The sequence below is a fragment of the Mus musculus genome, chromosome 6, assembly GCF_000001635.26.
Source record: "Mus musculus strain C57BL/6J chromosome 6, GRCm38.p6 C57BL/6J".
Taxonomy (NCBI): Eukaryota; Metazoa; Chordata; class Mammalia; order Rodentia; family Muridae; genus Mus; species Mus musculus.
Window position 1 is genome coordinate 101,760,444 of NC_000072.6, and position 72,089 is coordinate 101,832,532.

The 72,089-nt window shown below is 38.9% G+C and overlaps 1 long non-coding RNA gene across 1 annotated transcript; it reads left to right on the plus strand.

The window, feature by feature from the left end:
* Positions 1-13,805: 13,805 nt before the first annotated feature.
* Positions 13,806-41,539, plus strand: Gm9871 (predicted gene 9871). The gene is made up of 6 exons (NR_027989.1): positions 13,806-13,913; positions 16,733-17,011; positions 22,096-22,213; positions 35,426-35,889; positions 36,198-36,373; positions 41,125-41,539. It is a non-coding gene; the product is annotated as a predicted gene 9871 (long non-coding RNA).
* Positions 41,540-72,089: the final 30,550 nt, after the last annotated feature.

Sequence of the window (72,089 nt, forward strand, 5' to 3'; positions counted from 1 at the left end):
ATTCTCATCCACTCCTATTATCCGTAGGTTTGGTCTTCTCATTGTGTCCTGGATTTCCTGGATATTTTGAGTTAGGATCTTTTTGCATTTTCCATTTTCTTTGATTGTTGTGCCGATGTTCTCTATGGAATCTTCTGCACCTGAGATTCTCTCTTCCATCTCTTGTATTCTGTTGCTGATGCTCAAATCTATGGTTCCAGATTTCTTTCCTAGGGTTTCTATCTCCAGTGTTGCCTCACTTTGAGTTTTCTTTATTGTTTCTACTTCCCTTTTTAGGTCTAGTATGGTTTTGTTCATTTCCATCACCTGTTTGTATGTTTTTTCCTCTTTTTCTGTAAGGACTTCTACCTGTTTGATTGTGTTTTCCTGTTTTTCTTTAAGGACTTGTAACTCTTTGGCAGTGTTCTCCTGTATTTCTTTAAGTGATTTATTAAAGTCCTTCTTGATGTCCTCTACCATCATCATGAGATATGCTTTTAAATCTAGGTCTAGGTTTTCGGGTGTGTTGGGGTGCCCTGGACTGGGAGAAGTGGGAGTACTGGGTTCTGATGATGGTGAGTGGTCTTGGTTCCTGTTAGTAGGATTCCTACGTTTACCTTTCGCCATCTGGTAATCTCTGGAGTTAGTAGTTATAGTTGACTCTGTTTAGAGATTGTTCTTCTGGTGATTCTGTTACCCTCTCTCAGCAGACCTGGGAGACAGATTCTCTCCTCTGAGTTTCAGTGCTCAGAGCACTCTCTGCTGGCAAGCTCTCTTACAGGGAAGGTGCGCAGATATCTTGTTTTTGGACCTCCTCCTGGTCGAAGAAAAAGGCCCAAAACAGGGCTTCTCTCAGAAGCTGTGTTGCTTTGGCAGTTCCCAGAAGCTGTCAGCTTCTGTGGTGCAGACTCTCACCTGTGCAGACTAAAATCCTAAGTTCCAGGGAGTCCTGGAACCAAGATGGTGACCGCTGCTCCTGAGGCCAAGGCTGTCTCCCGAGCCAGGCGGACACCTGTCCTCTGGTCCGGATGGTGGCCGGTTATCTGCGGCCCGCCCAGGCTGCTGCCTCAGCGGCTCTGTGCTTCTGCCCGTCCCAGAAGCTGTCCGGTTCTCTGGCGCACCCTCTAACCTGTTCAGACTAATTTCCTAGGTCCCGCGGAGTCCCGGAACCCAGATGGCGACCGCTGCTGCTGAGGCTGAGGTCGCCTCCCAAGCCAGGCGGACACCTGTCCTCTGGTCCGGATGGTGGCCGGTTATCTGCGGCCCGCCCAGGCTGCTGCCTCAGCGGCTCTGTGCTTCCGCCCGTCCCAGAAGCTGTCCGGTTCTCTGGCGCACCCTCTCACCTGTTCAGACTAATTTCCTAAGTTCTGCTGAGTCCCGGAACCAAGATGGCGACCGCTGCTGCTGAGGCTGAGGTCGCCTCCCAAGCCAGGCGGACACCTGTCCTCTGGTCCGGATGGTGGCCGGTTGTCTGCCGAAATCTTAGTCTTTACTAATGAGCTTTATCTCCTAGGGACAGAAACCAACTGATCGTTTTTCAATGTCACAACTGAAAGGACCCAGGGGTTACTAAGCCTTTCTTTGTAGACTTTGCTTTAGGGAATCTTTAGGCTCAGAAATACTAAGACACTTCCTCAGAACTAGAACAGATGAAGGTTTGTGTTATACTTCATCTTTTGACAGACTTCATCATTAAAGATAGCTCAGATATAAAGTTTCATGAGATAGCAGAATAACTGTTTCCACAGGCAACTTTTTTCTCTTTCCCGTGCCCAGCAAGCTTCCTGGGCTCGATGGACAAGAGAAATCGGATATGTCATGCTGGTCTGTCTCAGCTCTCTGCAGAAGAGCAGAAGCAACGTGGGCTGCCCAGCCTCTTCTGAGGCCACCGATGCCCCCAGAGTCTGTGGCAGACAGTAGAACACATTGGCAGCTAGAGGCCAAGGTCAGGGACACCGAGCAAGAAGTGGCAGTAGGCTCAAGAAACTTCCAGCTAGGAAAGCTTCCAGAGAGAATGGTCTTCCCTTAGGGTGTTAGAGCCTGACAGAACAGGCACTCTCGTCGGGCGTGGTAGTGCTCGCCTTTAATCCCTGCACTACAGAGGCAGAGGCAGGTGGATTTCTGAGTTTGAGACCAGCCTGGTCTACAAAGTGAGTTCCAGGACAGCCAGGGCTACACAGAGAAACCCTGTCTCGGAAAAAAAAAAAAAAAAAAAAAAAAAGAACAGGCACTCTGGGACAGGGGACAGTCTTTGGTGAAATGACTCATGTACTTGTGCATAGGATCTTATAAATATTTTGGGGGTGGACTGGGGTCTAAAGGCAGATTGGCTTGGTCTGAGATGTTAGGGATACCTCATCTGCATGTGGCAGGTCTTCAGGTGTTGTCCCTATATGACTGATGGATACAGTCCTCTCCATGGGGTGTCACGGGCACATGTTCCAGGACAGGAACCTGGTCGGGTGCAGATTTAAATGCCTACGATTCTGATTCTCAATTATGAGAAGTGTCAGGGTTCCTGAATCCATTCAACCTTACCAGGTTGTCTGTCTGGTGGCATGGTCCACTGTCCCACAATGTCACAATAGCTTTACATGATTTTGAGTAAAAGTGCTGCTCTAAATGCTGATCTATAAGCAACAGACTACAAGAACAATGGCCTTGTCCAACATTCAGTTCCTTTCAGTGTAGAACAATAACAATGCATTTCTCCTTAGACTTGGGAAGACAAAATGATGTAAGGACCAACACATGACTGTCACCAATATGAGCACTACTTCAGGGTTTATTGTTAATCTTTGCTTGAGCTGTGAAGTATGCCTTAAAACAAATAGTGATGCATAGATAGATATTGTTCACTGAAACAACTGAAATATGCTCTGCTCCCAATTAGTTATGTCACTAAACGCCATCAGAAGAATATGCTTTTAAGGATGCACAAGTGTTCAAACTGTTGCATCATGTATTTCAGTTAGAGAGGGAACATGATGTGTGCATCTGCAAGAACCAGTTTTCTATGCTAATCTAACATCCCTTTTCTCAGAATTGCACTGAAATAAGATGGGGATTTGCATCAGCCCTTCTGGGTCTTTACAATTCAGTCATTTTTGCTTTGTTGACTCGACTCTTTATATAAAAAAAAAGTTTTTATACCCCCTCCAGTCACTAAACATAGAAATTAAATGAAAATAGAACGGTTTCCTAATAAGATCAAAAGGAATTTGTGCCTCTAAGAAGCATTGGAGTCCCAGAAGTATCAATACAAAACACTTATGATAAAAACACTCAGATTTTTGAATAACAAGAGGATTGCTCAATTTAATTCAAATAGATAAAATGTTTTCAGTTGACAGTTTAAGTGTTATATGCTTGAGTGTTGGACACTATAAACCACCAAAATGGTCTCTCTTGACTTAGGTAGGAAGAATGGGGAGGTAAACACATCGTTTTTGTCATAAGAACAAAAGATAATATCTCTACTTGTATACTCTAGAGAGCACCATATACAAAATGCATGTATCACTTATTACAAGTTGAGCTAGCTCTTACTTCTTGGCAGGAGAAATCTGAATCGTTCACCAAATGAAAGCATCTTTTAAAGCATGGGTTGCCCTCTACTTCCTTTATATTCTCTGTGGAAGAGGAGGAAACTATTTATCCCCAAAAGGAAATCTATTGAAATGCCAACTCCCCCCTACCATGCTCCAATAATGAGATTCCAGTGGCTTTGGTGGTGAGCTCTTTGTTTCCTGAATTTTTAATTCCTATATGCTTGATTAGAAAAAAAAGAAAAAAACAATACAGAAAACTCAAAGTGTTTATGAAGACAATTAGCCAAGATAACCAATGTGATTAGTAAGGAAAGGGCCCTCTTGTTTCTTTTCAGATCTATAAAATCATTACATTCATGGGCATTTATTTACTTATTTATTTTTGGTAGAGGATTAGAAATGTGTTTTCTTTTATTTGCTTGCTTACTTAGATAATTTTTAGAACAGGATCTGACCTTTTTTTTTTTTAACAACATGGTTTTCAAAGGCTTCTCAGCTATCTCCCTGATAACGATTATATTTTTACCTTTAAATATTAACAAAAGCTCCAAACTTTCCCAACTCCAGATATCATGGTTGTACAAATCAGTACCTAGTGATTTGCTCTAGGACCCTCTTTCCTTCTACCTTTACTGATATCATAGAAATGTTTATATCCTTATTTATGACAGTTCCTATAACCTATACACAGCCTCCAATAAGTTTGAATAATATCTAAACTACTTTTAATCTCTAATACAATGTAAATGCTATAAAAATGGTGCTTATGCTATGTATGTTGTTTAGTGAACAATTACATGAAAATGCCTATATACATTTACCATGAAGGAAATGCTTCTTTTCCAAAACTTTTATTTATGTTTAGATGAAGCCATGATTATAAAAAGCCACAGAGTCATTAATTTTTATTACTTGTTTTTGTCCATAGACTAAATAAACAGAAACAAATAGAGTGAGAAATGTTATACCAACTTTAAGGAAAAAAAAAAACTCTATCCTTTTTCTTAGCTTTAAGACAAAATTGAGTGTACATGGATAGCTGAGATATCAGCTTAGAGTTTTGAAATTCAAGCCCACCACATACAGCAATCTCATTCTGTGAGAATCAATACATCTCAGCACCCTGGCTAGACACTGGATCCCTGGGCATGCTGTTCACGCCTCACACTGCCCTTGTTGGCAGTACTATATGTTTCAGGGCAACACATCAGGATTCTGGCTGCAGAAACGTAGGGTTGGTGCTCAATTTGGGAAGCCAATTTCTCCTACCCACTTAAAATTTTATTAGCAGAAGAATATCATCAAAGACTTGACAGCTAGGATATCAACTAGCTTGAGGAGCCTGCAAGATGAGAATTTTTCTTTAATGATTTTTCACAATTTCTCTCCTCTATGAATTTGCTTAGAAAGTTAGGTTGTCTTTAAAAAGTTTTCTCAAGAAAACTTATTTCCTTTTCCTATGTGGTCTTTTAAATAGCTTCTTCATTTTCAGATCCTTGCTTTCATTTTATGCAAAAGCAAGGGGCAATAATCCTTTTCCATTTATGATTTGCTGAATTTTGAGGTTGGGTCAAGGGAGCTTTATGGAAATTAAGAAGCTGTCCTTGTTCTCTGAGCCAAATTTATCATGTTTAACCTCTACAGATGCTAATGAGAACCACAGCTGAACTGTCCCAAAGGAATGTCACACCAGTGCCAAACTGTATCCCCTCTGCATTTAACATGGCATTGAAATGGCAGTCCCAACTGTTTAGAATGTAGTTAAGGTGATTTCCTGCAGACCTTCCTTAGACCCCTGGGCAGATGAAATGATAGGTCCAGATCTAAGCTTCCCCTGAAGAGGTCAAATTACCTAAGCCTTAACCTTTATCTGGGTTCATAAAAGTCTCATCATACAACTACAAAATGGGTCTTATATCAGAGAGTAGCCTTGTGGCTTTGAGCACACTGTTTGCTTTGTAAATTGGTACTATTATCAAATGAATAATTTTGAAGTGCTGCACAAAGCAAGATTAATATATTATTAAAGAGACCCAAAATGCAAATAAACAGCACATCTTAAAATTAGCATGTGACAGCTAAAATTCAGTCTTCACTTGGTAGGGTCTTCAATTACCTAGAAGTCTGACATTGTGACAGGTCCATAAGGGAGGTTCTAGAAGGAGATTACTGGAATGAGAAGACCCATTCAAACACAAGCAGCACCTTTCTGTGTGCTGGATTCAGGGCAACCAAAAGGGAGAAAGTAGGCTACATAGTAGCTTTCACTGCTCTCTGATTCTTGACTGCAGACACTGCTTTGAGCTCCAGCCACCATGCATTTTTCTACGATGACAGGCTGTCTTCTTGAACTGGGAACTCAAATAAAACCATTCCACTTTAAGATGCATTTGTCAAGTACTTTGTCATTAAAAAAAGAGACAAATAAGTTCTTCATATCATGTAGCACAATGTATAAAGAAGGCAAGAAACAAGGTGCTGTGATGGTGAAGAGCTAGAATGAACATGTACATCAAGAGGGTCAATAAAAGGATGCTAAGAAATCAACATATTTCAGAAGTGCCCTCGTTCAGATTGAGACTGTCTCCTCTCTGTCATTTCTTAAAGCCCTGGTCCTCAGCTTGGGAATTTGGGAAGGTAATTGTAGTGAGACTTCTTTATGCCACTGGGGGTGTGCCCTTAAAGGAAATTTAGAAGGTGGAGGCTAAGTTCCTCTTCGTCATTTGCTCTCTGACCACAAAGATATTGCTTTTGTTTCATTACATGTTCCTTGTCATTATATTCTCGGTCACCACAGGCCTCCTAGCAAGGGGCTAACTGATCCCCGGCCCAAATCCCCTACACTGTGATCCAAATTTACTTTTTTATTTTTATTTTTTATAAATTGATTATATCAAGTATGTGCTAGAGAGACAGAATGCTGACTAACAGAAAGAGATCTTAAGAAGGAAAGGAGGGTATGTTCAATGTCTTTCTCCTCTCAGCACTCACACAAAGTTAGAATTACATGTTCTTATTTGAGGGACTTAATATTACTGTGTTGTGTTAGCGCTCCCCCAGTAATTCAAGATTACTATATGTCCCTTCTATCTGCCATCTGAGGGGTTTGGAAAGCAATTGTTCAATTAACTCCTTCCTTTTGTGAGAAGAGTTTAATTTTTAAGTTGTCTTAAGCTTTGTCCTTCTGGTTACGTGATATTGGTAATGTCAGCTGTTGCTAGGCAACATTGCCAATAATAAAATGAATCCACTGGACGAGTACCTTTAAATCAGGAGATTCATACCTATAAAGAAGTCATTGCTAGCCGGGTGTGGTGGTGCACGCCTTTAATCCCAGCACTTGGGAGGCAGAGGCAGGCAGACTTCTGAATTTGAGGCTAGCCTGGTCTACAGAGTGAGTTCCAGGACAGCCAGATCTATTCAGAAAAACCCTGTATAGAAAAACCAGAAGAAGAAGAAGAAGAAGAAGAAGAAGAAGAAGAAGAAGAAGAAGAAGAAGAAGAAGAAGAAGAAGAAGAAGAAGAAGAAGAAGAAGAAGAAGAAAAAGTCGTCATTGCTTAGGCTTCCCTGAGTGAGCTAAAAGGTTATCTTTAAAAGTGATGCTGGCTTCTATAGAGCAAGGACTGCTCTTATATCTGTGTGGAATAGGTCTTGTCTTCTTGCTTGTGACCTAGCTATTTGAGAGAGTTGTCATAATCACAACTGTTATATGGGCTTCTGCAAAGGTTTCCACATCAAAAGAATTCCTACTGCCCACCCTGGGAGCTGTGCATCCCAAATCTCTACCTATTCAGAATATTGAAGATACAGATGACTCATGGTGAGTTCATGAGTCTGAATGCTTGCTTGAACCTATGATAGCCGTACTTAGTTCTTCATAGTCATATTTAGAAATAAAAGATTTCGAATACGGAGAGTGGTACAAAAAATCCTGCAGAAATAATGTAAGAGCCTTGAATCAGAAAGAAGTAAACAAAATTATTTTTTCTCATTGCACTGAATATATCAGCCATTGGGTAGGACTAATGTTAAATCAGAGAATGAAGTTATTTCAGTGTGTAGTTCCTGTCTGAGATCATGGTGAATTCCTCTCTCAAGTTCATGGAGCAATGAATGTAAAAAGCATGGAGGAAGCAAATACCAAATGGTCAAGTTTCACTGTACTAAGTCAAGCTCCAAAAATTATCTGAAAGTACACCTACTTCATTTCTCAATACCAGTTCAAGGGTGCAGTTGAAGGAAGAAAATGAGAAGAAGGAAAATGGAAAGAGAAAACAATTTCATCACAAATGTAAACAGTATAGGGAGATGTGGTCCAAAAACGGTCTGAAAATAAGCTCAGTTATCGTCAGTAATCAATAGGAAACCTATCATAGACCTATAGTGTTCTGCAATCTATTGTTTGGGAAGTCCTGACCAGATGTCTGCAAAGGTGCTTTTTGAGTCTAAGATAATCTAATTCAAATCCTTCCCCCTCTTTAAAAAATCCATTTCTACTATGTACCTTTCTGCAACATCACCAGCAATCTCTTACCTCTGAATTATTTAAACAAATCCAATCAATGCCTCACAGATTTTCTATTTCTAAGACTTTTTCTTATACAGTCACCTACATATCTCTTCTGTGATCACATCAGTTCAATCAGATAATATTCTCTTAAAGAGAAAGGAAGGGGGTCCCTCTATATTTATGTTACCTCAGCAATTCTTCAGCAAAGTCTCAGGTTAAGAAGATGGCCAAGTTCTTTTAATAAAAATTTCAGATAGCAGCACAAATTTCCTACTGTGATAACTCGTCCTTGCTAACATAGTGTAGAAGTAGCCATAGAGAGCAGGAAAACAAGGTGATGAGATTATGTTCAAACAAACAAACAAACAAACAAACAAACAAGCAAGCAAACAACTAGGCAAAAGGAGAAATGCTCCTTTGGCCTCTGAGTTGACCCTATTTTTACATAAATGGATAAGCTTGCATCATCTACCTGCAAATCTACTTGCAAATGGACTAAGTATTCTAGCAAAACCATGTGTAGCATTCTGTTACTAATTGGCACACCATTTTCATCGTGGTTGCTCAATTCTATATGGTAAAGTAATTCTCTAGAGAAGAGAGTTACAGATAAGAGGAGAAGAGAGAGGTAGTATGATGGGTCAAATTGATACTGGGCTAAAGCTATGTCTTACTTACTATTGAATTACTGGGAAGAGACACCATGTGCAAGGCAGTAGGAGGAAACTGGGAGGTGGCTTACAGTTCTAGAGGATAAGTCCATGACCTTCATGGAAGAGAATGTGGTGGCAGGTAGGTATGCACTACACTGAAGGTGTAGTTTGAGTTTACATCTGATAAACAAGTAGGAGCCAGAGAGAATGAGACTGAGTATGGCTTTTAAAGCTCAAAACCCACCCCCCACCTCCCAGTGATACATCTCGACCAACAGATTCACACCTCCTAGTTCTTACTTAAGAGTTTGATCAAACTGGAAACCAACCATTCAATTATGAGCCTATGGGGGGGCCTTCTTATGTAAACTACCAGATTTCAAAGGCAATTTTCCTTCATACTAGTTATTAGCTTAGAATGAAAGTCCCTTTCTACCTATAGTGAGAGATATAGAGTTGACCACGAATCCCTATAGTATTGGCGATAAAAGAAAGAAAAATGAAACAAAAGGAAACAATGAAGAGACGATGAAGAAAACGTATGGGGTCCTGTTCTACATCACAATAGGATTTCTAGTCCATAAAGATTTACGAATCTTTTTATTGAAAATAGCTACGAAGTATCTGAAGGTTCTCATCACATAGGAATGATGCATGCTTGAAGAGGTGGAAATGCCATATAATCTTAGATTATTACTGTACCTTATGTTCATGGATTAAGTAATCCATAAATACGTAAAATATCACATCAATTAAAATTTAAAAATGAAAACATAACACAGTATGTGTAGAAATGTTCTATGAAGTAAAACCTCCTATTTTGGAGGGAAATTCTATAAGACTCAGAAAGTAAACAACTTACAAGTCTTAGGAGTTTCCTGAAACTTTCAAGATTCATAAGCCTCCTCCCACTCCAAGATTATACAGCAATACGGGAGAGATATGACTCTAACTAGTTAAATTGCCAGCAAGTTACACAGAGAGCTCCAGGGATGTGGCTTTCACAAGTTGGCATTCAGGATGGAGAGGATTGTTTTGATGGATGGCTGATGTGGCTACTTTTGTGCCAGCCATGCTTCTATAAGTAATACCTCACTTATACTACTTTAGGTAGCTCTAGTATTTGAACTTGGTAGATTTCTTTCTTGGGCCAGTTTTCAGTGACCTACCTGGGAAGAGAAGATTCTTGTTCTTGGCCTCCCAGGAAAAGTATCACAGAAAAAAAACAAATGACAATTAGAAAGAAAATGAACATATTGTAGAATAATGATAGCAAAGAAAAAGCAAATAAGGGGCCTGTATTTTTTCCATTCAGAGATCACATTAAGCCATAACATTTTGCTCTCTTTTCTGTAATGTCCGTTAAATAAATGACTACTATGTTGCATGTGTATAGTCTTGGAACTTCTTTCTCTGTATGTAGACTGCTTTCTTTGGCAGGATTTGTACGTATACTAGTTTTGAGATTTGGGTTTGCCCTTCACAGAGTTTATTTTGTTTTGTAAAGAACCCGAGACAGTGTTTTGGGAACACTATGTAAATTCTGAAGGCTGATTGATGAATAGATTGACTTGAAGGCTGTCCCACTGTTTTAAAAACATTTTAAATTGCCAGGAGTGGTTCTGACCCACTGTGCAGAAATGAGAGGCAGCTGCTAGCTTCTATTCTTCAATGACAGCCATTTGGAAGCCTGTTGTCTTAAGGTACTTTGTTCCCAGGGGTACAGGATAGGAACAGATAGCTGGACATCTGGTTACAGTCACCTCTATTTACCCAGGTAGGCTTTGCAGGGGAACACACCTCTGCCAGTTCTGCCCCATAGTTCATGCTCAAAAGAATGAAATGCAATCAACATGTCGCGAAGTTCATTTGACATAATGCCTTCTGCAGCAAGGCATTTATTAATAGAATAGCACAAGGTACTGTTTTGTTCCTATTGTTTGACATAATGCCAGTACAAGCTGCTGTTCCCTAGCCATTATGTCCTCATGTTAAAAGTCGTGTGCCTACGGATGGCAAAACTTTAGCTCCTTTTAAGGCAACCGCTCAGACTGTCTCAGCAATCCCGAGCAAACAGTCTCTGATTAGAATAAGTTCTATCCCCTGAGCAATGGCTGAATGACAAATGCCAGGATAAAGCAATAATCAACACTACAGATACTGTAACAAGTTAGATAAAGTAAAACAAGAAGTGGATTTCATGGACATTTACTTCTTGGGGCCACATGACAGTCAGCCCTTTTGTAGAATCAGAATCTTCTCATCCCATACACCCAACTATCAACAGCTTATATAAACAGTCACTCGGGAGCTACTCCTTTCTTCTGCCAGAGGCCAACTCATGCTGGGGACTTTCTCTTTTGTCATTTGAATCTGGGAGACCCACTATCCTGACTGGATTTTTTGGGGGGGATGGGGGAAGGGGTCCAACTTGACACAAAGTAGGTCTATGGAAGGGGAAACTCTGTTAAGAAAATGCCTCCATGAGATTGCCTGTAGGTAATTCTGTTGGACAGTTTCATAATTGATGGGGAAAGAGCCAGCCCACTGTGGATGGTACCTCCCCTACACAGTTGGTCCTGGGTACTATAAGAAATCAGGCTCAGCAAGCCATGGGGAGCAAGCAAATAAGAAACATTACTTCATGGTTTCTGCTTCAATTCCCACCTCCAGGTTCCTGCATTGACTTCCTGCTCTGGTTTCCCTCAGGAGTTGACTGTTAACTCAAAATATAAGATGATGTAAACCTTTTCTGCTAAAAGGTGGCTTTGCTCATTGTTTTGTCACAGCAATGGAAACGTAGCTAAGACACCCACCTACTTCTGGTTGCCCTGCCTTTCACTTCTTCCTAGTTTGTAGCCTTCCTTGTATCTGCTATGCTGCTCTTCCTTTGCTCAATACATTCCAGCCAGGATCACTTTCTGTTCTTGGATCCTAACGGAGCCACAGAGGTAGGGAGAATTCAAATTTGCTAAAGTCAGCTATTATGTTATACTTATCATCTCATAAATACCTATGGATATTGTATTGAAGTAATCTTTTCATGTGAGAAAACTAAAGCTGATGCAAACTTTACAGGGTGCTAAAATGTTTTAGACTAAAGAATTTGAAAAAAAATGAGTAACTTTAAAAATAATAAAATCAATAAATTTTATACTAATTTTAAACAGATTTACTTTCAGTATTATTTTCAGTGATATATATTGTGTGGGTATGCATATGTGAATAGAGGTTCCAGTGGAGATCAGAGGCATTGAGTACATATGGAGCTAAAGTTATAGGAGTTATAGGTGGTTATGAGCTACCTTACATGGGTTCTAAGAATCAAATAATGACTCTGCAAGGGCAGCAAGTGTTCTTAGCCACCTCTCCAGCCTCTATCCAACTTCTTTGTGCTGCCTATTTTCATATCTTTGAACTAGCATAGAAAAGTGTCTAGTTGCCTTAGAACAGAACTATTACAAAACTCATAAAAATTGAGGACCAATATACTACTATGGTCAGTTTTCTTTTATAGAAGAGATGAACATAAAGTGAATTGGCTAAGTAATCTTTGGTATACTTATTGCTTTTTAGGGCATCTTTTGTAAAACACTCCTGTTGCCACTGGAATCAAGCCAGTTGTATGTGTTTATGACCATTTTCATGTTGAATAGCTTTGCCTTTCCATAACCTTGTCCATCTAAGGATCTGCCTAAAGACAATAGGACTCTTATGAATTATTATCTCAATAACTTGGGGAGTGTGACTTTACTGTTGGTTTTTGCTCACTGGGCTTCATTGTGGACACACCAATTTCTCCTAAATACTGCTGATAGTTTCTACACTGAAGATGTTAAGTGATTCTTTTTTGTTTGTTTGTTTGTTTGGGTTTTTGTTTGTTTGTTTGTTTTGTTTTGTTTTTGAGACAGGGTTTCTCTGTATAGCCCTGGTTGTCCTGGAACTCACTCTGTAGACCAGACTGTCCTTGAATTCAGAAATCTGCCTGCCTATGCCTCTGCCTCCCAAGTGCTGGGATTAAAGGCGTGTGCCATCTGTCTCTGTGCTGGTGAATTCTTATCTGCTTAAACATGAAAAAGAAAATCACTTTATGGTGATGCCTTCTCTTCTGTTTATAATTTAAATGTATGGGCTTGGAAATGTGCGTCTCTGCTCCCTATGCACTGCACACTTCAAAGAGTAATTATATGCTTTCACCGTTCAGCAGCAATAATACTCTAATCAATGCCTTATGCCTTATGCTTCTATGCAGCCCGACTATCACTCCCTTTAATCTGCAGTACACTGACTTCTCAGAGAAGCATAAAAGAATGAAACTCTGTTTTCGTTCTTAACTGTAATGGTGTGTTTACCTTTAACCCTGAGATTTGATCATAACAAGGCTGGATTGCTGTGTTCATGGGTAAGAGGTCTAATTGAAAGTATATTTGGTCACACAAAGATTAAGCAATTTAGAATAAAAAGAAGCCATAGTGGTACTTTATAGGGGCAATTATCCTCGTAACAGTTTTGATTTTCTGAACCTGAAACCCAATTATAGCACAATCTTCATCTAGTATACACTCAAAAAGAGCCCTGGAAGAAAGGATGCTGTAGTAGAATCAATGCTTAGATGAACAATATGACGATTGAATTCTAGTTCTGCCACTGACTAGTGTATCATCTTGAACAAGTTCAAAAAAAAAAAAAAAAAAACAAGTTCAAAAAAAAAAAACATGGAGCAAACAAAGACTCAATGTGAAGCTAGCAAAGGAAAGTCTTGTTACCTAGTCTGAAGGATTGTTAGTGGACTTTGGAGCTGTATGTAATAAAACATACACTAATACAATTTTAGGAAGGAAGAAAGCATTAAGAAATGCAAGACTGACATGTAGAGCACTGGGTTACAGCAGCAAGAGGAACTATACATTCCCTCCTCCACATTTTTCTATCCACTACCCAATGGGAATTTCTTTTCTGGGCCCAGAGCATCAGCCAGGCAACCAAGTCCTAGTGATTAGCTTTCAAATTGGCACAGAGTGATCAAAACAAGCTTCCCTCTATTGCCAAAATTCTGTGTATGGTTGATTACTGAAGCACAAGACTTTGCTCAGCCAAAGTGACTGGGTTAGGGGTGGACGCAGGACTGAGAAGGCCCAATGGAAGTAATGTTTGGGAATCTCTGTAAGGAAGAAGGGAAGAGCCTAACTTCTGCATCAGGAGATGGTGTGCAGATGTAAGGTAGGAAGTATTGTGGCTATTTTGTTACCAGGAGGAAAACTGGGCAGAGGAGAAAAGTTAGAGAGCTGTAGAAGCAGATCTGAGTCCTCATTCAAGTATATTTAAGACCTGGACTGTTTCAGTCAAGAGAGCCCAAAACTTCCTTTTGTTATTTAAAGAAGTTTGAAATGAGTCTTTTGGCATTTGGGCTCAAAGCATCATGGGTTATATGTAGGGAGGCGGGACTGTGAAACAATGGTAACAAGTGAATGAACAAGCAGAACACCTTGAGAGAACTCGTCCCTTGTTACCATTTTCCTTGCTAAGATTGACAGCTAGATTTCCTAGGGGGAAGATCGCAGAGGTAGAGAAAACAGCAGATGTGGTAATTTTAACTAAAGTGATTCTTCCAGTATCAGTGGTTTAATAACATGTTTATTAGAATTCAGGTCCCTGTGGGAGAGATGGGGGAGACAAGTGAGTCCTGGGACTTAAGGAGGATTCCATATTAGTACAAACTTTGCATTTTGCACAAGTAGCTTCCAGGATTTCAAAGCTTGTTGATATCACGGGGCAGATGAAAGAAAGAGGGTCAAGCTTTTCTCTCTTTTGCGAGAATGTAAACACATGGCTAATCTTACATGCCGGAGACTTGGAAATTAGGTTGAACTGAGGCTCAGAAGGATAAACTGATCTGGGGAACACAGATCAGGTTTGTTCCTCATTGCTGTAAGGACTATGGTTTAGGGCTTGCAATATTTTCTCAGAAGCAGCTTATCCTACAAAATTAAACCTGCCAGACAAGTAGCCCAGAGTAGTGAAACTAATAAGCCAGAATACCACAAAGAAAGCAGACACATATTGAGCTGAGAGCCACATGTACGGACACAGGAAATGAGACATGTGTGTACTTAGCCAAGTCCTTTCCAGCTGAGAGGTCCAGTCATAGGGAATGAGTTACACATGTACACTGAGCCAAGTGCTTTCACAAATGTCTATCCAGAATCTCTCATTTCTCAAGACCAGAGAAAATTCTAGATTTTATGTAAAATGTTTTGAATCCTAAATGATGGAAAATATTTTTTCCTAATATGATTATACCATACAGCCCAGTCTGTTCATGAACTTTTATCTTCTTGCCTTTGCCTTTTCTGACTGCCAGAATTACAGATATATGCACCCGACTACTTCAATTATTAGATGCCAAGAAATCAAGTTACTTCTTTCCCTTAACTAGTTCCATTTGCTAGTCTCTATCTTATAATTTACTTAAAAAAATCTTAGTCTAGGATCTGGAGAGAAGGCCCAGTAATTAAGAGCACCTGGTGCTCTTGCAGAGAACCTGAGTTCAGGTCCTAACATTTACATGATGGCTCACAAGCATTCAAACTTCCAGCTCCCAGGGGATCCAACACTTTCTTTTGCATTCTTTAGGCATGAAAATAGTGCATGGATATCCATACAAGCAAATCACACACACAAACACACACAAATATAATAAAAAAGAAAAACTCTTAGTCTATTTGTAAATATTTGAGTATGTATACCAATTAAAATGCATAAATATTAATTGAAAATATATTTATATACCATCAATTCATAAGAAAAGATTACTCTTTTAATTTCTAGTTTTTTAATTATAAAAAACTAATTAAAAATTGTGATATTCAACTTTTTGCCTCATTGTTATAAATTATGCATTCAGTTTTGGAGATGGATGTCCCTTGGAACTGTTGAAAAATATTTTTTAAAGGAAACTCATCCTTTAAAACTTTTATATGTAATTATTTGCTATGCAGTTGACTTAGTCTAAAGTGAAGAATCTCATGTTAGCTACTAGCAATTTTTCTTTTGTTACTCTACAATGAAACCTTGTCATCTGTTTATCTTGTCCTATCTTTTCTTTGGATTGAGTAATGTCATCAACCTTTATTGTTGAGATAACAAACATTTTAAGAAAGTTTGTGCTTATACTGGGTGAGGGACTCACTTATGACTGTCATAATAGAGAATCCCTGTTTATCGAAGCTGGAGAACTATGGATATATGTGTGCCAAAAGTAGATTTTTGAAACTATACTTAGCAGATAAATGCATTATTGTCTTCAAACACAATATTCAGATCTCAATGGTATTTTTAATTGTGTGATGGTTAGTGTTAATGGTCAACTTGACAGAATCTAGAATCCCCATGAGAGCCTCTGGGCATGTCAAGTAGGTCAATATGGAAAGACCCCATCATTACTTTGGGTTCACCACTCCCTGGATGGGGACCATGTACTGTGTAAGATGGAGATTGGGCTGAGCAGTGCTATTCTTCTTCTCTGCTGCTTGACTCTCCATGTAATATCAGAACTTTAAGATCCTGCTGTGACTTCCTTGCCATAGTTGCATGTGAATTAAGAGAAACCATTCTTATTGTAATTACTTTGTTAAGGTATTTTATCATATATCAATAAGGAAACAAACTGAGACAACCCCTTTCTTTTTTTTATAAAACCTACTTGTTCTGATAGGATAATGCTGTCTAGCCCAGACTAGTCTAGAGTTCACAATCTCTCTGCATCAGGCACTGAAAAATGCTGAGATCTCAAGGTACATTACCATCCTTGGCTCAAACCTAGAAATTGTTATTACTTTTTATTGTTTTTTAATGAAAAAGGATCTTATTTTGTGGTCCTGTCTGGCCTTGTGATGATCTACCTGTTTGTGTCTTCTGAGTGCTGGAAATAGAGGCATCTGCCATCAACACCTAGGTTAAAGACTAAGAATTTTATGTAACACATTTCATTTTCATATGTCTTTAACGTGACGTTTTCCCTTTTCTCAAATTCTATCTAGATTTCTTTTAAAGAACCAAATACTTGTCAGCATGCAGAAGCTACAATGAAAACATTACATATTGCCTTTTATGGAATTGATTATATAAAAAGAAAAGCTCAAGAAGATTTTCTTCTTGTCAATGCGTCTTTGATTTAGAAAGCTGAGAAAAAATGCATGATTTAGTTTACTTCAAAAAATCTGACTTAAGTCACTAAGATCAGTATGAATGTCAAATAACCCAGACGTGATACTCATTCTTCCCAGAACTCAGCAAGAAGGAGCCCCATGAGCCATAAGGTAATTCCTATTTTATCTTCTTAATTAACATCTTTTGGGAGCTATAAACTGTATATCAACTGACCCAGTGAGCGTGTACAGTTGAGTGATTTGTAACATGGTCAGAATTGAGAAAGGACATATTCATCTTCCCTCAAAATGGCTCCAAGTACAATTATTAAATGTCCTCTCTTCAGTTTTCCTGAACTTTTTCAAACTTAGGCATACACTGACTCATATTCTATCTCTGTTGGTTTGTGTATTCTTGTTATTTTATACAAACTCACCTTATAATGTATATAGTCTTTAATGACTACTTTCTTATTTCCATGTTTAATTTATGCCATGACCTACACCAAGAACCCATCTTTTAAACAGATTTCACTTTATTTTTTGATTTATTTATTTATTTATTTATTTATTGAGACAGGGTTTCTCTGTGTAGCCCTGGCTGTCCTGAAACTTACTCTGTAGACCAAGCTGGCCTCGAACTCAGAAATCCACTTGCCTCTGTCTCCCAAGTGCTGGGATTAAAGGTGTGCGCCACCACTGCCCAGCCATTTTTTTTTTAAGTTATATGTGGAAGTGTGTATATGTGCGAGAGTATGTGCATATGCATGCTATGCCCACAGAGGCCAGTAGATGGCAGTATATCTGTTGGATATAAATGGTAAATGTAAATGGCTTAATGTGGATGTTGAGAACTGACTTTCAGAAAAACCATGTGCTCTTTACTGCTGAGCCACCCTTCCAGCTCCAAGACCTTTTTTTTTTTTTTAATTGCTGAACATTTACTTACCACCACAATTTATTTAGCTATGTATTCATAGATGAACATTTGAAATGCTTTAAATTTTGGGTTTTCATGATAATGTTGTTCTGAACATCAGTAAATAAATACTATGGGGACATGAGTTTTTCTAGGTATAAACTTAGGAGTGGACATGCTCACAGCTTTATGTATAATCTCTGAGAAATTGTCTCACTGATTTCTAAAGCACCTGCAGTATTTTATATTCCATCGATGATTTATAAGTGCCGTGGGTTCTCTACAGTTGTCTCTTTTTTGATTATCATTTTAGTGATGCTCCATTTGGTTTTGATCTGAGCTTTCCCCAATGCCCAGTAAACTGATGCTTTAAAGCTTTTATGCCTGATCAATAAAAATAGGAACTAAGTAGTTTGACATTGTTTGAAAACAGACCTTTTAAACTACATTTGTATTGATAATGTGAACCTGAAAATAATATAAACAAAAAGGAGCAATTAATTATTATTTCAGTAGACCCCAGTATCAGCTTCTTAGTAGGATGATACATTTATACCAAATCTTCCCTCATTTAAACAAATGGGTGGTGATTACTATTTTAACTGTTTATTGAGAAGGAAAGGGGCTCTTTCAAACACACATGTCTATAAACAAGAACCAGAATAAGGAGAAATGAGAAGAAGCTACTGCAGGGACCTGAACAAAAGGGTATAGCTATGATCAGATAGCAGCAAAGAAATGATTTTGATGAAAAAAAAATGGGACATGCCTATACAGAAAACATTACAAGAGAGATGGTATTTGAAAGTTATACAGAAGAGAGAGAACTTTATTCAGAATAATACAAAATATATTGAAGGAAAGCATGTGACAAATTACACCCAATCAGTAGTATTTACAATAATGTTTCCTCAAAGTAGGATGGATATTTTATGAAATATGGATAATTTACTGAAAATTCTATTCTCAAGTCTTACTTAGACCTCCAGCATCAGAAACTCCATGAAGGGAGGAGCAAGTAGAGTTCTATGTACACACCCACACAGGTTTGTACTGATGATACTGATACCCACACAGGTTTGAGAAGTGCCTTTTAGAAGCTAGAGTTATAGTGCTTTTACACAGAGTTAGAATGAAATAAGAGTGGCTAGAAATGGAGGCTAGGGATTTTAGTGAATTTCATAGCTCAAAGAGAGGCCATCAGAATTTGAAGAGTAGGGCAGTAATTGGTTAAAGTGGCAATTAAGGATGATTAAGAATGATTGCTTAAAGTGGAAATTTGGGATTATTAAGGTGACAGCAGTGAGAAGAGAAATTGCCTATATGAGTAAGGAGTAGGAAGCTAGGATAAATGGAGAGGCTATTGCCATGATCCGGCTGAAATGTATTTGATGCATTTGAGAGCTATCATTGAAAGAAGTCACTTCAAGCACAGGAAGTCATTTGATTCACACACAAACACACACACACACACACACACACACACACACACACACACACACACACACCTTGGGGAGGAGGGAGGGAGAGAGAGAGAGAGAGAGATATGCCTAGATGCCTTTATTTTTTCTTCTATAGATTTCATGGAGAGTATTATTCTATTAGCGGATATAGAGACGATCAAGAGGATTAATTATGGAATTAAAGAATCAAATTATTGCTGGACAGTATCAGCCTAGATTCTACTAGAGTTTATCTACTTTCTTAATATACTGATTTCTTAACCATGAAACCATAAAGGCAAAATCACAATCATGATAAAGCCCAATCTACAACGTATATGTTAAAGAATGGGATTTATTAACTTTAATTTCATGAATGAGTCAATGTCTTGAATGATAAATTCAATGAATTAATTGATCATTTTAAATATATCTTTAGACATTCCAGTGAATATAGCTGATTGGCAGGCATAAATAGTTCAAAGGTTGTTGGAATCTGGCTTTGGACTAGAAGTCACCAGATTTGTGGCTGAAGAAAGTGATAAGATGGTTGGGTAATGTTGTAGAGATGAGAAAATATCATGTCTGAGACGTGAAGATATCTACCATGTAGGGGGAAAACAAAAGAGTCTAGTGGAAAAAGAGGAGGATTGGGCCAGAGACATGAGAATGCAGATAATGTCATGACAGGAAGAAGGGAACTAAGAAATGCTAGTGGCCCTATGGAATATTGGATGATAGAAGATAAATGAACCTTAAGTGTGTTTGCTGGCAGCACATAGGGAAATCTTGTTTGAAGGCATCCATGGATACTAGTCTTCTGGGATTATGTATCTGACAAGGGTAGACAATTTCAATTTGAAAAAAAGGTTAAAACTTTCACGTAGATGTGACATGTGGAAATAGGATGTCATATTCAATGCATTTTAAAGCAACCAGATGCTGGGCAATGGTGGCACACACCTTTAATCCCTAGCACCTGGGAGGCAGAGGCAGGCAGATTTCTGAATTTGAGGCCAGCCTGGTCTACAGAGTGAGTTCCAGGACAGCCAGGGCTACACTGAAATACCTTGTCTCAAAAAAAACCAACCAACCAAAACAAAACAAAACAAAAAAACCAAAAACCAAAACCAAACAAACAGAAAACCCTTAAAGCATACAGAAGAATTCCCCCCAACAAGCTATATTCTAAAACCCAACAGTAACTGGAGAGATGTTTTAGAATAATTATAAAAAGTATTTTAAGAACATAAAAAGATGTCTTTATTAGATGAACAGAATAAGAGTCAAGCACATTTGATTACAAAATTTCCATGTATATCCAATTTGTCCTAACGGTGCCGTCAGTATTTTCTTAGATGAGTTTGTAATATATTTATACTAGTTAGTCTTTGAAGTAAATAAAATTATGCAATACCAAAATGACACAGAAATAATTCTTTTCCTCTTAGTTACTTAAACTTTTGATACCTAATTCTGTGAATAGACAAACTGATTGAAAGTTTATGAAATAAGAGAGTTTATCTTACCAAAAACTTTAGATATTGTCACACTTAGCTTTGAATAAACCTTAATTGAGAAATTGCTTCCATCAGCATTGGCATGTGGTCAGATCAGTTCGCTAATTAATGTAGAAGGGACCAGCCCTTAGAGGACAAGGCCATCTTCAGGAAGATAGCCTGGGCGGTGTAAGACTGACAGTTGAATGTGTGCCTGCAAGTCAGTGGATCAGCCACTCTTGTCCATGACCTTTGCTTCAGCTTCTGCTCCTAAGTTTCTGCTTTGAGCTTCTGCTTGGCTTCACTTGAATCTGGACTATAACCTATAATCCAAATGAACCCTTTCTTCCCAAGGCTGGTTACGTCCAGTGTTTTATCACACCAGAAAGCAAATAAAGACAGGTATAAAATAGTATACTCATATAAGTATAGTTACGATTTTAATAAAAACCTTGTCTCAGGGGCAAATTTTTTGTCTAATTTTAGCTAAAATTAATTTAAAACAGTAAGCACTTTTTTAGGTTCTTAAAACCAAAATGCTATTTAGCCATAAGAATCCCTTTGGAAGAAGTAGAAATAAATCAACTGTGTATTAAAGTGCCCCAATTTCATCACAGGGGATAAATGAGAGATTGAACTGGTAAGGAAAATAATTATCAAAGACTTCTTACTGTGTGTTCAGGCTGCTATATCACACACTCCATGGAAACCAGTTTAAAGAAGTTTGTGTGAATCATCCAGGTAAGATGCCAATGCACACAGGGGCACTCTTACCAGGCCCCATTCCTAGATGAAGGGGTACAAGCAATTAATGGAAGCTAAGAGGGAGAATCAGTATCAGACAGGAGTGCTCCTGGTGGGTTATTCAATCTCCAGTGGTCAGTTCTAATTCCTGGTGGTCAGCTCTAAGCTCAAGTACATATGAACAGTCCTAAATGGACTCAGTAAAGTGTGTGTGTGTGTGTGTGTGTGTGTGTGTGTGTGTGTGTGTGTGTGTGTGTGTGTGTTTATGTGTGTGTGTTTATACACATACACATATGAAGATAAAATTCTCAGCTGCAGGTCAGCTGCAGGTCAGAGGTTAGTTTCAAGTGTCTTCCTCTATTGCACTGCACCTTATTTCATGAGACAGGGTCTGTTAACCATTTTGGCTAGACTACCTGGCTAGTGAACACTTGGGATCTGCCTGTGTCTCATACACCCCAGTGCTGGGGTTAGAAGTGCTCACCATCATCCTGACTTTTCCATGGATTCCAGCAACTGAACTCAGGTCTTCATCACCCATTTGCACCATCCCCCACCCCTGATAGGAATCTTCATAAGCTCAAAGGATTTGGATATTCCAAGGAGATGACTCAAGCACATCTATGTGTTTGCTTCTATGTGTGATTCCAGAAAAGCTTAATGAAGACCAGACACATCCTGAATGGGCGCCATGCAGTAGTAACTAGGAAGCTCTGCACAAAGATTTGTTAATATAGGCATCCTCTGACTGCTTCTGGACCACCATCAGGTGAGCTACTACGGGGTTTCATTACCTCTTCCCCATCATGCTGAAATTATCAGAAAACATAAAGTTTTCCTCCACAAAACTGTTTTACTCAGGTCTTTTGTCACAGTTACAAAGATCTAACACATCCATCCTGTATTCCCACAGTGGTACTCGGTTCCCTTTCTTGGTAGCAATGCACAAGGTTCACCTGCTTCATATCAGTAGCGGTGTCTGAAATTCTGTGGGCATTACCTTTGTTTGCTTTCGTAAGTTTCTTTTCTTTCTTTCTTTTTTTTTTTTACGTATTTTCCTCAATTACATTTCCAATGCTATCCCAAAAGTCCCCCACAACCTCCCCCCACATTCCCCTACCCACCCATCCCCATTTTTTGGCCCTGGCGTTCCCCTGTACTGGGGCATATAAAGTTTGCCTGACCAATGGGCCTCTCTTTCCATTGACGGCTGACTGCCATCTTTTGATACATATGCAGCTAGAGTCAAGAGCTCTGGGATACTGGTTAGATCATAATGTTGTTCCACCGATAGGGTTGCAGATCTCTTTAGCTCCTTGGATACTTTCTCTAGCTCCTCCATTGGGGGCCCTGTGATCCATCCAATAGTTGACTGTGAGCATCCACTTCTGTGTTTGCTAGGCCCCGGCCTAGTCTCACAAGTGACAGCTATATCACAGTCCTTGCAACAAAGGCTTGCTAGTGTATGCCATGGTGTCATCGTTTGGAGGCTAATTATGGGATGGATCCCTGGATATGGCAGTCTCTAGATGGTCCATCCTTTTGTCTCAGCTCCAAACTTTGTCTCTGTAACTCCTTCCATGGGTGATTGTTTCCAATTCTAAGAAGGAACAAAGTGTTCACACTTTGGTCTTCGTTCTTCAGTTTCATGTGTTTTGCATCTTGTACCTTATATCTCGCTATAGTAAGTTTCTGGGCTAATATCCACTTATCAGTGAGTACATTTCATTTGAGTTCTTTTGTGATTGGGTTACCTCACTCAGGATGATGCACTCCAGGTCCATCCATTTGCCTAGGAATTTCATAAATTCATTCTTTTTAATAGCTGAGTAGTACGCCACTGTGTAAATGTACCACATTTTTTGTATCCATTCCTCTGTTGAGGGGCATCTGGGTTCTTTCCAGCTTCTGGCTATTATAAATAAGGCTGCTATGGACATAGTGGAGCATGTGTCCTGTTTACCGGTTGGGACATGTTCTGGATATATGCCCAGGAGAGGTATTGCGAGATCCTCCAGTAGTACTATGTCCAATTTTCTGAGGAACCGCAGGACTGATTTCCAGAGTGGTTGTACAAGCTTGCAATCCCACCAACAACGGAGGAGTGCTCCTCTTTCTCCACATCCTCGCCAGTATCTGCTGTCACCTGAATTTTTGATCTTAGCCATTCTGACTGGTGTGAGATGGAATCTCAGGGTTGTTTTGATTTCCATTTCTCTGATGATTAAGGATGTTGAACATTTTTTTCAGGTGTTTCTCAGCCTTTCGGTATTCCTCGGGTGAGAATTCTTTGTTCAGCTCTGAGCCCCATCTTTTAAGGGGGTTATTTGATTTTCTGGAGTCCACCCTCCTCAGTTCTTTATATATATTGGATATTAGTCCCCTATCTGATTTAAGATAGGTAAAGATCCTTTCCCAATCTGTTGGTGGTCTTTTTGTCTTATTGATGGTGTCTTTTGCCTTGCAGAAGCTCTGCAGTTTCATGAGGTCCCATTTGTCAATCATCGATCTTACAGCACAAGCCATTGCTGTTCTATTCAGGAATTTTTTCCCTGTGTCCATAGCTTCGAGACTTTTCCCCACTTTATCCTCTATAAGTTTCAGTGTCTCTGGTTTTATGTGAAGTGCCTTGATCCACTTAGATTTGATCTTAGTACAAGGAGAGAGGAATGGGTCGATTCGCATTCTTCTACATGATAACAACCAGTTGTGCCAGCACCATTTGTTGAAAATGCTGTCTTTCTTCCACTGGATGGTTTTAACTCCCTTGTCGAAGATCAAGTGACCATAGGTGTGTGGGTTCATTTCTGGGTCTTCAATTCTATTCCATTGGTCTACTTGTCTGTCACTATACCAGTACCATGCAGTTTTTATAACAATTGCTCTGTAGTAAAGCTTTAGGTCAAGCATGGTGATTCCACCAGAGGTACTTTTATCCTTGAGAAGAGCTTTTGCTATCCTAGGTTTTTTGTTATTCCAGATGAATTTGCAGATTGCTCTTTCTAATTCGTTGAAGAATTGAGTAGGAATTTTGATGGGGATTGCATTGAATCTGTAGATTGCTTTTGGCAAGATAGCCATTTTTACAATGTTGATCCTGCCAATCCATGAGCATGGGAGATCTTTCCATCTTCTGAGTTCTTCTTTAATTTCTTTCTTCAGGGACTTGAAGTTTTTATCATACAGATCTTTGACTTCCTTAGTTAGAGTCACGCCAAGATATTTTATAGTATTTGTGACTATTGAGAAGGGTGTAGTTTCCCTAATTTCTTTCTCAGCCTGTTTATTCTTTGTGTAGAGAAAGGCCATTGACTTGTTTGAGTTAATTTTATATCCAGCTACTTCACCGAAGCTGTTTATCAGGTTTAGGAGTTCTCTGGTGGAATTTTTAGGGTCACTTATATATACTATCATATCATCTGCAAAAAGTGATATTTTGACTTCCTCTTTTCCAATTTGTATCCCCTTGATCTCCTTTTGTTGTCTAATTGCTCTGGTTAGGACTTCAAGTACTATGTTGAAGAGGTAGGGAGAAAGTGGGCAGCCTTGTCTAGTCCCTGATTTTAGTGGGATTGCTTCAAGCTTCTCACCATTTACTTTGATGTTGGCTAGTGGTTTGCTGTAGATTGCTTTTATCATGTTTAGGTATGGGCCTTGAATTCCTGATCTTTCCAAGACTTTTATCATGAATGGGTGTTGGATATTGTCTAATGTTTTTTCTGCATCTAACGAGAATATCATGTGGTTTTTGTCTTTGAGTTTGTTTATATAATGGATTACATTGATGGATTTTCATATATTAAACCATCCCTGCATCCCTGGGATAAAACCTACTTGGTCAGGATGGATGATTGCTTTAATGTGTTCTTGGATTCAGTTAGCGAGAATTTTATTGAGGATTTTTGCATCGATATTCATAAGAGAAATTGGTCTGAAGTTCTCTATCTTTGTTGGATCTTTCTGTGGTTTAGGTATCAGAGTAATAGTGGCTTCATAGAATGAGTTGGGTAGACTTCCCTCTACTTCTATTTTGTGGAATAGTTTGTGAAGAACTGGAATTAGATCTTCTTTGAAGGTCTGGTAGAACTCTGCACTAAACCCATCTGGTCCTGGGCTTTTTCTGCCTGGGAGACTTTTAATGACTGCTTCAATTTCTTTAGGGGATATGGAACTGTTTAGATCATTAACTTGATCCTGATTTAACTTTGGTACCTGGTGTCTGTCTAGAAATTTGTTCAATTCGTCCAGGTTTTCCAGTTTTGTTGAGAATAGCCTTTTGTAGAAGGATCTGATGGTGTTTTGCATTTCTTCAGGATCTGTTGTTATGTCTCCCTTTTCATTTCTGACTTTGTTAATTAGGATGTTGTCCCTGTGCCCTCTATCTAGGGTTTATCTATCTTGTTGATTTTCTCAAAGAACCAACTCTTCATTTGGTTAATTCTTTGAATAGTTCTTCTTGTTTCCACTTGGTTGATTTCACCCCTGAGTTTGATTATTTCCTGCCGTCTACTCCTTTTGCGTGAATTTGCTTCCTTTTTTTCTAGAGCTTTTAGATGTGTTGTCAAGCTGCTAGTATGTGCTCTCTCCCGTTTCTTCTTGGAGGCACTCAGAGCTATGAGTTTCCCTCTTAGAAATGGTTTCATTGTGTCCCATAGGTTTGGGTATGTTGTGGCTTCATTTTCATTAAACTCTAAAAAGTCTTTAATTTCTTTCTTTATTCCTTCCTTGACCAAGGTATCATTGAGAAGAGTGTTGTTCAGTTTCATTGTGAATGTTGACTTTCCATTATTTATGTTGTTATTGAAGATCAGCCTTAGGCCATGGTGGTCTGATAGGATACATGGGACAATTTCAATATTTTTGTATCTGTTGAGGCCTGTTTTGTGACCAATTATATGGTCAATTTTGGAGAAGGTCCCGTGAGGTGCTGAGAAGAAGGTATATCCTTTTGTTTTAGGATAAAATGTTCTGTAGATATCTGTCAGGTCCATTTGTTTCATAACTTCTGTTAGTTTCACTATGTCCCTGTTTAGTTTCTGTTTCCATGATCTGTCCATTGATGAAAGTGGTGTGTTGAAGTTTCCCACTATTATTGTGTGAGGTGCAATGTGTACTTTGAGCTTTACTAAAGTGTCTTTAATGAATGTGGCTGCCCTTGCATTTGGAGCATAGATATTCAGAATTGCGAGTTCCTCTTGGAGGATTTTACATTTGATGAGTATGAAGTGTCACTCCTTGTCTTTTTTGATAACTTTGGGTTGGAGGTCGATTTTATCCGATATTAGAATGGCTACTCCAGCTTGTTTCTTCAGACCATTTGCTTGGAAAATTGTTTTCCAGCCTTTCACTCTAAGGTAGTGTCTGTCTTTTTCCCTGAGATGGGTTTCCTGTAAGCAGCAGAATGTTGGGTTCTGTTTGTGTAGCCAGTCTGTTAGTCTGTGTCTTTTTATTGGGGAATTGAGTCCATTGATATTAAGAGATATTAAGGAAAAGTAATTGTTGCTTCCTTTTATTTTTGTTGTTGCAGTTGGCATTCTGTTCTTGTGGCTGTCTTCCTTTTGGTTTGTTGAGGGATTACTTGCTTGCTTGTTCTAGGGCATGATTTCTGTCCTTGTATTGCTTCTTCTCTGTTATTATCCTTTGAAGGGCTGGATTCTTGGAAAGATAATGTGTGAATTTGGTTTTGTCGTGGAATACTTTGGTTTCTCCATCTATGGTAATTGAGAGTTTGGCCGGGTATAGTAGCCTGGGCTGGCATTTGTGTTCTCTTAGTGTCTGTATAACATCTGTCCAGGCTCTTCTGGCTTTCATAGTCTCTGGTGAAAAGTCTGGTGTAATTCTGATAGGTCTGCCTTTATATGTTACTTAACCTTTCTCCCTTAGTGCTTTTAATATTCTATCTTTATTTAGTGCATTTGTTGTTCTGATTATTACGTGTCGGGAGGAATTTCTTTTCTGGTCCAGTCTATTTCGAGTTCTGTAGGCTTCTTGTATGTTCACGGGCATGTCATTCTTTAGGTTTGGGAAGTTTTCTTCTATAATTTTGTTGAAGACATTTGCTGGCCCTTTAAGTTGAAAATCTTCATTCTCATCAACTCCTATTATCCGTAGGTTTGGTCTTCTCATTGTGTCCCAGATTTCCTGGATGTTTTGAGTTAGGATCTTTTTGCGTTTTGTATTATCTTTGATTGTTGTGCGATGTTCTCTATGGAATCTTCTGCACCTGAGATTCTCTCTTCCATCTCTTGTATTCTGTTGCTGATGCTCGCGTCTATGGTTCCAGATTTCTTTCCTAGGGTTTTCTATCTCCAGCATTGCCTCGCTTTGGGTTTTCTTTATTGTGTCTACTTCCCTTTTTAGGTCTAGTATGGTTTTGTTCATTTCCATCACCTGTTTGGATGTGTTTTCCTGTTTTTCAATAAGGACTTCTACGTGTTTGGTTGTGTTTTCCTGTTTTTCTTTAAGGACTTGTAACTCTTTAGCAGTGTTCTCCTGTATTTCTTTAAGTGAGTTATTAAAGTCCTTCTTGATGTCCTCTACCATCATCATGAGATATGCTTTTAAATCCGGGTCTAGCTTTTCAGTTGTGTTGGGGTGCCCAGGACTAGGTAGCTTGGGAGTGCTGCGTTCTGATGATGGTGAGTGGTCTTGATTTTTGTTAGTAGGATTCTTACGTTTGCCTTTTGCCATCTTGTATTCTCTGGAGCTAGTTGTTATAGTTGTCTCTGGTTAGAACTTGTTCCTCAGGTGATTATGTTAGCCTCTATCAGCAGCCCTGGGAGACTAGCTCTATTCTTAGTTTCAGTGGTCAGAGTACTCTCTGCATGCAAGCTCCCCTCTTGCAGGGATGGTGCCCAGATATCTGGTGTTTGAACCTGCCTTCTGGCAGAAGTTGTGTTCCACTCACCAGTGGACTTAGCATCCCGTGGCGGATCCTGTGTGGGTCCTTGTGGGTGTCTGGAGACTCCCCCAGGCCAAGGACCATGGTGCTGCAGTGTGCCGGCCGGAAGGGACTTGAGCCCCATATCAGGCCGGGTTACCTGCTTCCTTAATCAATGCAGTCTGAGGTCCTTGGAGATTGGATTGGAGCAGGCGCTGTGTTCCACTCACCAGAGGTCTTAGGATCCCGTGGCGGATCCTGTGTGGGTCCTTGCGGGTGTCCGCAGACTCCCCAGGGTCAGGGACCACAGTGCTGCCGTGGGCCTGCTGGGCCTTTTGTAAGTTTTTATGACATGTCTGTAGACCGATGAAAAAAGAAGATGTAACATACATTTATGGACTTTTATTTAGCTTTAGAAAGAAAGAAAGGTCTGTGCTGGTGAGATGGTTCAATGGGTACTTGTCACACTGGACAACTTGAAGTAAATTCCTGGGAACGCTTTCACAGGTTGTCTTCTGACCTTGGCATGAATGCCATGCATTTGTGTACATACATACACACACACACACACACACACACACACACACACACACACACACACACTAGTCCCATTAGATACTAGTACATAATTAGAGATCGAAGACGTTATGCTAGGCTGAATAAACTAGACTGAAAAAACAACACATATTACAGAATTCCACTTACACAAGGTCTGAGGAGTTGTTAGGTAGAATGGCTTTTGCCCGAGTGGAAGAGAAGAGAGGAAATGATGGGAATTTTAATATGCAGAGCAGTGAGTTAACATGCTCTGATGTGGTGTACAACAAAAACACCCTTAGTACTATGGAACTGGAAACTTATAAAAGTGTAAGGCTGTAAATTTTATATTATGTTTTATTGCAAATTTATTCTATTAGCTTAATGGAAAAACTGCGAGTCTTGTATTGTTTTATTAGATCTCTTGCATTTATTTTTTTAAGCACTGTTAAGTATATTGTTTTTAGGAAGTTAAAGAATATTTATTCTACCCTGTTCACAAACCCCTTCAAAAGTTGATTATAGCTCCCAGCTCCCAGCTCCCAGCCTGTTCCACAGAACCTCCAAACAGTGACTTCCCTTTTCACCTGGAGTGAATTGGCTCCTCTCTAATTCCCAGGACTATTGCAAATATCACATATAAAATACCACTTCTTTCTCATCTTTCCCTCTTACAAGTTGATATGATTGTTGCAATGGAGTTTAATGATTTAACGTTTATCTCTGGTTAGATATTTTTGCTCTTAAGTGATGAGTTTGTTGTGCCTCTTTAAAAAGCATGTCTATGCTTACTGCTTCTTTCAACAGACACATAATTTCTTATTTCAAAAGCTAAATGTGTTTTATTCAGAAAGGAAATTATTCTACACAGTACACTTGACACTGCTTTTTGCTCATCCTCCCTGCTTCTTCCCAACCCCCTGGCCCATGCATAGAGTTTTCTAAAACTCAAATTTTACATCCATATCCTTGAGTTAATATACTCATTTTCTTACTTCACCATCAGGCATCCCTATAAATAACACTGCATTGAAAATACTGTCGTCTAAATCACACCACCCGTCCTTAGAATTTTCTTAGGACATGTTCCTACATGAGAAATTACCATGCTAAACAAAACGCATGCTTTCAGACTTTGGTGTAAATTGCAAAATTATCTTCCTTTAAAAATTTCAACATGTAAGTACACATCTCACAATATCTTTGCTCAGACTGTGCCCTAATTTCTAGTTTCAATATTTTATAAGCTGGCCATTCAATCCATGTTGCTCACTGATTTAATATGCATTTATCCGGTTACTAGGGGAAATGAATCCATTTTAAAAGCATGTGTATTTGGCCATTAGATATCATCTCTGTATGATCTAGTAATGTTTCTTATTTCCTTTTAAAGTGTATTTCTTATTAAGATGGAAGACCCTTCACATAACAGTCAGCTTTTCATGACATATGCTTCAAATGTCTTCCTAGCTTACTACTTGTCTTTTGATTTCATTTAGCTGTTCTGAAGGGGTTAGAATGACTTTAATATTTCCTTCATCCCACATTTATTGAATATACTCACACTGATTAAATATACTCATTTTTTCTTATAGAAAATTTCTTCAAAGGCCTTGATTCAGAGTATTGTCAGTGTTGAGAAAAGATACATTTTCAGTTTAAGAGCAAAGTTTGTCTTTTGGCCAAGAATTCAGCAGGTCTAAATTCAATGCAGAAACTCATGTTCTATATATCTCTGAGGAAGGCACCTTATGCATATCATGTGGATGTCATAATGGTAAACGTGATCACGCATCTTGGTTGTCAACTAACAAACCGAGGAAGAAGAAATCTTGATCAGAGAATTGCTTGGATTATATTGACCTCTCGTGGCATTTTCTTTCTTTCTTTTTTTTTCTTTTAACTTTAAAATATATATATGTATATATATATTAATTTACATTTGAAATGTTATCTCATTTTCTGGTTTCCCCTCCAAAGACCCCTATCCATCCCCCTCCCCCTGCTCACCAACCCACCCACTCCTGCTTCTTGGCCCTGGAAGTCTCCTACACTAGGGCATAGGGCCTTCATAGGATCAAGGGCCTCTTCTCCCAATGATGACCAACTAGGCCATTCTCTGCTGCATATGAAGCTGGAGCCATATAGGTCCTTCCATGTGAACTCTTTGGTTGGTGGTTTAGTCCCTGGGAGCTCTGTGGGTATATTGAGGTAGCTTGGCCCAATCCACTGGGGGAAATACTACCACTATACATTTGAGCCCAAACAGTATTATAGAGGAAGCCAAGAAGAAAGCCAGTAAGCAACATTCCCCCATAGTTCTTGATTCAGTCCTGTCTCCATTTTAGCTTTCCACAATGATGGAGAGAAACATACAAGTCAAATAAACCCTTTCTTCCCTAAGTTATTACTGGCCAGTGTTTTATGACTGTAACAAAAAAAAAAAAAAAAAAAAAAAAAAAACAAAGTAAGCATTAAGTCATTCATCCTAACCTCTGTGGTCAATAGGTAGCTTTCAGCGAACACTCAACAGCTCTGAGGTTTCTAGTGGTGTTGTTGTTGTTGCTGCTGCTGCTGCTGATAATGATCATCACTGAATTCTCTGCCTCAAGACCCATTTACTTCTCTCAGACTGGATCCAACATTCCCATTCTTTCATTTCATTTTAAAGCTGAGGATACCTGTTATAGATCCCCACAATCTATTTTCCAGCACAGGCTGATGACTACAGTAGATGTAATTTCTTCCTAAGGGAAAGTGGATTTGTTGTCAAGTATTGGTGAAAATTTCCAAAACAATACAAAGGGGCACACCCATGCCAGGATTTTGTGGGAATGTTTCAAAATTTACCAAATATGAGAAATTGTATCTTCCTACTCTTAGCCAACATGAAGGGGGACTAAGCTCTCATTCCTCCTTAAAACTTATATATTATTGTATATTAAGATTTCCATTTCCTTTCCTCCTCTTCCTTCTCTTCCCACCACCCCTGTGGAGATCTCTTGGGTCCACTTCTAGGAAATTGGCAAGAATATTTGACATTGGACTAGGATAAGGAAATAAGCTTAAGAAAAATACAGCCAAGGAATGTATTTCTTGTATCTTGATCATTTTGATAAGTCCCAAGAAGCAGTGACCTCATGACCTTTGTTTACACCTTGTTTGTTCCATGATTACTTTGTTTATGCCTTATTACTTTGTTTATGCCTTAGAACTGACTCTATTCTTTGCATGTACCTAGAATGATATAAAAGCAGACTTGGAAAAATTAAACTCTTCTCAGTTCTTGCTGGGGTCATACTATATCATGTTGTCTAATTGTCATTTTTTTTTTTAATCCTCACTCCCTCCCTTGAGAGCCTGTTGACTGACTAAGCTGGCTTGGTCATCACCCTCCCTCTCCCCCTTTCTTATCTTATCTTTGGATATGAGATGGATCATGGGGTTAAGGCAAAACAATATTGCATGACAGACACTTTGGGGAGTCATAAACCCAGCACTACTACTTCTAGGGAACCCTTAGACCTAGAAAGGCCAAATGTATCATGTATGATCATACAAGTGGGGATTACTGTGTGTCTCTTGAAGCAAATCCTTCTTTTCAAAATGGTAAATGGATCTGAAGATTGGCCACAAGATCTGGTTTGAGTGAGAAACTCTCTCTTCTGTATCGGTATCTTTTGATTGCAAAGCATTTCCTGCCTGATAATTGGCTCAATCTTCCTGGAAAGCATAGTAGATTCACTTTATAAATTGTAAAATACAGTCTTAGAGTAAGTAATTTGGACAACATATTACTCTTGTGATGTTAAACGCATAATTTATGACTTCCATAGAACCTCTTTTGCCCCTGATAACATTGGAAGTATTCCATCTTGCTTTCTTTAGTACATTCCTCTCGTATATACTGAGTTAAGTATATCTGGATGGCAGATACATGTTCAACACCAAGCATGTGTTGTTAGTGCTATGGTGATTTTGAGCAAGTATCCACACTTTCTGAAACCTCAGATTAGTTACCTCTACAATGGGTTGGCACACTTTGCTGAACTTGTCCATGAGGATGTGTGTTTAAATGACAGAGAATAGGATGAGTTCAGACTCCATGATCTATTATTACAGTTGGAGCTAGAAGTATGCCATTAGTCACTGTATGGATTATTTAGTAGTATGTAGTCTGTTAAAACAGTGTGAGTATAATGTGGCCCAGTATGCTATCATGATAGAAAGATTTCTGCAGCGGTAAATGTTTATATCTCATCTGAACATTCCCCTACCCCGTCGATGAGAAAATAATCCTAGATCCTCAAGAAAGGCTAGCAATACAGAGGAGTTTTACTTCTTATTTTTTATCCAAAGATACAAACAAAATTAAAATGAGATCCTGAGCCATAGGTACAGTACCCTATAAATGGACCTCAGAATCATTTTAATCTATGTTAATTTCCTGGGCATTGTTATACAACTTCTGAATGTCTTTATGAAGCCAGTATGTAAGAGCTAGAAGATACCAACAGTTGAAAGAATTCCTCATGCTCTTTCCCTGATGGTGCTAGTCCCTTAAAGTTAGTATAGGAACATCAACCAGTTTGCTTAAATACCCCATGTTCTAGGAAACTTCTGTCATTGCACTTTCAGTATCATGAATGAATTATCATAGGGACCACAGTGACATGAAAAATAAAGGCATTAGGTCAAAAAAGTCTCACAAGAATGAATTTTAACATACCAGGTGCATGCTCAACTTGTCTGTACTTCAGTACCTCGTAATCTCTGGTGATTTGAAATTAGGTGACATATGCCAAGCTGCTGCGACAGCTTGCAGATCAGTATATCTCCTGTGTCATAACTCAGTGCCTCATACTGAGACATGATTTGCACATTTTCCTACTGAATATTCTATCTAGACTTCTCAAAAGTCTTTTGGGACTCCCTCCAAAGCTTAGCTGTGTGCTCATGTGACCACTTTGAATATGATTAAATACTGAGTAGCTTCAGAAGGTGTGGCTAAGAAAAAGACATTTGTGGATTAATCAAAAGGGTTCAACTGGCTGTTGCTGAGGTTCCTGCAAATGTTTAAATCTCACTAATATCTCTACCTCATGGCCAACAAGCCAAGTAATCAACATAAAAGTTAATGGTCATTCTTATTATTGCTTTGACTACAGACTTAGTTCCCAGGGGACTACTAAGTTCTGGAACATCTATCACACTTAGACAGAAAGCTAAATCCAAGTGTGGCTTTGCTTATAAAGACTGAAGAAACGATCCGAGGAGAGACATGGCAATTGCTGCTGAATATAGCATTTTCCCAAGGAAGTCTTGAAAATAAATTACTCAAAGTAACAATTTCTACCGAGGATGAAGTATTATGGGAGAAAAAAATGCCAGGCAAAACATGCCCCTAAATTAAGATATCATCCTGGATTGTGGGGCCACTTCTGGACTTCCAGTTTCAAAGGGAAATTTGTGGATATTGGATTTTTATGTTTCTTGCAGTCATGGTCTACAGCTTTAAAGAATTTGTCCCTACCATATAAAATTCACTCATTAAGTAGAAATTTAAATATCTTTTATCATTATTACATACACTATTATCAACTTTCTAAGCCTAATATATAACCTTACTTATCTTCAAAGTAATCTTTGATAGCAAGATGGGATTTATTATAATCACATATTACAGATGAAGAGGCTAAGGGTTTGGAGAGCAGTGTAAAAGAAGCATAGTCATAATTTAAATCTACATATTTAAAGGCAAAGTCATTCCTCTTGAGCACTCCTGGAATCACATTCAGATTTTCATGGTTTTCGGTGCTGAAGTAAGGAATTCTCAACATAAAATTTTAAATAACATAACATTATACATCCATTTAATGAACAACATTGATGATTGCTGACTAAAACAAAATTCCCCAAGTTTTAATCAATGTACAGCATATATATATATATATATATATATATATATATATATAGTTATTAGAGGTAAAGAATTGAAAGCAGATGAGTACTTCCACGGATACCTGCTTTTATTTGACTGATTTTTAAGGTTCTAAGGAACTGATTACTAAAGGCACATACAAAGGGCTTTTCCAGTAGTTAACAACAGCAACAAAAAGCAAAGCTATACTTGAATAAAAAGTTTTAAAATTGCGATACTTTTATGACAAGGATGCTGATATAGTTCTGTTAGTGTGAGGGAGATAGATAACAGTTCTCAGACTTTAATGTGCATGAAATTCTGCTCGGCTCTACAGTACTCTTTTACTGACATTTTGAGGCTTAAGAACTAGAAACATTCTTTTTGTAAATTTTGTAAAAAGAAATATTCTTTTTACAAAAACAAGCTAACAGAAAAACCTTGTATTTTTATTAAATTAGTTTTTCTTTTTTTTGACTTTGCCTTATAAATAAATTCTAAAATAGAGGTTATAACATCTTGGCTTATCAGTATGTATTAGGAACTTACATTCTCTGCTAGCCTCCAAGTTTACAGTAGGAAATTCCCAGACTAAAACATTCTTAGTCTGTAATTAACAAAGTTTGCCTATGTTTCCTTTGCAGATGTCAGCATAAGGAATGTCCACGTAACACTGCATGATGGTGCTGCATCCTGCTTCAAAGCCTCCTGTGACTCCTCATGCTGTCAGAGGGCATTTAAAGCTCACTAGCTTTTAGCTCAGTCCACAGGGCTTGCCCTTACTGGGCCAGTCTCGGTTCATGGAACACATAGGGCTCAGTTACAGAATATTAGCATGCTGACTGGCATCTTAGAGGAAAGATCGAAGCCAGAGCTTGGGCATCGGACGGGAGCTGCTCGGGTTCCCACACGGATCCAGCTGAAGATTCAGCTTGCCCATCAAGACAATTTCATCTCTCAAATGAATAATGGCTGGAAGATTTATTAGAGGAGCGACAGCATGATAAATGAGTTGTCTGTCATCTTTACATCCTTCCTCTTATGGCAGCTGAATGCTATCGCTCATTTCTTCAGATGGAATTCAGGTGTAAAGGAAAGAAGAAATGAGGTGAGCCTGGGGAGGGGAGAGAGGGAGCAGGGACTGGCCAAGGGGGAAGTAGGAGACGATGAGGTGGGGAGGGAGGTAGAGATGGAGATGTGTGGGCGATCAGGTTTGTTACCTGTGGTTAGAAGCAGGAAATTTATAGAAATGTAATTCCTCGAGGCCAAAATGTGTTTACTCCTGACTTGCCTAATTTTAGTCAAACTTTCATCTGCTTGCTTCCCTGTGGTCTCATCAGAATATGATTTATGTGAGTCTGTACGTGAGTGCTGGTTATTAGCCCCTTCTCACTTATCACTCTTCTCTCTTGCCAGAAGAAGTTAAATGACTCCTTTAACAGAAAGAAGAACTTCAAGCAGCGCTTGCACACTGATTTCTACCTATGCTTGTATAAAGTCCACACATACTATTTTCTATACCATGTGATTTTTTTGCATTTTTTTCTGAGCCATCAGTATATGCAGTCATTTGGAATAGATAGGGTAATTTGGTAAGTGAATTACAATCCCTCTGGGCTGGGGAGATGGTACAACGGGAAAAGGCACCCAGTGTGGAATGGAATGGTCTGAATTTGATCCCTGGGTTCCACATAGTGGAAGAAGCATAGCTACTCCTGAATGTTGTCCTCTGACCATGTACACCTTGTGGCATATATTTATCAGGATATACAGATACATATTCATGTATGCATACAAAATAGAGAGAGTATAATAACTTTAAAATGACAACTCACCTACCTAAACTGAGAAAGGATGGTTAATTGTCAGCTACTTGTTTGGTATTTACTTCCATTCTAGCCTCTGAGATGATTTTATTATAACTATACCACGACACTATCTCCATCATATTTAATTACATGAATAAATTGTTAATACTTATTATTATTTATTGGTTGTTTTTTTCCCTTGGTGCATTGTTTTTCATGGCTTTTGGGTTTGCTTTTCTAGGTACTAGTTAAGCTGTCATTCCATTTTAATGGTTCACAGAGCCTCTTTTCATGTGACATAAGGAAGCAGTAACATGTGGTTTCCATAAAACGATTTTTACAGAGAATCATTAAATGAATTTTTTTGTGACCTTACCCTAAAACAATGGAGGTTCCAAATGTAGGAAATAAACCACTTTCCTTTCCTTCACTCTGCTGCTTTCAGCTCACGTCACAGCCACCATCCAAAGAAGTAAAATCCTAAAAGTCCTCGATCTGTTCCCTTTAAAGAATTTGAAGTACATTCAGCACTGTAATAGACTCCTTTCCACACTCTCAGTAATTGACTTAGGGGTTTTAAAACTATTTTCTGACGTCAAGTAAAACTGATACACATGGAATGATTTTAAAACCAAATTTGTGTTTCTACATCTAGAAATTACAAATTAATATACGTTCATTTTATAAGTTGTTATTGAATACTTAGATACTTCCACACACTGCAATTACATACCTATGAAGAATACACACACGGCTGATGGGACAACCAAGGCCGAGGGTGCCCATTTCTGTATCTCTCTGTCAACCCTAGAGGTCATCGGTCTGATTTCTCCAGGTAGATGAGCAAAGCACTGTTCTTTCTTTACAATAAAAACATTATTTACTGATAGCTTATATTATCTCAATATATTTTTCCTTTGGTTACTTTAATCTATTTAATATTAAATTTCTATTTTGTCATTATATAGATATAATTTTTTTCTTTCTGAGATTGTACTTTAATTACAACATTTCTAGTTTCCTTTTCCTCAGCCCAAGCCCTCCCATATACTCTTCTTTGCTATAATTCAAATTAATGACTTCTTTTTCAGTAATTTTTAGTATATTCACATATGGATATGAATATGCTCATAAGTAAGCCCGTTGAGTCCACAAACTGTTACTTATATATATGTTTCCAGGGCTGACTACTGGACAGTGGGCAAGCAATTAGTATGCTCTTTTCTGGTGAGGAACACCTCTCTTCACCCCTGATTTCCTCAGTTGCTGTAGTTCTTTGTATAGGGTTGAGGCTTCCTCAGCTTTTCCCCATCCGGTTTGTCATGCCCGTTGGAGTAGCCTTTGTTCAGCTCATGTTTGGAGGACCATGTTGGTAAGATGTTTTGTTTATAGCGTCTGGCATTACTAGAAGACACAGTCTCACCACAAAGATCCCAATCCTCATTAAAGTGCTTGCTTCCTCAATGGGAGGAGCTAAGCTTTAGGTGTGGAAGTATTTTGTAGATATATTCATTAGGACTGGGGACCATAGCTCTGTATATTGATTGGTTGTCATTTTCTGTAGTGGTCTCCATCTGTTGCAAAGAGAAATGTTTTTAATAATTTGAAAAGTTAACTTTTCCGTGGACAAACATTTACAGATTGCTTTCATGATTATGTTGAGTTAAAAAAAAAAAAAAACATTGGTTGTAGATTCTTGTCCAATAAAATGACCTTACTAACCCTGTGTAGTTAGCTAGGTTTTCAGTACCAAGCATATTTTTTTTCCTGTTGAGTGGAGCTGAAGACAAATTAGAGAGCTACGGTTACTGCCAAGGTGTGTGTGTTCCACTACTGTACCCTTAGGGCTATCATGCAGTGATGGTTGTTGACATGGGTCATAGGTGCATTGCTGGTTAGGAGTGTTGTTGGACTTCTTCCTTTTGAAACCTTTATACTGCTTTCTAGTACTATAAACGTTAGTCCTCAAGGAGGGAGCATTTAAGTCAGTTATAGCTCATGGATGTCCAATGCCTGCCTGCGTGGTGTCTTCAGCAGTAGGGACTAAATGTCTACCTCTAGTGAGATAACAATGAGAATCAGTAATAGGCTTTATGTTTTGGGGTTCTCTTAGACATCCCTGGTTAACGTGTCAAAGGAGTACTTCTCATGTATGGTATTAAAGTTTTTATTAGGTGGTCTTTGGCTTTTGGAAGAAGTGACATCTCATGTCTTCTAATGAGAATAGTTCATTAAAACTACATATGTATGCTTATACACAAAATCACATGCATCATAGGTTTTTGGTTATTGTGGGTTTTTTGTTTGTTTGTTTGTTTGTTTTGTTTGTTTGTTTTTGTTTTGTTTGTTTGTTTATTTGTTTGTTTTCCAAGACAGGGTTTCTCTGTGTAGCCCAGGCTGTCCTGGTACTCACTTTGTAGACCAGGCTGGTCTCAAACTCAGAAATCCGCCTGCCTCTGCCTCCCGAGTGCTGGGATTAAAGGCATGTGCCACCACGCCCGGCACATTATAGGTTTTTTAAAAGAAAGATAGTTAATAGTGTAATTCTATGGGCCTTTTCCAACTATGTTGTTATGTTAGCTCCCTACCTCCTTTTCTTATATTTGCCTCCATCCTATTTCCCCAAGGAGCCTCCCTTTTCCTATCTCACCTTTCATATCACTGTATTTTGCTCTCCCCCTTTACCCTCATCCCACTTTAAACCTATATTTACCACCTTACCCTTTATTTATATGGGGAAACATAGTTACTTGCCTTTACTGTTAATTTGATTATTGATGCAATGCTGAAGTTCTTCATTTTTCTATATATATACACACAGATGATATCTGTAACTTTAAATTTTATTAAATAGGTGTAATTTAATATCATATGGAGTCATGCACTCTGCATTATCTGAACTTTATCTCAACACCATCTCCGTTTGTTTTTGTTGTTGTTGTTGATGATGCTTTTTCTATTTTCAAATATAAGCTCCTATCAGCCTTTGGGCTATAGCGCCCAACTCCCTGATTCACATTCTTTTAATCCTGGTTGCTTAAGATAAAGGTGTGTGTGTGTGTGTGTGTGTGTATGTGTTGCTTTTTATTTTATTATCAAATGTTTTGCTGTAAAAATAATTTTGTGATTCTACAGTTACATTTTTCTTAGTGGTCATGCTAAGAGAAGTGATCTATCTCAGCCTACTACCATAAATAATAACGTTAAATAATCAGTAAATGGCAAGATGTTTGCAAGGCATGAACAAGGTTTATTTTTTTGTTTTGTTTTGTTTTGTTTTTTGTTTTTTTGAGACAGGGTCTCTCTGTATAGCCCTGGCTGTCCTGGAACTCACTCTGTAGACCAGGCTGGCCTCGAACTCAGAAATCTGCCTGCCTCTGCCACCCGAGTGCTGGGAAAGCATGAACAACTTTTATCCCACTTTACAGCATGACATTGGATTTTACTTCTAATTGGTGGCTTTTGTTATTCTTTACTTTCACTGTAAGAAAAGACTAAAAATCACAATTGATATTGCCAGAAGTAGTAATAAAACACTGTCCCTATGGGTGACAATTAGATATACTTGTGGAATGTATATGGTTTTGCCCTTTATCGATACATCACCTTTTAAGGTTTTGGCAGCTAATTAGTTACCATGGAAGACAGAAGAATGGGAATTTTTAGCACACAACTTCATCATGCCTGAAAATTACAACATTTTAGTTATGCATTTGTATAGTTTCAAAATATTTCCTAATCTATACAATTAACTTGTTTTTGAGATCAATGAAGAAAGTAATCTAAGTTGAAAACACCTTTGGACTGACTTCTTTATCCCATTGTTTTTCTTTCTTTCTCTCTCTCTCTCTCTCTCTCTCTCTCTCTCATCTATCTATCTATCTATCTATCTATCTATCTATCTATCTATCTATCTATAATTTAAATGTGTATCCTGATGTATATCTATGTGGGGTTTATTTATACAATGGAGTACTATTCAGCTATTAAAAACAAAGATAGCATGAAACTTGCAGGTACATAGATGGAACTTGAGAATATCATCCTGAATGAGGTAACCTAGAACCAGAAAGATACTTTGGTATGTACTCACATAAAAGTGGACATTAGCCATGAAGTATAGGATAACCATGCTACAATCCATAGACCCGAATGAAAGTGGGTAATAAGGAGGGACCAAGGGAGGATACATGAATCTCCCTCAGAAAGGGAAACAAAATAGTCATAAGAGGTAGATGGAGATAGGGAACTGGGTGGAAAAGGGAGTGAGGTGGGAATGGAGCTGGTGATAAGATATGGGGAGAGGGTGTGGAAGAGGGATGAGACTGAGACATGGAAATGAGGGAAGCATCTCTGGACCTAGCCAGAGGCCTGGAACTGTGGGAGATATGGGACATCTATGGGGTATCCCTAGCTGAGATTCCTACCAGCAGGGGATCTGGAGCTTGAAGTGGCCACCTCCTCTAACCAGGCAGGACTTCTGGTGGAGGAAGAGGTACATCAAACCTTCAACACAAGATTTGTCCTGCCTACAGGATACACAGGGATAAAGATGGAGCAGAAACCAGGGAACAGTAAACCAATGACTGCCCCAACTTTAGACCCATCCCACGTGAGAAAGCCAATCCCTGACACCGCGACTGATACTCTGATCTGCTCTGCTTTCAGACAGGAGCCTAGCATCACTGTCTCCTGACAGGCTTTATCCAGCAGCTGCATCTGCAAACAGATGCAGAGACCCACAGCCAAACATCAGGTGGAGCTTGGGGAGTCTTGTGCGAAAATCACTTTCTAAATAAGTGACTCCTAAAAATAACATGCTTCTGGATAGGAGAGGGGATATTGTATTGATTCACCCCATCTTGTGTCACAATTTACATGATTTCTTTTTAAAAGTCCTTGGCAAATTAAAACATTTTATTTGACAAATAAAATCGTTTATGGATTGGCATTGAGGTCCAAACTTTTTATTTGCAATCAGATCCCATCTTTGCTCCACATAGGTAATTAGACTCTGAAAACAAAACACAAGAAAGAAGCATGAGCCAGAAGACAGATCTCTGTTCTGGATAAACAGAATCAAACCAGTCAAGCTCTTCTCCTGCATATATATGTGATGCACTTATGTCGGGAGGAACAAATTCATTCTTACTCAACCAGGAGTATTACCAAAATCGAAAGTGAAATTTCCACACACAGATGTGTGGGAGTGTAACTGCACACTGCACTTTGTAACATACATCAGTGTTATTTGATAAAGGCACTGAGCCTGTAGTTCATGCTGCCTTCCCAATGATCCCACTGTTTGTCATTAAAAAAATGCAGCTGCTTCAGTTGACTTCTTGGCATCAGTGTGACTTGAATCTGTGTTTGGCTGAGATGTACGCAGCCTTGGAAGGAGTCTCTGTAACTCTGTCCCACCAGTGACAACAGTGAGTTTTGTAGCAGGAGACATGGGTTTTGAGCTACTTCAGGGAAAACAGTGAAGCCGCTCTGCTTTTACGACACTAAAACTGTGCTGTGGCTTCAAGCCACACTAGATACAGAGACAGGATACACCTCCCCAAGCTTATACTTCTAATCACATGGAACACTGAAGATAGTCTACATCATGTTGTCTACATTTTAGTTCTCTTTTTTAATTAATTATTTTATTTATTTACATCCCAAATGTTGACCTCTATCCCGAGCTTTTGTCCCCGCCGGCAAGAACACACTCAGGACAACCGGAATCTTCTGCGGCAAAGCTTTAATTGCTTACTTATCAGGAGGGAAGACCCTGGACCCAGAAAATGGCGCTGCTTATATACCCCGCAGCATGACGTTTCAGCACCTGATGTAGCGTGACAGCTCCTGATTCGTTGCTCGCCCATCACCCCATTACTATGCCCCGAGATGGACAGTGACTAGGCGTGAATTCACTCTTGCACTTGCGCATAAGGCTTGTTTACTAGCTAGGCGCAGTGGAAGCCAGCGCCATCTTATAATGGCGATTGCTCACAGAACGGCTCTCCACAGACCTCCTGTTTCCCCCTCACAGAGTTCTTACCCAATTTCCATACCATTTACTTCTGATAGGATGCCCCCTCCTCAAGCATCCTCCAACCCAGGGGCATCAAGTTTCTACAGGATCAGGTATATCCATTCTCATTGAGGCCAGAAAACGCATCCCTTGGCTACGTATGTGCTGGGGGCCTCAGACCAACCTGTGCATGCTCTTTCTTAGATGGCATCATTGGGAAAAGTTTCTTTCTTTAACACAAAAAATTATCATTTTTTTCTTCCTTCCTTTCTTTTTTATTTGGGCGGGATAGTGTCTTCTGCAGCATAGGTTGATCTGAGACTCTCTGCAAGTTGACTTTGAACTTCTGATTCTCCTGTATCTAGCTCTCAAGTTTTACAGACAGGTGCCACCACATACAGTTACAAAATCAATCCTTTAATGCTAAAGATTTACACTAGATCCACAGTAAATGTTTAGATGAGTTGTAGTTCCTAAGTTATAATTTAATAACTACTTTTACGCATGAATGAACTTACTTTTATGCCTTAAATGTACCTTTGAATGAGTATATAAGTAGCAGAAATAAAATGCAAATTTAACAGCTAACAGTGTGTTAGCTGAGATGGACTGACCAATACTCTCGAGAACACACAAAAACCCACAGCAAGTGCAGCAGAGATTCTGAGACTGACACATAAGGTTGACATGTCTTATTTGTGAAATGCACATGAGACACATGTATCTGCCAAGCTCTAAAGATCAAAGACCTTTCAGCATCGAGAATTACAGAATGCCTTCTAGACCAGAGACCACCAGCAATCAGACCCACACATTGAAAATCACTAGCCTGCTCCAAACTTTAAATGTTTCTAAACTTATGGGAAGGCAAACCAGTATATAGATGGCTCTCAGTGTTTAGATGCTTGACTAATGCTTTTAAGATTTCAGTATGGCGTGAAGATGATACAAATTCTGTAGAAACAGCACTATAAATTTAGATTCAAATTATTATATGCTAGCTTCATGCAATTTATCTCTCTTTCCTACAGTAAAGCTGTGCCTGTGGCCATTAGCTAAGGCTTGCAGTGGTCTATGTGACTGCCAGCACTCCACAGTGTCCTCTATAGTTGAACTGTGATATTCAGTTAGTACAGCTGATGTATTTTTGATGGTGATTCTTTTCAATGGAATGGATTTGTTGGGCAGTTGCCTACTGTCAGTCAGGCAGATTCTTTTACAGAGTGAAGGGCATATTAAATACTGAGAGGTGACTGACAACTCTCTTGCTCATTGTTTGTTTCAATTTATTTTTTCCACTTTATTATTTTGACCAGAAGTTTCATTTGGCATCATATCATATATTTACTAGATCATAAATTTCTATTTCTTTTAGAGACAGGCTCTCATTATGTAGCCTTGGTTGGCCTACAACTAGTCAGGTCTCTGTGAACTGGTCTCAAACTTGCCTTGATGAGTTTGGGCTTTTTAAACCTATTGCTTATATCTATACAGATAATTCATAGGAACATTATGTCTAAAACCAGACCAATTTACTGGTAAAAAAATAATAACACCGAAGTTTAAAAGATTGAGTTAGCTTATATCATGATGTTTCCTTTAATAGCAATGGTGAGCCTTATACAAGGTCCTTGGAACTGGCCCATGTCACCAGCTTGTATTCTAAATGTTTTGGAAGGATACACATGATATTTAATTTTATATTCTTGTTTTGAAAATCCTCAAATATTTGCCATGCTCTAAGAAAAAGGACAAGTGTTTTGTGTGTCATCTAGATCTGTGTGCACAGTTTGATCTTACTTCCATGTCCTTCAAATCTCACACTTTCTAATTTATTGCACTTCATTGAAATGCAAGCTAACTTGAGTACTCCTAACTTACATTATATAGCATGCTGATCTTCCTGTGAGTCACTTATTCTTCCATGTCTTCCAGGTTTTGGAAAATCTCAGAATGTGCACCAGAGCAACTGCTCACACCACTCTCTGCTTCAGCAATGGTCAACACATGGCGAACCAACAATTGATAAAAAAATCTCCTTAAAAATGTTCTTAAAAACGTGGATATGTTTATCTATTTCCAGGTGAATATTTGGGCTGGGTGGAATGTCTTGAGTTTTCAGTGATACCATTTACAACATTTAAAAAATATATCTCTTCATTTAATTTTATTGCATGAATACTTTCTCTGAAAGTATGTTTGATTGCCATGAGTATGTCTGGTCTTTCAGTAGAGGACAACAGATATGGAACTAGAGTTGAAGGCAGCTGCAAGCTACTATTATATGGTTGCTAGGAATTGAACTTGGGTTCTCTGCAAGAACAGCCAGTGCTATTAACCACTGAGCCATCTTTCCAGCCATTCCTGTAAACCATTTACATCTTTACTTAGTGAGTCTTTCTTGATATATATGTTCATGATTTATATGAACAAATATATACATAAAGTACAAGTGTTGTGGTTTTATGAAAATTAGAGGGTCATATAAGACTCAAGATGATATTGGAAGTGACTCAGTTGTCTCAATGAAGGCTGCCATCCTGGGGAGTAGGGAGAACTATCTGAGATGATAGGAACCCTATGGAGAGAGGCTCTAATTGACCAACTCATCCTATAACTCCGCCTACTATCTCTCTACATTCACTTAACAACATCTCTTCTACCACAAGTTAGTATATATTTGTTTTCAAAAGTTAAGGGGCACTGCAAGCCATAAGTTAATATGGAAAATAGCTGGTCAGTGGCAGTTTTTCTTACAGTATTTATTTTCATTTTTCCCCACACATGCATATTTTAAAAGGGAAGAAATGTACTGGATCAGATAATGGCTGTCTAGGGAATTCATCTTATTTTTATTCTCTTAACATTATAAATGTTAGCAAGGTTTATGCTTTAAATTATTTTCTAGGAATTATTTTAGTCAGCACAAGAGCCTATCTTGTTATAGTTTGTATTTTTTTAGTATTGTTTGACCAATTCTTGACATACAGCTGGGAGGATAGCAGTCTGAGGGAAATGTTGACAATCAAGGAAATCCTACTTAGTGACTCAACCACTGATGGGCGTGTGGACTGCTTCTATTACAAAGAACAATATACTTTATATATTTAGTGATCTCCTTGTAATGAATGTTTTAGTGATATTTATTGCATATACATATGTAGCAGAATTTTCCCTGTCCAATCACTTTAAATATTAATACAGCAAGAAGCCTGTAATTGGACAGGGAAAAGGGAGGCAGCATGAGTTGTTGCAGAGATGGAGACAGAGGAGACAGGGAGAGAAGAGAAAAGATGGAGCAAGAGGAAGATAATCCTGATTTTGTATGGCCTTAAATAGCCACAGGTAGCTATAAATATCATAAAGGACAGAATAATTGGGATAACTTGTCTAATCCAGGTGGGCAGTTTGTATCATTATCAATTGGCTCTGAAATTATTGTGTGGGTATCTTATGAATTGAGAATTTATTAGTATATAAATCTGACTGGTTAATTATAAGCTTCTAGAGTTTTGATTTTGCCAGGTTACTGGGAATTGTGACAGCTAACCGCGAGATGGGCTGTCATTGCATGAGGCTGGCGTGACAATGACCTGCCAATGGAACTTAGCTAGTTGAGACATCTTGAGAGCTCTGAGCCGAGATGAGAACACCCCACTGGAGCCATATAGCAGTGCCTGGCATCATGCGGGAAATTGCAGTTCTTTTATAATATTTCCCACAACATACACATATATGTACAATATAAATGCAATAAACACATGTCTGTTTTTCTCTATACATGTATGTATATACATTTATACACACACACAAATACACACACACACACACACACACACATATATATATATATATATATATATATATATATATATATATATATATATATATACAGACAGACAGACAGACATACACACATATATACATACATATCTATATGGTATATATATATATGGCTCTGATACACATAATGACATTTATTTCAGAAAGCTGATTCCCATTTCAACATTGCCCATCAGTGTATAAGAAGACAGTTTATTTTACTTTTACAGCTTTCAGAAGTTGTTTTTAAACATCCTGTATCATCCCATTGTGTCCCTTGATTTTTACTTCACAACTTTCAGAAACAATATCTAGAATTTCTGAGACAGAAAGTAGAGGACATATTTATTTTAAAAAAATTCTCACTTAAAACAATAAATAATTATGAAGCAGTACAAATTTATGGTAACTATTTTAGACTACATACTGAAATATAATTTGTATCATTTAGCACATAGTCAATTAGGAATACTGAAACTTAGAAGTAGATGAGTATATAACTGATAGATATATTGGGATGCTTTATAAAAAGGAGAAGGATGGGCTAAATATCGCAGGGAAGCATCTGCAGAGGCTGGGTTGAGAAGTCAGCCTTTGAGTTTAATATAGAATGGTTGCACTTTTGAGAAGAGCAGAAAGAACACATAAAGACAGACCATGTGGCCAAGGTATACAGTTGTTACAAAGACTGCCCCATGGGCATCATAGTAGCAGAATGGTTGAGCCACTATAGGAAGTATGTCTTCCATGGAATTCCATGTGCTAAACTGTTGCTACTGTCTATGTACCTGACACTTACTCCATGCCTACTATGTTTTATGAAGATTACTCACCTATAGAGAAGGAAAACACCAGTTCAATATAGAACTTTTAAGGTCTAATAGCAAATCATTATCTTGTATATTGGGGTTTAGAGGTGAAGATAGTAATATTTATTTATTTATTTATTTATTTATCTATTTATTTATTTATTATCTATATTGAAATTAGATTTTTCTCTAATCCAGTTCATCCTGACCACAATTCCCCCTCCCTCAACTCCTCAAAGCTCTCCTTCCCCTCCCTTTTCCTGCAAATCCATTCCTCCTTAGTTTCTTCTTCAGAAAAGAACAGGCCTCCAAGAGAAGAAAGAGACTCACAGCTAGATACTATGCAGAGAAAGAGTCTAAACTGGAGGTCTCCACTGGGTCCCCTCCCTCAGAGATCAGGGAACCCCATGGAAGAAGAAGGATGACTGTTGGAGAAAGAGAGGATGGAGGACCCAAGGAGAGCATGGCCCACTAAATCAGCTAAGCAGGGCTCACAGAGACAGAAGAGCTGGGCACTGGACCAGCACAGCTCTGCATCAGGGCCTTGGCGTATATGTTTTGGTGGTTTATTTTGGAACTCCTAACGGTGAATGTGTGTGTCTCTGACTCTTTTTTTTAAGATATTTTTTATTACGTATTTTCCTCAATTACATTTCCAATGCTCTCCCAAAAGTCCCCCATACCCTCCCCCCCACTTCCCTACCCACCCATTCCCATTTTTTGGCCCTGGCGTTCCCCTGTACTGGGGCATATAAAGTTTGTGTGTCCAATGGGCCTCTCTTTCCAGTGATGGCCGACTAGGATACATATGCAGCTAGAGTCAAGTGCTCCGGGGTACTGGTTAGTTCAGAATGTTGTCTCTTTTCCCTCTATTGGTCGTCTTGTCCAGGTTGGACGTGAGGGCTTTGCGTTTTTTTTTCTTTTTCTTTTTTTTAATTTTCTTTTATTTTTTAAAAATATTTTTTATTATTACATATGCAGCTAGAGTCAAGAGCTCCGGGGTACTGGTTAGTTCATAATGTTGTTGCACCTACAGGGTTGCAGGTCTCTTTAGCTCCTTGGATACTTTCTCTACCTCCTCCATTGGTGGTGACAGCTCTTTTGTGACTTACCTCAGTTCTGGTATCCTTCCTCACTCTTCCTAACTCATCCACACCCCACTCATACATTTCTGACTAGGACCTTTGCAAAAGGAATTGAGGACACCAGTGTCCTGATGGAATGTTTACTAAAGCAGCTTCCTTTTGATCATTGAGATCATAGGCTCACAGGGTAGGCAAGAGCAAAACCCAGCTCCAGCCCCAATCCCTCAGCATTCAGAGCCTGTGCCCTTCTCCAGCCAGCCACATTACCTCTGTGTTACATAGGGAAGGCAAAACGGGAAGAACTAGATACCAATTGGGTTATTTTAATTTCATAAATAAAGCTTGAATTGCCTCACTCTCTTGGTTTTTTCAATAGTTTGGCTGTAATTTGACTCTCAATGCACTCTTGGAAATACCGTGAGTATTATGTCACATTTTCAGGGTAATTTCCAAGTTTATAGTAGCTTTACCCATTGCTGCTCAACTGACATATCATCTCACACTGCCCTTTCTCCTAATTTATAACATTTATGCTTTCTAAATTGCAACTTTCATATCTTTGTTCACTTCTTTATTGTGCCTTCTCACCATTGACCTACTGGCAGGTCCCAAGAGCCAGGGACACATGGCCATGTTCACATTGACATTTCAGTAATGAAGATGTCATGAGGAATTTCTTGCAAGCAGCTATCATGTACACATAGGGACAGAAAATTGAAGGAATGAACTAAAGAAGGCAGTTATTCAAGTTTAAGGTCAACTTGAATAGTTAATGCTTAAGAAGCCAGAGACAGAAGGCTTTGAAAGAAATACATTTTTTTTTCTCTTTCATTCCTTCTTAAAGAACTGTAGCATTGGAAAGGAAAAGAAGCAGAAGAGGATGGCTGCTTCGTCATATTATATGCTACCTGAATTTGTGTTCTAAAGGGGAAAATGCACGCGTATACAATTCTATTATCTTAAAGAACCATCTCATTACGGTTATATTCAGTTTTAACACTTGCAATTACAGTGACAGCACAAATGGCTCTGAGTAAGAGAAATGGGACTTTGTTCCTGCAGCTTCTGAACCGCATTGGTAAATCTCCCACATAGAAGGATGCTTCCTGTCATTTTCTCATTGTGAAGTGGCAGCATGTTGGCTTCTGCATGGCTGTAGAAAAAAAGAGCACTGGGGCACGAATTAAATGGCTTTTGGAATGAATGTCCTTTTAAATCTTTGTCCTTTGAAATTCAAAGGTCAATGATACTTTCTATATGCAAATGTAGTTGTTAAATGTGTTGCACATTACCGGTCCTGGCAGAAGGGAAAATCCACCAGTTTATCTCTGTGATGGGTCAAGAACATGCTGGGTCATTATGCACACAGTATGACAACGAGATAGTGTGGCTTTAATTCTCCTTTCACTGGTTCCTTTCATGTACACAGAAAGCCCAAGTTTACTTTCCCCATGTGTCCAAACCACATTCAATATCTTCTCGACATTGTAATCGGTTGCAACCCTTCATCCCGTTGAAGATTAAGCTGAACTTCTGCCCTTTAATAAAAACTTTAATAAAAACTCTCCTGGAAAATTTCTTGTGGTCAAGGCTTATTTTCAGTCTTGATTTGGGTGCTTTCTACTGAAACTAGACACTCTAAAATGACAGGAAGTGCTGTTATGGTAATAGCTGAAATTTGATATGATACTTTCCTTTAAGGAGCTCAGAGTGCTTTCACATTTTTTTTTATTCTTCAATATCAGTGAAATACACAGATGTTGGTTTACAAATCGCATTCTTTGATGCCTGATAAATATTTCAATTGCTTTCACTAGAAGTATTAATTTGGAGTATGGCGGATACATGTAGAGGGAGGGAGAAGGCAGTGGGCAACACCGAAGTTTAGAAAATGTGAGATAATCTATTGCCTTGGATTATATAGTGAAATGGATAAAAAGTCGTTTCAGGCTTGTGAAATTCAGGAGATATTTGTTCCTGCAGCTAAGCCTTACTTACCCTGTTCATACAGACTAAACAGTATTATCTGCATAAACACACTCCTTTGGATGCCAGAGAGTTAAGAATACATACTGTTCTTTCAGAGGTCCTGAGGTCAGGGCCATCAACCATGTAGGGAATCTTACATCTGTCTGTAGCTCTAGATCCAGGGGTTCAGATGCCATCTTCTGGCTTTTGTGGGTACCTGAGTCATTCCCACACAGATACCCATACATATACATATAATTTAAAATTTGAATAAATATAAAAATACTCCCATACATCATCTCTCAAACTTATTACCTTCAATACAAATTCTAGACTCAAATTGTATTTCTACCATCTACCCACTATATAAGAAGAGGAAAATATTCAACGTTCCTGAGTCTCGATTTCCGTGTTTATCACCTAGAGCCAAATTGTGTATTTCACAGTTGTAATAATTAATAGAAATTTACTATCACAGATGTTATTTATGAAGACTGTTTTAGGTAGAATCTATAGATACAGAGTCCACACACTTGACAGCGTAATGAGGAACTGACCATCCCTGAAACAGGTCAGACAAGCTCACTGTTCTCGTCTTCCCTGTTTTCTTTCCATTTCCTAAAAAACAGGCACCATCAGTTATAGGGATTTCAACTATTCATAATTTTCTGACTGTTTACTAGTCACTAGTAACTATATTATTCTTTTATATTGATCCTAGAGTTATGAATATTGAGTTTTTGCCTATCAACTGCAATAATAAGGCTTCTCTTTTTATTATATACAGATGTGGCTATGCAATTGTAAGTACTCCCCTAGTGAATATTTAGCTCTTCTTCTCCTCATAGGAAAGATGTATCCAATAACTCTATAGTCTCAGGTGTCTTTCTGTATGACTGATAGCTTTGAATACTGATCTGTTTTGATCTCCTATTACTTACGGAGGACAATGGTAGCCTTTCATTGTTTTAAGAACTTCAGTGGGTTTTACCCTAATTAATTATCTGTGTGGAAACATACATATGTTTTATAGGTCTAGAAATAAATAATGTACTCTTTTAATGGGAAACAATTAGGCTAGACATGTGTGGCACGTGCCTACAATCTGTGTCTTCCTGAAAGTTCAGGACCAACTTGATCAGCAGAGTAAATTCCAGAAGAGTTGGGGCTACAAAGTCAGCCCCTGGGTCTAAACCAACCAACTACCCACCGTCCCACCCACCCACCCAACCAACCAACCAATGAAAGTCCCTCCCCCAACCCTAAAGAACAAAGAAAATGCAAAAGCTGAAAGGTTGAAAGCTTTCTTTCTGGGATCTGGACTAAGAAAAGGAAGTCTATACTGTCACTATAGTCACTTTTTCACTGGATAGTCTAGTCAGAGAAATAAGGCAGGATGAATCAAAGCACAAAAGGTATTCAAGTTATGAGGAAAGAATGAAACTATCAACAAAGTTGGCATGATTCCATATAGGGAACAAATACTAAAGAGTCTCCATTTAAAAGTAAATGAATTCAGCTTCCAGGCACAGAGTGAATAAGCACAGTTGGGTTGTATTTCTATACACTAGCAATGAACATTCTGATGAGAAAATTAAGCAAACAATTATGTTAGAACAATATGAAAAAGTATAAAACATTTAGGTATAATTGAATCAAAAAGCTCCTAGAATCGAATATTGAAAACTACATTCTAAACACTTATATCCACAAAAAAGTATAGTTCTCATGCCTCATGGAAGAAGCTTTTTTTTTTTTTTTTTTTTTTTTTTTTTTTTTTTTTTTTTTTGTAGCAGAAGGGACCTGAACAGGTTACAACTGTAAAAATGCAGCAGAGGATAACTGACTAAGGGGTCCCTCCATATGTACTCTTTGGTAGGTAGTTTAGTCCCTGATGACTTTGGGGGATCTGGTTGGTTGATATTGTTGTTCCTTCTATGAGGCTGCAAACGCCTTCAGCTCCTTCAGTCCCTTCTCTAACTTCTCCATTGGGGACCCCATGCTCATTCCAATGGTTGGCTGTGAGCATCTGCCTCAGTATTTGTCTGGCTCTGGCAGAGCCTCTCAGGAGACAGCAAAATCAAGCTCCTGTCAGCAAGCACTTCGTGGCATCCACAACAGTGTCTGGGTTTGGTAACTGTATATGGGATGGATGCCCAGGTGGGGCAATCTCTGGATGGCTTTTCCCTCAGTCTCTGCTCCACAATTTGTCTCTGTATCTCCTCCTGTGGGTTTTTGTAAAGCTAATTTTTTAATAGAATAGGCAACATGCCTGAATTTACAAAAGGAAATATGTAATTTATGGTATTGAATACTTATGGGACAAGGGTAATAATAATGGCATCCAGTGGAATGTATTGTGTAATAGTGGCAGAATTCTATGGTATCTCATTAGGTGTACTTCTTAGAAACAATCTATTCTATGCACCTTTTTCCTAAGGTAACAACCTCAGAGAGAAATTTTAATTTGTGGATATAAAATACACAAATGTTAGAGCCAGTGTTCAAAGCGAAAGTCTAAATTCAGGGTGTGAACTACAGGGGAAATTAATATTTTGTTAGGTATGCAAATTCTTTTGTTTCACGTTCTAAGAAGGACGAAGTATCCACACTTTGATCTTCTTTCTTCTTGAGCTCCATGTGGTAAGAGAATTGTATCTTGGTTGTTCTGAGCTTTTGGGCTAATATCCACTTATCAGTGAGTACATACCATGTATATTCATCTGTGATGAGGTTACCTCACTCAGGATGATACTTTCTAGGTCTATCCATTTGCCTAAGAATTACATGAAGTCATTGTTTTTAATAGCTGAGTAGTATTCCATTGTGTAAATGTACCATATTTTCTGTATCCATTCCTCTTGTTGAAGGACATTTGGGTTCTTTCCAGCTTCTGGCTATTATAAATAAGGCTGATATGAACATAGTGAAGTATGTGTTCTTGTTATATATTGGAGCATCTGGATATATGCCCAGGAGTGGTATAGCTGGGTCCTCAGGTAATACTATGTCCAATTTTCTAGGAACCACCAGACTGATTTCCAGAGTGGTTGTACCAGCTTGCAATCCCACCAGCAATGGAGGAGTGTTCCTTTTTCTCCACATCCTCACCAGCATCTGCTGTCACTTGAGTGTTTGATCTTAGCCATTCTGATTAGCATGAGGTAGAATCTCAGGGTTGTTTTAATTTGCATTTCGCTGATGACTAAGGACATTGAACATTTCTTTAGGTGCTTCTCAGTTATTCCATATTCCTCAGTTGAGAATTCTTTTAGCTCTGTATGGCATTTTTTAATAGGGTCATTTGGTTCTCTGAAGTCTAACTTGTTGAATTGTTTGTATATATTGGACATTAGCCGTCTATTGGATGTAGGGTTGGTAAAGATCTTTTTCCAATCTGTTGGTTGCTGTTTTGTTCTGTTCACAGTATCCTTTGCCTTACAGAAGCTTTTCAATTTTATGAGGTCCCATTTGTCAGTTCTTGATCTTAAAGCATAAGCCATTTGGTGTTCTGTTCAGGAAAATTTCCCCTGTGCCCCTGTGTTTGAGCCTTTTCCCAACTTTCTCTTCTATTAGATTCCGTGTCTCTGGTTTTATGTGGAGGTCCTTGATCTACTTGGACTTGAGCTTTGCACAAGGAGATAAGAATCGGTCGATGTTCTCCTCTGCATGCTGACCCATTTCCTTTAGATAGGAGCAATTCTGGGTTAATATATTTAGATGGGTGGGTGTCCCAGCCCTCAACTCAGGGCCATGCCTAACCTTTGGATATGGTCTTTACACGCTCTCTCTCACCTTGGCTAGGTATTTCATCTAGTATCATCCCCATTTGGTCCTGGGAGCCTCTTGCTTTCCTGACATCTGGGACTTTCTAGTGGCTACTCCCAGTTCCTCATCCACCACTGCTTTATACCTCTGTTCAATTTCCTGACCTTTGTCACTTTTCCCCATCTCTTCCCACACCTGATCATGCCCCCATTTTTCCCTCCCTCTCCTCTCTCCCTCTTAGGTCCTTTCTTCCCCTACCTTCAATGACTATTTTGTTCCCCCTTCTAAGTAGAACTGAAGCATCCACATTTTGGTCTTCTTCTTGATATTTATATGGTCTGTGAGTTTTATAGTGGGTATTTCGAGCTTTTTGCTTAATATCCACTTATCAGTGACTGTATACCATGTGTGTTCTTTTGTGTCTGGGTTACCTCACTCAGGATGATATTTTCGAGTTCCATCCATTTGCTTGCATGTCTCATGAAGTCATTGTTTTTAATAGCTGAGTAGGAGTCCATTGTATAAATGCACCACATTTTCTGTATCCATTCCTCTGTTGAGGGACATCTGGGTTCTTTACAGCTTCTGGAAATGCATGGACAAAGACTAGAGCAGAGACTGAAGGAATGGTCATCCTGAGACTGCCCCACCTAGGGATCTATCTCATCTGCAGGCACCAAAACCAGACACTATTGCTGATGCCAAGAAGTGCTTGCTGACAGAAGCCTAGTATAGTTCTTCCCAGGTCATTGTTCCTCGACCAATACAGATGTGGATCCTCACAGCCAACCATTGGATTGCGCATGGGGACCTCAATGGAGGAGTTAGGGGAGGAACTGAAGAGTTGACAGAGTTTGAAATCCCATAGGAAGAACAACAATATCAACCAACCAGACCCCCAGAGCTCCCAGAGTACACATGGAGGAGCCCATGGCTCTAGCTGTTGATGTAGCAGACAATGGACTTGTGGGACATCAATGGGAGGAGGGGTTCTTGGTCCTATGGAGGCTCTTTGCCCCAGTGTAGAATGCTAGGATGGTGAAATAGGATTGAGTAGATGGGTGATAGAGTACCCTCATAGAAGCAGGGGGAGGGGCAGGAGATGGAGTGGGTGTCAGAGGGAAAACCAAGGAGGGGGATAACATTTGAAATGTAAATAAAATAACCAATAAAAATAATATCATTTCAACTGAGGTGAATTGTCATTTCAGTGCAGTTTGATTTTTACCTCTCTAATGTCTAGAGAGGTTGAACATTATTTTATGTTTATTGGTCATTTGTATTTCATTTCAAAACTGCCTGTTGATTTCCTTAGCCAATTTATTGGTTGAGGTGATGTCTTGTTGCTCAGTTTTTGTTAGTTTGTTAATATATATTATACAATATATGTAATATGCGATAATATGATATTCAAACATAAAAAAATAGGTGTAAGAACTCCAAGGACACCCTTCTGCCTGGTCCTTTTTGCTGGGATAGACTGCCTGCTAGTCTGTTCCCCTGAAGACACTATCCCAGAGCTACCCCAGAAGATTGTCTGCACTCAGGGCATCTGACTGCACTCAGGGTAATTGACACCACAGCCTGAGGCATCCCAGGAGATCAGCTACACACAAGGAAACTGAGCAACTGATCACCAGCTTGTCTGCTCCCCTGAAGATAGCACAGCTTGAAGGTATCACAGGAGTTCTTCTGTATCCAGGGTGACTAGGCAACAGACACAACCATGAACTGGATACTCCTGAAAGGCAGGCTGGGGGTGAAAAAGAGACTAGACAGGAGAGAAATAAAGACGTCAAGACAAAAGTACTCAGTTCAAGGCACCTTAAAGTTTACTTTGAGTCTAAGCTTATATAGGGGGTAGGCCCATCCTCCTGCCAGTCCATCCTTGGTGCCTGGAGCCTGCCTGTAGGCGACGTGTAGGATAGGATGTGTCTCAGGAATGTCTCAAGGGTGTGTCAGCAGGCAGTAGGATCTCGGAGAAGAGAGCTGGCAGTTGACACATAAAAAGAAACCAGCTAAGTAGGAAAGCTGCACTGCAGGTGGCCCCACCTCAGTGGTGACAAGGTCTGTACCAGCCTGCTTCAGGCTGGGGGAGGCTACAATAGACAATGTGGTTCATTTACACAATGGAATACTATTCAGCTATTAAGAACGAGGACATCCTGTGTTTTTCAGGCAAGTGGATGCAACTAGAAAATATCATCCGGCGTGAGGTAACTCAGACCCAAAAGGACATGCATAGTATATACTCAGTAATAAGTGAATATTAGGAAATATATATATAAAGGAAAAGAAAAATTACAGAATACGCACAGTCCACAGAAATCAAAAAGATCAATAAGCTGAAGGGTCCAAGTGAGAAATCCTCAGTCCCACTTGGGAGAGAGTCCTACCCTCACAAGGAGGGTGGACAGAGGGACCCGGGAGGGAAAGAGAATGGGGGGGACAGGCGAAGATGGGAACATGATCTTATATTGGGTAGGGGGAAAGGACTGAAGTGCTGAGTGCAAGCAGAAAGAATGGAAAAAGGCAACCTTGGGAGGTAGGAGGTTGGGGGAACCCTCCAGAATGTACCAGAGACCTGGGAGGTGAAAGATTCTCAGAAATCAAAGGGAAAGACCTTAGATGAAATGCCCTACAGTAGGGAGAGGGAATTTGTAGAGTCCACCTCCAGCAGAAAGACACAGCATCAAGTTAGGGATGGGGTTGCCATCACACAGTCAAAAACTCTGAAAGAATTGCAGGGATGGAAATGGAAAGGATCCTGAGGAAAAGAAGGTCCAGTGACAGGCCCAAAGACAGATACAGCTCAAGGAGAGTCCCCAAGGCATGACACTATTACTGAAGCTATGGAGCACTCACAAAATGGAACCTATCATGACCACACTCTGGAAGACCCAACAAGCAGCTGAAAGAGTCAGATGCAGATATTTGCACCCAACCAATGAACAGAAGCTGCTGACCCCTGTGGTTGAATCAGGGAAAAGCTGGAAGACACTGAGGAGGAGGGTGACCCTGTAGGAAGACCAGCAGTCTCAATTAATCTGGACCCCCCAAATCTCTCAGACACTGAACCACCAACCAGGCAGCATATACCAGCATGAGGCTTCCAACACATATGTAACAGAGGACTGCTGGTTCTGGGTTTAGTCAGAGAAGATGCACCTAACTCTCAAGGGGCTGAAGGCACCAGGGGGTTTAGTTGGTCTAGTGGGTTGGCGGGTGGAGGGTGGGGAGGTGGGGACATCTTTGTGGCAACATTGAGGCAGGGAAGAGGTATGGGATGTAGAACAGTCAGAGGGTGGACTGGGAGGGCAAAAGACCTGGAGTGTAAAAAAAATAAAAAAGATTAAATAAAAAGAAGGAATATATATATCTCCCAAGGTTGCCTGTTTCCATTGTTTCTGCTGGCACTCAGGGCTTCAGTACTTTCCCCCTACCTAATACCAGATCATGTTCCCCTCTTTGTCACCCTGTCCCCTTTCCCTCCTAGATAACACACACACACACTCACACACTCACATACACACAAATGCATATATATTCCCAAGGACAAGGAAGATGCTGGGCGATTGTCTCTTCTGGATCTGACAGGGAAGCTACACCCATGAAATATCAAGACTATGTCTGCCCAAACAAGACCTGCACATTACAACAGAAGTTGATAACCCAGTGTAGATAGGAGAAAACCCATAGAGACTCACCTACAGCTAGATGAAGAGATACAGGCAATTAACGATTACTAAGAGAGAATTAGTTTTTCACGTGGATGACCCTCTAATTCATCTTCCAACAGCAAGGGAATAGCCCTAGAAATACATATACACTTAACCCAAAATGGACCCAAAAGGTCGTATTCATATGTGTAGTTATATGCATATATACGTGCATATGTAAAACAATAATGTTTATAGAAAAAGAAGTTTTGAAATTGAAAGAGGTAGTAGGGAAAATGATTTAACATTTTAATTAAGAATTAAAAAAACTTAAAACTACAAATGAAAGGAAACTCCCATGGCCCTACCGTGTTACCAGTTTGGAAGATTACTTTTTTTTCCTATCAACCATTATACTTAATAATTGGTTACAAGTAGGATTGTCTTACTGTTTGACATTTGACAAGTGGCTTCTCTTTGAGTTTCATTTGCCTGTAAGATGGAGATGATGTCAGGATCACGGATTACTGAAGGATTGAAGGAGATATATACAACCTCTAACACAGATCATTCTGTGGCTGTCATACAGAGCGACACCCGCTTAATATTATTCTATAGTTAAATTATCATTTTTATTGTTGTTCTACCAAGTGTCAACTATAGCTTTTCATTTAAATACCTCTCAAAAAATATTGGGTTTTATATGAACTAATCCTAGTTTACCATTCCTAAGCTGTCAACTGACTTTCCTCTTCTAGGAAAGCAAGATGTGTATTTATTTAAAAATTTAACCACCTTACAATGCACTTTTCCATAAGTCATCACTTTTCCTATTTGCAATTATAATCTAGGAATTTCTAATAAAACCTATTGGACTCATACATCTTCCATACATATTTTCTGAATACTATGGCCCCTCGTGTGTCTTAAGTCGAGGAGGAAGGTTTCATTCATCTTCTGAATCCTTGGCCTTCTGAATGAGATTTCTCCTTCTGGGAGGTTTTCCCTTTAAGGCCAGGAGAGTTTGTTGGCCCAATGGAGACTAAATAGATGTGATACCCACAACTGACTGTGATGATAGAGTACAGTTTTCTGAATACACACCAAAATTTGTATGATATATTTTTTTTTCCATTTTTTATTAGGTATTTAGCTCATTTACATTTCCAATGCTATACCAAAAGTCCCCCATATCCACCCACCCCCACTCCCCTGCCCACCCACTCCCCCTTTTTGGCCCTGGTGTTCCCCTGTACTGGGGCATATAAAGTTTGCAAGTCCAATGGGCCTCTCTTTCCAGTGATGGCCGACTAGGCAATCTTTTGATATATATGCAGCTAGAGTCAAGAGCTCCGGGGTACTGGTTAGTTCATAATGTTGTTCCACCTATAGGGTTGCAGATCCCTTTAGCTCCTTGGCTACTTTCTCTAGCTCCTCCATTGGGAGCCCTATGATCCATCCATTAGCTGACTGTGAGCATCCACTTCTGTGTTTGCTAGGCCCCGGCATAGTCTCACAAGAGACAGCTATATCTGGGTCCTTCCAATAAAATCTTGCTAGTGTATGCAATGGTGTCAGCATTTGGATGCTGATTATGGGGTGGATCCCTGGATATGGCAATCTCTACATGGTCCATCCTTTCATCTCAGCTCCAAACTTTGTCTCTGTAACTCCTTCCATGGGTGTTTTGTTCCCACTTCTAAGGAGGGGCATAGTGTCCACACTTCAGTCTTCATTCTTCTTGAGTTTCATGTGTTTAGCAAATTATATCTTATATCTTGGGTATCCTAGGTTTGGGGCTAATATCCACTTATCAGTGAGTACATATTGTGTGAGTTTCTTTGTGAATGTGTTACCTCACTCAGGATGATGCCTTCCAGGTCCATCCATTTGGCTAGGAATTTCATAAATTCATTCTTTTTAATAGCTGAGTAGTACTCCATTGTGTAGATGTACCACATTTTCTGTATCCATTCCTCTGTTGAGGGGCATCTAGGTTCTTTCCAGCTTCTGGCTATTATAAATAAGGCTGCTATGAACATAGTGGAGCATGTGTCCTTCTTACCAGTTGGGGCATCTTCTGGATATATGCCCAGGAGAGGTATTGCTGGATCCTCCGGTAGTACTATGTCCAATTTTCTGAGGAACCGCCAGACTGATTTCCAGAGTGGTTGTACAAGCCTGCACTCCCACCAACAATGGAGGAGTGTTCCTCTTTCTCCACATCCACGCCAGCATCTGCTGTCACCTGAATTTTTGATCTTAGCCATTCTGACTGGTGTGAGGTGGAATCTCAGGGTTGTTTTGATTTGCATTTCCCTGATGATTAAGGATGTTGAACATTTTTTCAGGTGTTTCTCTGCCATTCGGTATTCCTCAGGTGAGAATTCTTTGTTCAGTTCTGAGCTCCATTTTTTAATGGGGTTATTTGATTTTCTGAAGTCCACCTTCTTGAGTTCTTTATATATGTTGGATATTACTCCCCTATCTGATTTAGGATAGGTAAAGATCCTTTCCCAATCTGTTGGTGGTCTTTTTGTCTTATTGACGGTGTCTTTTGCCTTGCAGAAACTTTGGAGTTTCATTAGGTCCCATTTGTCAATTCTCGATCTTACAGCACAAGCCATTGCTGTTCTGTTCAGGAATTTTTCCCCTGTGCCCATATCTTCAAGGCTTTTCCCCACTTTCTCCTCTATAAGTTTCAGTGTCTCTGGTTTTATGTGAAGTTCCTTGATCCACTTAGATTTGACCTTAGTACAAGGAGATAAGTATGGATCAATTCGCATTCTTCTACACGATAACAACCAGTTGTGCCAGCACCAATTGTTGAAAATGCTGTCTTTCTTCCACTGGATGGTTTTAGCTCCCTTGTCGAAGATCAAGTGACCATAGGTGTGTGGGTTCATTTCTGGGTCTTCAATTCTATTCCATTGGTCTACTTGTCTGTCTCTATACCAGTACCATGCAGTTTTTATCACAATTGCTCTGTAGTAAAGCTTTAGGTCTGGCATGGTGATTCCGCCAGAAGTTCTTTTATCCTTGAGAAGACTTTTTGCTATCCTAGGTTTTTTGTTATTCCAGACAAATTTGCAAATTGCTCCTTCCAATTCGTTGAAGAATTGAGTTGGAATTTTGATGGGGATTGCACTGAATCTGTAGATTGCTTTTGGCAAGATAGCCATTTTTACAATGTTGATCCTGCCAATCCATGAGCATGGGAGATCTTTCCATCTTCTGAGATCTTCCTTAATTTCTTTCTTCAGAGATTTGAAGTTTTTATCATACAGAACTTTCACTTCCTTAGTTAGAGTCACGCCAAGATATTTTATATTATTTGTGACTATTGAGAAGGGTGTTGTTTCCCTAATTTCTTTCTCAGCCTGTTTATTTTTTGTATAGAGAAAGGCCATTGACTTGTTTGAGTTTATTTTATATCCAGCTACTTCACCGAAGCTGTTTATCAGGTTTAGGAGTTCTCTGGTAGAATTTTTAGGGTCACTTATATATACTATCATATCATCTGCAAAAAGTGATATTTTGACTTCCTCTTTTCCAATTTGTATCCCCTTGATCTCCTTTTGTTGTCGAATTGCTCTGGCTAATACTTCAAGTACTATGTTGAAAAGGTAGGGATAAAGTGGGCAGCCTTGTCTAGTCCCTGATTTTAGTGGGATTGCTTCCAGGTTCTCCCCATTTACTTTGATGTTGGCTACTGGTTTGCTGTAGATTGCTTTTATCATGTTTAGGTATGGGCCTTGAATTCCTGATCTTTCCAAAACTTTTATCATGAATGGGTGTTGGATCTTGTCAAATGCTTTTTCTGCATCTAACGAGATGATCATGTGGTTTTTGTCTTTGAGTTTGTTTATATAATGGATTACATTGATGGATTTTCGTATATTAAACCATCCCTGCATCCCTGGAATAAAACCTACTTGGTCAGGATGGATGATTGCTTTAATGTGTTCTTGGATTCGGTTAGCGAGAATTTTATTGAGGATTTTTGCATTGATATTCATAAGAGAAATTGGTCTGAAGTTCTCTATCTTTGTTGGGTCTTTCTGTGGTTTAGGTATCAGAGTAATAGTGGCTTCATAAAATGAGTTGGGTAGAGTACCTTCTACTTCTATTTTGTGAAATAGTTTGTGCAGAACTGGAATTAGATCTTCTTTGAAGGTCTGATAGAACTCTGCACTAATCCCGTCTGGTCCTGGGCTCTTTTTGGTTGGGAGACTATTAATAACTGCTTCTATTTCTTTAGGTGATATGGGACTGTTTAGATGATCAACTTTATCCTGATTCAACTTTGGTACCTGGTATCTGTCCAGAAATTTGTCCATTTCGTCCAGGTTTTCCAGTTTTGTTGAGTATAGCCTTTTGTAGAAGGATCTGATGGTGTTTTGGATTTCTTCAGGATCTGTTGTTATGTCTCCCTTTTCATTTCTGATTTTGTTAATTAGGATTTTGTCCCTGTGCCCTTTAGTGAGTCTAGCTAAGGGTTTATCTATCTTGTTGATTTTCTCAAAGAACCAACTCCTCATTTGGTTAATTCTTTAAATAGTTCTTTTTGTTTCCACTTGGTTGATTTCACCCCTGAGTTTGATTATTTCCTGCCGTCTACTCCTCTTGGGTGAATTTGCTTCCTTTTTTCTAGGGCTTTTAGATGTGTTGTCAAGCTGCTAGTATGTGTTGTCTCCCGTTTCTTCTTGGAGGCACTCAGAGCTATGAGTTTCCCTCTTAGAAATGCTTTCATTGTGTCCCATAGGTTTGGGTACGTTGTGGCTTCATTTTCATTAAACTCTAAAAAGTCTTTAATTTCTTTCTTTATTCCTTCCTTGACCAAGGTATCATTGAGAAGAGTGTTATTCAGTTTCCATGTGAATGTTGGCTTTCCATTATTTATGTTGTTATTGAAGATCAGTCTTAGGCCATGGTGGTCTGATAGGATACATGGGATATTTTCAATATTTTTGTATCTATTGAGGCCTGTTTTGTGACCAATTATATGGTCAATTTTGGAGAAGGTCCCGTGAGGTGCTGAGAAGAAGGTATATCCTTTTGTTTTAGGATAAAATGTTCTGTAGATATCTGTCAGGTCCATTTGTTTCATAACTTCTGTTAGTTTCGCTGTGTCCGTGTTTAGTTTCTGTTTCCACGATCTGTCCTTTGAAGAAAGTGGTGTGTTGAAGTCTCCCACTATTATTGTGTGAGGTGCAATGTATGCTTTGAGCTTTACTAAAGTGTCTCTAACGAATGTGGCTGCCCTTGCATTTGGTGCGTAGATATTCAGAATTGAGAGTTCCTCTTGGAGGATTTTACCTTTGATGAGTATGAAGTGTCCCTCCTTGTCTTTTTTGATAACTTTGGGTTGGAAGTCGATTTTATCCGATATTAGAATGGCTACTCCAGCTTGTTTCTTCAGACCATTTGCTTGGAAAATTGTTTTCCAGCCTTTCACTCTGAGGTAGTGTCTGTCTTTTTCCCTGAGATGGGTTTCCTGTAAGCAGCAGAATGTTGGGTCCTGTTTGTGTAGCCAGTCTGTTAGTCTATGTCTTTTTATTGGGGAATTGAGTCCATTGATATTAAGAGATATTAAGGAAAAGTAATTGTTGCTTCCTTTTATTTTTGTTGTTAGAGTTGGCATTCTGTTCTTGTGGCTGTCTTCTTTTTGGTTTGTTGAATGATTACTTTCTTGGTTGTTCTAGGGCGTGATTTCCGTCCTTGTATTGCTTCTTTTCTGTTATTATCCTTTGAAGGGCTGGATTTGTGGAAAGATAATGTGTGAATTTGGTTTTGTCGTGGAATACTTTGGTTTCTCCATCTATGGTAATTGAGAGTTTGGCCGGGTATAGTAGCCTGGGCTGGCATTTGTGTTCTCTTAGTGTCTGTATAACATCTGTCCAGGCTCTTCTGGCTTTCATAGTCTCTGGTGAAAAGTCTGGTGTAATTCTGATAGGCCTTCCTTTATATGTTACTTGACCTTTCTCCCTTACTGCTTTTAATATTCTATCTTTATTTAGTGCATTTGTTGTTCTGATTATTATGTGTCGGGAGGAATTTCTTTTCTGGTCCAGTCTATTTGGAGTTCTGTAGGCTTCTTGTATGATCATGGGCATCTCTTTTTTTATGTTTGGGAAGTTTTCTTCTATTATTTTGTTGAAGATATTAGCTGGCCCTTTAAGTTGAAAATCTTCATTCTCATCAATTCCTATTATCCGTAGGTTTGGTCTTCTCATTGTGTCCTGGATTACCTGGATGTTTTGAGTTAGGATCCTTTTGCATTTTGTATTTTCTTTGACTGTTGTGTCGATGTTCTCTATGGAATCTTCTGCACCTGAGATTCTCTCTTCCATTTCTTGTATTCTGTTGCTGATGCTCGCATCTATGGTTCCAGATCTCTTTCCTAGGGTTTCTATCTCCAGCGTTGCCTCGCTTTGGGTTTTCTTTATTGTGTCTACTTCCCCTTTTAGTTCTAGTATGGTTTTGTTCATTTCCATCACCTGTTTGGATGTGTTTTCCTGTTTTTCTTTAATGATTTCTACCTGTTTGGCTGTGTTTTCCTGCTTTTCTTTAAGGGCCTGTAACTCTTTAGCAGTGCTCTCCTGTAATTCTTTAAGTGACTTATGAAAGTCCTTCTTGATGTCCTCTATCATCATCATGAGAAATGTTTTTAAATCTGGGTCTAGATTTTCGGTTGTGTTGGGGTGCCCAGGACTAGGTGGGGTGGGAGTGCTGCGTTCTGATGATGGTGAGTGGTCTTGATTTCTGTTAGTAGGATTCTTACGTTTGCCTTTTGCCATCTGGTAATCTCTGAAGCTAGCTGTTTTAGTTGTCACTGTTAAGAGCTTGTTCTTCAGGTGACTCTGTTAGCCTCTATAAGCAGACCTGGAGAGTAGCACTCTCCTTAGTTTCAGTGGGCAGAGTATTCTCTGCAGGCAAGCTCTCTTCTTGCAAGGCAGGTACCTAGATATCTGGTGTTCGAACCAGACTCCTGGCAGAAGTTTTGTTCCACTCACTAGAGGTCTTAGGATCTCGTGTGGAATCCTGTGTGGGCCCTTGCGGGTGTCAGGCGACTCAGCTGGCAAGGTAGCTCGGGGCTCGAGTGGAGTGGAAGGGGTTTGTGCCCCAGATCAAGCCTGGGTAGCCTGCTTCCCTATGTACCACAGTCTCAGGTTCCGCGCGATTGGATTGGGGCAGGCGCTGTGTTCCACTCACCAGAGGTCTTAGGATCCCGTGGGGAGTCCCGTGTGGGCCCTTGCGGGTGTTGGGCAAGACTCTGCTGGCAAGGTAGCCCGGGGCTCGAGTCCTTGTATGATATTTTAAGTGAGAAAATTGTATGGAATGTAGATGGTCTCAATAAAGCTAATAAAATACCATATATATAATACTAAGATACGATAACATCTCAAGAATAAAGACAGAATGAAGACTTTATATTGCAAAATATTTCCATGTAGAGAAGCTTACAGGGAGATGTAACAGATGCTGAGGAGCAATGAAGTATCCGAGATATTCTTTTGAGGTTATTACGGGATGTGATTGTGATTATCTGGCTCCTAACTTGGCATATGTTATGTAGCTCTTATTCCAAAGACCCAAGACTAGGCATACGTTATGTAGCTCTTATTCCAAAGACCCAAGACTAGGAACCTTTTAGCCTTTAGAATTTTACTGTAAAGATTTCATTTAAATCTAAGCGTGGAAATTTTCCAAAATCTTAACCTCCAGGTTTAAATTTCAGAGAGCTTCTTTTCTATGTTCTCTCTCTCTCTCTCTCTCTCTCTCTCTCTCTCTCTCTCTCTCTCTCTCTCTCCCTCCACCCCCCCTTCCTACATTCTCTTTTTAACTGCAGACTGCTCAATGCATGGTTTGAGTTTGGATGAGTTTCTCTACAGTTGGAACCATGACATCCATGTGTGTTACTCTAAAGAAAGTAAAATGATTAATAACAGCACCAGCCTCCCTGACTAGTGATGTTACCCCAAAGCCACGCCACTCTCCCACTGTCTCATGCCACCATACCAAATGGAAAGGGACATTTAGTGTCTGTCTATACTTTACAGTTCAGTAACACAGAAAGTCTCCAGTAGAGATTTTATGCCAGATAAATAAAAAGAATAATTTATTGTCGGAGATCTAGTGTCCTTACTAAGAGCTGCCTACTTCTGCCTGCAGATACTTTTATACTTCTGCTGGCATAGAAAAATTTCTAGAATTTTCATTTTATTCTTTTAGTTTCTATTCTGATTGCTCAATCTACACTATTGTGTCTCACTAGAGAACAGGGTCAGAAATAAAATGGGGGCATTTTAGAAAAATTAAAGGTCACTGTATTAGATGACAAAATTTGGTATGGGGAACTCATACAGTTTTAAGATGAAATACCACCTAGAGGAGCATATGTTTGTGCATGTGGTCATCAACTGGGAAAGTTTTGAGAAATTGGATCTCTGGTACTATGGCCCAGTCAGCAGAGGTTAGATGTGCTTTGAGGTTGATATCTACTTCTAGACGCTACTGGATCTCTCTTATTGTATCTATTGAAATTCTAACAAATCATATTGCACACTTCTGTCACCACAGACAAAACCTTTCCAGCTGTCATACTTTCTTCACCATGATGGATTATATACTCTGAAAACGTGGCTCAAAATAAACATGTCTTCCCTTGTTCCTTCTGTTGGGTATATTTTCCTGGAGACAAAGAAAGTAACTATTACAGTAGACAAGTGAACTGTGCACTGAGTCTCTGATAGAAACCACCCTGCTTAACATTGCAATTGGTTCTCAGTCCCCAGTTATTGTAACATGAAAATTGGGGAGCACTGATCAAAGAGAACTCAAATATTTAGAAAGTCAGGGATATGAATTTCTATTGAAAAATTGGATTTGTGAAAATTAGTGCCCCCCATTAATGTTGGTGCTAATGTTTAAAATAAAATTTGCAGTTTTCCAGTAGATCATGAATGTGATGTATTTGTCTGAGGACAGCTGCAAAGGAAGGATATCAGCTACTTGAAAACAAGTGGCTCAACAGACTGTAAATAACCATCACTGTAAACATGATTATTAAGAGCGCTAAAATGAGGCTTGATTTATTGCCTTTGTTGCATATTTATCGAGTATTAGACTATCTTCTTCACTGAGCATTGTGTATTGGATTTCTTTCACATTTATTACTGTATCTCATCTCCACAAAAAAATCACTGCATTATGTTTTCTGTGATAGGGCATGGATGGCAATTAAGGGCCACAATGCTTAAGTAACATGTCTGTGGTTACACTGATGGGAAAAGACAGAGCTGGGCTTTAAAGTTGGATCTGTGTGCTATCCAGGCCCATATTCTTAATTCTAGTGTCGATTTTTAGCCTTCTCCAGGATGCTGTGTTGTGGCATTGCCAAAGAAGGAAGGTGAAAATATGGTAAGTTCTAGTAACATCTCAGTGTTTTTAAAGAAAGTGACAGCCCTGCCATCAACAAAGCATGGAGGACACAGGCAGGAGGGTTCACCAGAGTCCATAGAGCCTCCAGAGGAGGCCTTTCATATTTTATCACTAAGCAACATCTGGAGAGCCTTCATGCCATTTATCCCATTAAATGGAAAGGAGAATTTGATGGTTACCATTTCATGGCTTTAAATCCACAGTAGAGCTGTGCAGCTTATTTAGCGCAGGTGCTTAATTGTGATGAATTGGAGACAATCCCGGCATTCAATGGCCCTCAAACTCACACTACCATCTGGGTGGTGTAGGGTAGGGTTTTCTCTCAACACAGTTGCTTATAAAATTTCCAGGATGGTAGCCTGTTAGGAGGACTCTGGAGGCCATCCATGAACTCAGACATCCGTGAGAGAGGAAGAATACATTTCCATTAAGAAGAAAACTGGGCAAGACAAAGATAACAGTTTTATCTTTTTTGGTAGTGTGTTTCTTTTTCATGCAGATTAAATAGTGAAAATATTTGGGTCTCTTGGAGAGTGATTGCTCTGTCATTTCCTGTGTTGAAAGAACATGTGGAGTAATTTGGACGACTCTCTTTCTATTAAGGAACACAACACAAATCAATAAATGCTGTAGTTAATCAAAGTACCTGTAACTTAGGAGAAGGATTTCTAGCTACTGAAAAGTAACAGGTAGTAGATTTATTGTTTTCAAGTGCAACATGTATGTAGAAAAACTGGATAAAATATAAGAACCCATGATGTTTCAAGACAATGAAAATTAAGACTCAGAAGACAGTTGTCTTTAAAAGGTACAAAATCCCAAGATAAGCTTCATACTCAAAATTGTTAAAAGACAAGGAGAAATTCCAAGTCACAATCAAGGTAGAAAATACAGAGGTAGCACTTGGTGGCTGTCTTACCTTGATGAGATCCAGTGGAACACAGGGAGACCATTGATGTTAGAGTGAACGGAGGGTCAAGCATCTGAGAGCCAGTCAGGGATCATGGTCCTGAGAATAGTGTGGGGTCTCCTAAGAATTCAGTATGAACTGGTAGACGCCTGTATGTATGTCAGGGAATTTACAGAAACCCAGAAAATGGTCACTTGTAAGAACCGGAAAGAAACATTTGACAGATTACAGACAAAGCTGAAGCCTGTCTGTCCTACAGGCAGACTTAACAGAATCACCATATTCAGGGTATTGGGTATAACACTCAGATCCTTAGAGTAATAACTAGCCATGAATAAACATAGCTTAAAAACTCTGAAAAGACAAATCAAATGAACAAACCAAAACAAACACACTCCAAATAACTAAATGATACATCAAAAGAAAGCCTTGGAAGTTTAAAGAGAGATTAAAGTACCCAGGATACAATAAGAGAGCATTCACAATTTATGTCCTTGGACAAACGATTGCCATGCATGAAAGGACACAGGAAAATAAGTTATGAGAAAACACTTCAAATGATAGAAGTTGCACAGATGTAGACATTTGAATTAGCAGATCTAGACATTAAATCAGTTTTATCAAGAAAAACTGTAATATGTTCCAACACTACTCTTCCCCAAATTAAAAATACAACCAGCCCTTTGTGGTACATGGATAGAAACCCAGCATATTGAAGGCTGAAACAGAAGAATTGCAAGGTAAAACCAAGTGTAGCACAGTGACTCCAATTCAGCTTTGGCTACATAGTAAAGCTCTAACTCAAACAAAATTATATATATATGATTATATATATGATTTGAAAATACAGTTAAAGTCTCATTTTAATTTACAAAGATTTTCCTGAGGATGTGTAAGTATTATAACATAACTTAAAAATTGACAAAATAATTAACAACTTTCTCTCAAATCTATAATACTGGAGGCATTGGAGTATAAGAATCAACTAAAGAAGTAGACTAATGGAAAAGAATGGAGATTTCAGAAATATATCTATGAATATAAATCAACTACTTTTCAACAAAAGATGATGAAGAAGAGAAAGAATTATTAAACAGATAATGCTGAAATACTTGTTAGCCTTGTGCAAACGTTCATCTTTGCCATATACAAACATGACCTTGAGATGAATGCAGAAGTCAGTATGAAACATAATAAATATGAAACATAATCAACTAATGTTTAAGATTAAAGTTAAGAATACAATTTAAAATGTATAACTCACTAAGGAAATGGCAAATCATAACTGAAAAGCTGTATTCAAAAGACAATAGTGACATGATGATCCATTGACAAAAATAAAATATTTACAAAGTATCTGTTTGATAAATGATATCCAGAATGTACACCAATCCCTTGTTATCCTCTCAGGAATTGATTTCAGAAACCCCAAGGTCAATAACTCCCAAGCATATTCCAGTCTCTTAAGTAAAATGATGTAAAATTTATATTCAAACTACACAAGGAGTCTGCATGATGTAAATTATCCCTCAATCACTTATAAAATTCAATCCAATGTAAATGCTATATAAATTATTGTTATACTCTATTAATAAGAAAATAATGACTAGAAAGTTTGTACATGCCCAGAACAGGTACATTTTTATAAGGTATTTTTATTTGATATTTATAGTAATCTAAAATCCCAAAACTGAAGATACAGACAACCAAATCTCTATACTTTTTAAATATTTCAAAATCCAAGATAAAAACCAAACATTTATAACAGGTGGACAATATGAACATATCACTAACAACAAAAACATATAGATGCTAAATAAGAAGAGGAAACTATATTCAATGCCAATGATCATTATAACACTGTAAACTATAGCCACAATGACACACTAGTAAATATATTTCAAAACTAAAATTTGAAACTCTTACATAATCAACGGGACAGAAATCAACATGCTACCCAGATGAACTGTCAGGGAAGATGTGCCTGCTGATTAACGCAATAAAAGGTGACACAACTGTTAAGAATAAAGTAAACCACTTTCTGCCTGGATTTGATGACCTTTCTACAAGAGGGAAGTTAAGCTAGGCTCTGTAAACCTGGTGGAAAGCCAATGGCTGAGGAGGTCAGAACCTGGGAGGAAATGTGTTACTATTACTTTCCTGAATAAATAATGTTACACCAGTCAAAACATTTTTCTAAATATTGATGTTTCTGTCCATAGATTCGCATTGCTATTTCCTTGGTTAAAGATGTCTCCTTTGCAGTGGATTGTGGTTGCTACGGAGACTCTCGAGGCTCTTTTCTTCCCTTCAGTTGATGATTACAGCTGAGAGGAAGGGCATTTTCTTTGTTGGCATAATCATTTTGGCAAGTTGTCCATGGTCTAATAAATAACCCTCACCACTGTTTATGCAAATAAGTAACTGTAATTCAACATAATAGGAGACGCATGTGCGCGAGCACACACACACACACACACACACACATACACATATGACATAAAAATAGAAGGATGACTGACTGGAAAGAGGAGAAAGAGGATATGAAAAAGCCATCATGGGGTCAATATATATATATATATATATGAAATTGCCAAAAAGCTGATGGAATAAGATATAAAACTGAATAATCTCATTGGAAAACAATCCTTACAAGTATGCTAAAACCCTAAACATGCATGCAAGTCCACTATTCGATTCTATTAAAAAGAAATAATAAAATCATATGCTATACATAGATGAATATTCACAACTTTCCCTATATTAGTCAATTGAAGAGGATCATGAATAAAATGTAGTTATATACTCATATGGTAGAATACATTTCAATAATAACAAAGAATAAAAATATATATAAGTTCAATACTGTAAGGAATTTTCTCTTTCTGAGTTTGTAGCCCTTAAAAACAAATAAGGGATTTGAATAGATAATATTACACTAATGTTCACAATGTCATTATTCATGTTAGACAAAACATGAAAGCAATGTGCTCCTTTCATCAAGAATCAGAGATAATAAACACACCCACACAACATACACACACAGACACACACACACACACACACACACACATACACACACACACATATACACAGACACACACACACACACAGACATACACACACAAACATACACATGCACACACATACAGCGAGAGAGAGGTTATTCAGTCTCATTAAAGAATGGAATTTTGATGTAAGCTAAAACTTAGATAAATCTTTTATTAGATTTATTTTATATGTGTTGAGTGAATTTGTCTTCATAAAAGACTGTATACCACGTATGTGCCTGGTACCTGTGGAGGTCAGAAGAAGCTATCAGATACACAGGAACTGGAGTTACAGATAGTTGTGAGCTACCATGTGAGGACTGAGATTTGAACCTAGGTCTTTTGCAAGAACAACAATGTTGCAGGGTCACACTGCGAACCCTAAGATTATGGTATTTACTGACAAATACTTGTTTCAAGTTGTGTGTTGCTCAGCCCTTAGCTTGTACCTTTAATCCCTCTGGCTGGAATACAGACACATCTTTAGTATACATCTTTGATCACAAACATTGAAGGTAAAGCTAGTTTGTAAAAGAAAGTACCCAAGTTTAAAAGTTATGTCTAATTGAGAAGCAGATAAAGGGACAAGACAAAAATAGATTCAACAGAATAAGATGTAGCCAATTCTCACAGAAGAGAAGAGGCTACTTAAGAGAGACCAGTGCAGAGAGAGAGAGAGAGAGAGAGAGAGAGAGAGAGAGAGAGAGAGAGAGAGAGAGAGAGAGAGAAGCAGTTTTACTGAGGAGTTTTTTAGGGACAGGTTGAAGAGAGAACAAGATACACATAGGGGAAGACACAATGAGCCAGAGAATGAAAAGCAGCCAGAAGTTTAGGACAGATTGCTAGAATTAGTATGAGGCCAAACAGAACAACTCAGGAGAGGCAAAGAGACAAACCAGATTGGATCAGTCAGCTTGGGGTAGAGTTTAAGCCAGAATAGCCAAGTTGAAAGAGCTAGCCAGA